The sequence below is a fragment of the Cricetulus griseus genome, chromosome 4, assembly GCF_003668045.3.
Source record: "Cricetulus griseus strain 17A/GY chromosome 4, alternate assembly CriGri-PICRH-1.0, whole genome shotgun sequence".
Lineage (NCBI taxonomy): Eukaryota > Metazoa > Chordata > Mammalia > Rodentia > Cricetidae > Cricetulus > Cricetulus griseus.
The window spans coordinates 220,891,538-220,963,626 of NC_048597.1; positions in this window are offsets into that span (position 1 = coordinate 220,891,538).

Genomic DNA, 72,089 nt, shown 5'->3' on the forward strand with positions numbered 1-72,089 from the left:
GGGAGTCAGAAAGCCTGAGTCATACTGGAACCATTTACTAATTCCTTTGAAACACTTAGAAATGCCTCAAGAAAACCACACAAGGTGTTTTTTGGAGGATAGTGGAAGGCAGGCAGGATGGTGGAAAACCCATTGATATGGAGGTACTAAGGCTCAACTTCAGGCAATCCTGAAGGGCCAGCCAAAGGCAGAGCCCTGTAGAACCCAGCTGGATTGTGAGTTGTAATTGTGTTACAGGTCAGTTTTTTTGTATGCCAATCTGTCATTCTAACTCTGTATCCTAGAGCTGATCTCCTGGGAAGGCATGGGCTCAAGATTATAGAGCAAGCAGGGATTGAGCAAGAAATGTAGACCAAAGAAAGTGTAGTTAATCTCTCTCTCTCTCTCTCTCTCTCTCTCTCTCTCTCTCTCTCACACACACACACACACACACACACACACACACACACACACACACCATAATCCCATTATCAAATTAATATCCAAAGGCAGAGGTCATTATTGACTTCTTCAAACCCTACTGATCCCCTGTACACTAGACATTGTGTCAAGAGCTGGGGGTATGACAGTAGGAAGTTCCCTTGATTCCACACAAGGGTCTCATTGATGCTGGTCATAGATTAAGTTCTCTGCAATCAGATTATGAGATGAGAAAGTGTATGTGGAAGTTTTACATGGTAGAACTCTCAGGAGATCAACTGTGGGGCAGAGTCAGAACAACAGATTGGCAGAAAGCCTACCTGTAACACAATTATAGCTCACCACTCAGCTGGGTTCTACAGGGGCTCCACAACTTGGCTGGCCCTTCAGTATTGCCTGAAGGTAAGCCTTGGCATCTCCAAACCAACCTGTCATCCATGCACTTGTAAGAAAGAATGTGACTTTGAGCAAAACAGTCCCTATCCCTAAGGGCAGGTCCAGGAGAGTCAGAACTGAGAAGCGCAGGAAGGAGTATTTTTATAGCCTGAAGAGGTCATCTCAGTGCAGTGTGGGACCAGTGTTTCAGCTGAAGGGCCCTGCCCAGCCCAACGTGGTCACTGCCAATCACTAGATCCCTCCTCCTCTTTGCCTTCAGTGTGCTCCCACCCATGGTGGCCTTCTAGTCTGGTCACTTAATTGTCCTGAAACCCTAAATTGCTTGTGGAATAACATTGATTTCCCAGGTTTAAAAGTCTTTAAAAACAATCCCTATAATAATTCTCTTCCCTAGCTGGGTATGGTAGAGCAAGCCTATAATACCAGCAGCTGGAAGTGGAGGCCAGAGGATCAGAAATCTAAGATTACCCTTTTCTAGCCAGGCCAGTCTGGGCTGCATGAGATCCTGTCTCAAGAAGTATTTTAAAGGTGTGTGTGTGTGTGTGTGTGTGTGTGTGTGTGTGTGTGTGTGTGTGTGTGTATCATATGTGTGAGTGCCCAGAAGGCCAGTGGTGCATCAGATACCCTGGAACTGGAGTGACAGGCAGTTGTGAGCCAGCAAACATGGGTGCTGGAAACTGAACTCAGGTCCTTTGCAAGAGTAGCAAGTGCTCACTGCTGAGCCATCTCTCTACCACTCCCAAAAAAACACTCTAAATGTAAATAGTAAGGAAAAGTCATCAATTCGAGATGGAGTGGGGAGACACAGAGCGAGTTGGAGGAAAGCTAAGTGGAAACAATATAAATGTAGTACTGTGTATGAAATTCTCAAAATAAAAGTAAATCATTTCCCCTCTTCATTTCTTTCATATTTATCTTTGTAATACCATTATATTCCAAATCCTCTAGATTTTTACTCTAGAACTAAATATCCTGTAAGTTCAATGCCCACATTTCTATTCACTAGTTACCAGCTCAGCTCCAGGTAGTGCTATCTTTAATTTCCAGACACTAACGAGGTAGAGTCCAGAGAAAAATGCTGCTAAAGGATCCCTTGGGGCCCAGGGAGGGTTGAGGTTCTTCAGGTCACTTAAAGTTTCACTGTGTTTGGAAAAAAAATGGACAGCTGAGTCACCTCTGATGCACAGTACAAGTAAGTCAAGTCTGTGGCCACAGCAGTGACATCAGCAGCATCGATCCTGTGCCCACAGCAGTGACAGCAGCACCATGGAATCTGCAGCAGCCTCATCATATTCAAAGTGGCAATTTTGCTTGTACTTGGATGTGATGCATTGAAACAATTTTTAGTTTGTTTCCTACTTTATTTTGTTATTGTTTACTTCTGTTTCCTGGTTCTGTACATACAACAATATTAAAATAGAGTTTTGTACTTACATATACTTAAGAAAATCACAAAGAACTTGTTTCAATCAACATTAAACAGATTGAGACTCTGTCACCAAAAGACAAAGCTGGGGTCCAGCAAGTGTCTCAGAGGGTGAAGGTGCTTGTTGCCGATTCTGCCAACTTGACTTTGACTTCTGGGGCCCACAGAGGGGAAGGAAAGAAGTTCCAAAAGTTGTCCTGTGACCTCCACAATGACGTACCCACACGCACATGTACACACATACACTAATTGAACAATAACAAAAGGCATTTTTAAAGGTCACGTTGGAGGCTGCCATAAACGAAGGAGGTGGAAGACGCATGGAACCGTCTTCTCACAGCCTCTGTGGCTCTGCTGACCTGGCAAACCCGTGCTTCTCACAGGCCTGCTAGCAGACCTATAGTATTATAAAATTAATTTTATAAAATAAGAAGTTAGTATTAAAAATAGAAATTAGGGGATGAGAAAACAGCCCAGCCAGTAAAGCCCTTGCCTCACATGCTTAAGGACCTGAGTCTGAACCCCAGGACCCAAGAAGAAAAGAAAAAAGAGGTGTGGTCACATACAGCTGTAATCCCAGAGCTGTGGTGGTGCACACAGGCAGATCTCTGGGCATTGCCCAGCCAGCCTGGCCTAGTTAGCAAGTCCCAGGCCAGTTAGAAACCATCTCAAACGGTTTTTAAAAATAGTGAACAGTGCCTGGAAAACAATACCTAAGGTTGGCCTCTGACCTCCACAGGCACATGCACACACAAACAGAAAGCAGACAGCTCTGTTGCTTCCCACCTCAAAACCTAATGTTGGAAAGAAAATAGAACATCTACAATGCAGTGTCTTTCTGTGCTTCTGGAACATGGAAGCCAAGAGCACCAGGCCCGTTCAGCTGAGCTCAGGGTAGACATTGACCACAACCTATTTCTCAGAAGAGCCATGACTCCACACTAACTCAGGGTGGAAGGAGAGCCAGTCCCAACGTTAGCCCACACACTCCGTTTATGGTTTCTTGTCTTTTTAAAATTAGTATCAGGCAGGTAACATGAGTTTATCATGTACTACACAATGTTCGGACATGTGTATACACTGTGGAATACCAATCTAGCTAAGTAACAAACTCATTACATCACATACTACAAGGTGACCTCAGTTTCTTGTGATCTATTCTATTCTTGAAAAGTATGAAGAGATTGAGATTCGTAACTGTCCCACAAAAGACAGTTAACAAGGTCTGTGAGGAGTATGGAAGTGGAACACAGGTCTTTCAAGGCCAAGACTGTCTACACTGTGGGTAGAGTGCAGCAAACATACAACCAGCACACGGAACAATAACAAAACTTGTCTCCATTCAGACTTGGGGTGCAAAGCCTCCATCAAGCACCCAAGTTGCAGATCTTGGAGTTTCTATGGTTGACAGGATAGATAAGAATCCTCAGAGAGTTCAAAGTTATGTTTTGAAACTATTGGTGAGGAACTGGAGGACTGACTTCCACTGGCAAGCAAGAAGACTGGAGTTCAGGTCCCCAGAACCCATGTAAATGTCAGGTGGGAATAGCTACCCACCTATAGTTCCAGCACTCAGGAGCTAGAGACAGAAACAAGCTGGACTAGACTAGATGATGTATAATGGTGAGCTCTAGGTTCAATTGAGAGACTAACCCTCACTCAATGAGTATGATGGGGAGCCATCAAGGAAGAAACCCAACATCAACATGAAGCCTCCACACACACCCATTAAAAAGGAGAAAGACAGAGAGAAAGAGGGAGGGAGGGAGGGAGGGAGGGAGGGAGGAGGGAGGGAGGGAGGACTAGGACAGACTATTCTGACATGACTAACTTAGCTGGTTAATATCTAAAAAATTTCTATTGTCTACCAATGACATCAGAATATAGAAATATTCATTATATGTCCAGATTATAAACTGACTGCAATGGGGTATGAGCTATTGCTGTTGCAGGTCGGGAGGCCAGTTCCCAGGACTGCACCCAGGGTAGTGAAAAGAATGCCTTCTCAGAGCAGTGAGGAACTTAGAAAATATTTTTTCTCTGTCTTTGGGCTAGACTATTCTATCTGAGGGCAAATAAAGAAACACATACTCTCTGATGGTAACATAAGAAAAAAGGAACAAGCACACACTTTCCTGATGGTAACCTTCTCTTCTAGTCCAACTCAAATAATCTCTCTTTTGACAATCTCTATACACAGTTACATCTCTTTATACACATACATCTCTCTCCTGCACTGCCACGCATCTCTACACACAGTTACATCTGTATCTCTCTACCCACTCAGACACATCTCTCTTTCAGTGCACACACCTTCCCTCACATTTCTCCCCTGCTTCTCTCTATATATCTTCTCCAGCAAAGCCTCTAGACAAATAGGAATCACATTTTCAGGATCACGCAGCACTTCTTGAGTAAACAATAAGAAGCAGAGTCAAACTGATCACACAGTTTCTCTCGGGCTACGGAGGTTGCGCTGTCCGGGCATGGTGAGACACTGAGTGGTCAGGGTTCCCAGACAGAAAGTGACATTGAAATTCAGGACTTAAACAATAAATAGTTGGCTGTACCTTGAGGTTAGGGAGTAGATGCAGAAAGTCCATTGCTGAGAAAGTTATGACTGCTAAAGTTGCCTCATGCTCTGACCTTGAATCATCAATAAACACCTGGGAATCAACCTCATGTATTTGTCCCTAGGGACAACCAGATATTCATCTCCAGGGACAACCAGATATTCATCTCCAGGGACAACCAGTTTGCTTTGAATTTGTTCTGAAATCTAAAATTAGCTGTCATTGTGACTAAGACTGCTACTACTTTCCTATGTCAGTCTGAGTAACATAAAATATCCTAGTATTATTTCTATTCATCAGAGTTACAGTTTAAGCAGGAATCATCTTCCTGATCATCCACAGCTATATGTGTGCCCAGTAGATGGAGTATTTACATGCGATAAGCACATAAGCAGCGGGGAAATACCCATAGCTAGCACATGAGAAAAACTACAGACAGAAACAACCAGTCATTCACAGTCAGTGGCCCCACAGTCTTTGCCAAGTGGAGCTCCCATCAGGGAGTTACACATCTGGTAGGTCAACCTGTCAAGTGCTAGTTGTCACCGGCTGTATACTCCCATGGCCTCTGGCATGTTGCAGCCTATTGGACAGGCCTTTGCCTCTTCAGAAAGTCAGTGTGGTTCAAGGTCTATACAACCAAATTCTCGGATTCAATTCCATTCTCTGCACCTGATAAAAACTTACAATTGCTTAAATCACTGTGTGTTCATGTTTATGTATGTGCATGAGTGTTTGTGCATGTAAAAGCTGCTTAAATCATTGTGTGTACGTGTTTATGTATGTGCATGAGTGTGTGCATGCATGTAGAGGCCAGAAGTTGATGTCTGCTGTCTTTCACAATAATCCTCCACCTTATTTTATGAGACAGGATCTCTCACTGGCCAGGAGCTTACTGATTTGGCTAGACTGGATAGCCAGGGAACCCAAGGGACCTTCATGTGGTCCCTCTTTAATACAGAGACTACAGGCACATGCCATCACACACAGCTTTTAGTGAGTAGGTATTGAGGATCCAAACTCGGGCAAGTACTTTGTTGACTAAGCTTTCTCCCCAGCCCTTAATTAAATCTTTGAGAAAATACTGAGGGAGCTTGAGAATGACTTAGCAGTTAAGAGCACTGGTTACTCTCCCAGAGACCCCTGTTCATATCCCAGCATCCACATGATAGTTCACAACTTCCGAAATTCCAGTACCAGAAGATCCAACACCATTTTCTGGCCTTTGTGGGCACCAAGAGGTGCACAGATATACATGCAGGCAAATACCAGCACACACCATCATCACCATCAAATGATTTACTTAAATATGTATGGCTCGGTTGTCCCCTTCCGTATCTTCAAAAACAAAGCAAAGATAACCTAAGGAGTTACTTCCACACCAAGCCCTCAAGATTCTCCCAGGAATACCTAGGTTTAGTGGAGACCTGTTTTGATGAAAGAAAATATAATAGATATAAAAAACAAAAAAACACAACATAAGCACAAGTATTATGAATATGTCTATGAAACTCCTTCATTTGCCCAGGTTGGCCCTGGTTCCACCTACTAAAACTCAATGAATGGCTACACTGCCCTAGGCTCCATGTTCACTCCCAAAGTAGATCTCTGTTTGGTTACTAAATTATACTGTCACCTTAATTATAACAGATAAATAGAAATACACTGTATGTAAAAGACAAATGATTCACAAGACAAAAAAAAAAAAAACCTCAAAAGAAAGATTACCTGGCAACATAGCCTCAAAATATATGAAACCAAAACAATTACAAGGAGAGCTAGATAAAGCCAGTCAAGTGGAACATCTTCATATGCCCTGCTTGGCAAATTTTAGATGAACAAAACAAAAAAATAGCAAAGATAAATAAGTTTTAATTGACCCAATTGAAATTCTTGATTATATATATATATATATATATATATAATAATTAAAAGTTAGATGTCTACTCAAAACATGCATGAAATACTTATTAAAATTAACCATGATGATAAGCATTATACTTATCCATTGTTATAAAAATATAATCACTCTTTTATAAAGCAAGGCTTACCAAGTATCAAATAATCATCATCTTACAAAGTATCCCTGGTAACCGGGCTATAAATAAGGAAGTATGAGCTGAAGACAGAAAGAAAAACCTTCTGGAAGTTGGAAAACATACTTGTAAAATAACACTGCTGATAAAAGAACTCTACAAAAAATTTAGACATGAATGCTGGAAAATTGCCTATCCGCATTAGTAGTTTGTGAATGCAGCAGCAGAGACAAAGTGCCATCTGTGGTGTGTTTACGGTCAAGTGGCCTCAGTCACACCTTCATTACACTTATGTGGAATTCCACCACACCTTATAAAGGCCTTGCACACTACATGAGAAGTTTCCAACTGCCCTGTGCCATCCTGGGATGGATAGTTCTAATTGTCCACGTCACAGTGTAGACTCACCGGGCAGTGATTCAAGGAGGGACTGTCTAGATCCCTTTGACCTGTGGGGATGTCATGGTGGGGACTGTTGTCTCGATTGCTTTAACTGATGTGGGAAGACCCAGACTGAAAGCAGGCTGCACCATGTCCCAAATGTAGTCATTCACTGTATAAGGATGCAGAGAGGCGAGCTGGGCAGAAGCAGACACGCGTTCGTTTGTCTCTCTGCTCTTGACTGTGGATATGGTGTGATGGGCTCCTTCAGGGTTCTGCCTTGGCTTCCCCACACTGATGGACTGTAACCTGGAATTCTGAGCCAATTAAAGTCTAGTTCCCCTAAGGTACCTTAGTCAGGGTATTTTATTACAGTAACAGAAGCAAAACCAAGACACTTCCTCACTACAATATAAAAAAATTGAGTCTAAACATTGTCTTTTCATGTTTCCTTCCCAATATACAATAAAATTCCTAACATGTAACTGACATTCAGAATTGGTAAAGTGAACAACATTCTAAGGAAAAAGAAATACCCTGAAAGACAAAATATCTGCCACATGATGCAGGATAATAAATGTATTACCAACATTTAAGCTGGGCTTGGTGGTACACACCTTTCGTCCCAGCACTAAGGAGACAGATGTAGACAGGAAGTTCAAGGCCAGCCTGGTCTACATAGTGAGTTCCAGGAGAGCCGGGACTACACAGAGAAACCTTGTCTTGGAAAACCAAACCAAAAAAAAAAAAAAGAAAAAAAAGAAAAAACACTATTGTTAACATTCAATATACCAGAACACTCAACACTCAATGATCCTAATATAACCAGCCTCGGGGTATAAGCAGAAAGTAACTCGCCACCCTTGTCTCCTTTCAAAGCTACCTAATGGCAAGATGGTCCATGTCATGAGAAAAGTGGAGTGCCAAGTTGACAGTTCATGTTTAGTAGAACAGCTCTTTCTCAGGCCAAAACAAGGTATCACATGCCAGTAATCACCACACTTGGGAGGCTGAGGCAGGATAGTTGAGCTCAAGGCCAGCCTAGCTACATAGTGAAACCTTGTTAAAAAAAAAAAAAAAAAAAAAAGTCTCTTTTAAGATGCTAATATGAATATCAAGGACGCTCCTCCATAGGATGCTGGAGCTCACTGTTGAGGCAAGTACCATCTACAAGTCAGCAGCAGGTTACTTCATAAAGTTAGATCTGTTCTTTAATCTAAGAAGAAAATGCTGCTTCCAGGAGGACATGAGCTTCATGGCACACTGTCAACATAAGGTCTTCTGCAGATCACCTGGAAAATCACACTAAAATGATGGTGGTGTGTGGAAGACAAAGGGCTCATTTAAGCAGGAGGTGAGTTCCTGCTGGGCTGAGGATAAGGAGGCACAGACACAATACATAAACAACAGCTACCATACAACCCCAGCTCCAAAGTGACTTCTAACAGTGAAGAAAACAGGAGAGAAGATTTATGGCTGAATTTGGGATGACAGGAAGCAAATGGGCTTGAAGACGTATGCTCACGGCAGCACTAAAGAAATTAATCTGAACAACAGATGTTCCACTGCAGAATAAAGAAAGAATGGAACTTTATTGGATCCTTAACACACAGCTGCACCCATTGGGAGAAAGAAGACCCCCCCACCTTCCCAGGGATCTTCATGTGGGCTGCAAACACAATAGTTAATGGGTACATTCACAGTTCCTAGGGAACGCTCAGGTTCTGGACTCTGTAAACAAACAAATTTCTGTGTGATCATGGCAAGCATTTCAGAGCTTTATATAAAACAAAGAACATTTAACTCTATTTGATGTTTTTGTGTCCCGTCAATGCTACAAGGAGTTAGCTGTTTATATTCAGTGAGAAAATAGTTCTCTACATGTCTGTGTTCCCAGGACAAGTAAAGTACCTTAATAAACTTGACTGTAGACTGTAGTCATATTAGGTATGTTTTCAAGTTCAAACAGAGATATATTTTAGATTGACAGGTCATCTTCAAACAATTCAGAGATCTACAGAATATGGCACTTAAGATGTTTTAATAACATATGGTTCTTTTATGGCAATGAGACATGTCTTCTCCTGGCAGGACCAATCTACTCCAGAGAAAATGATGGGCATTGAAGAAACTCCACATGGAATTTACTTTCTCTGTGGCAAAAGTAATCGACTGGACAAGAAAGTGCTCTTGCCTCAACTGCTGTCCAAATAGGACAAGCAGGACACAAAAAAGAGTGACTCCAAAACCTTTTTAAAACAAGGAGAGACGGTCCTTCAAAATTTCTGCTCCATAGAAAGTCTGTTGAATATTCTGGGCCTTTAGGCCAAAGATGGATGCCCCAACAGTACAGAGGAACCTTGGGTGACTGTCCAGCCAGCTGTTTCTGTCATTTTTCATATTTTTGGAAGTCGCTTGCTTGTGTTCCTGACTACTCAGTTAAGGTTATTTCCTTCTCGGGTCTCTGAAGGAGCTGAAGACTACATAGGATAGTTAGAGTTTTAATTGTTAACCAGACTCAGAAAAGAAACTCACTAAAGATGAATAAAGTGAAAAAGGTTGAGAGAACATCAGAAGATAGTTTTGGATGGCAACGCAAGTTAGGATAGAAAGTGGATTAGGTACAAGACTTTGGACTCACCAAGATAGGATAGATAACGGGTATTTTCTCTGAATTTGTCAAATGGACTAGACACTGTTGATGTACTTATTGCTACTATATATTGTATATAGTTATTCTTTGTAGTTTTTCTTATATTACTTATAACCTTTTTATTTTAAACAAAAAGGAGGGAAATGTGATATTTTGTTTGTGATCTGACAAATAAAGCTTGCCTGAAGATCAGAGTGTGGAGCTAAGGCACTAGTTAGCCATTGAGGTCAGGCAGTGGTGGCACACACTCCCAGCACTCGGGAGGCAGAAGCAGATGAATCTCTGTGAGTTCAAGGCCATCCTGGGCTACACAAGATTGATCCAGTCTAAAAGAGAAACAGAGCCAGCCAGTGATGGCTCACACCTTTAATCCCAGTACTTGGGAGTCACAAATCTTTAATCCTAGCACTAGGAAAGTAGAGACAGGGAGTGATAAGGCTGGACAGAGAGAGAAATATAAGGCAGGAGGAGACAGGAGCTCAGGGAATTCAGTCTGAGGATTCATAGGGACAAGATTGCCCATTAGGTAGAGGTAAGAACTAGTGGCTGGCTGCTCTGATCTTTCAGCATTTACCCCTATATCTGACTCTGGGTTTTTATTATTATTATTAAGACCAATTAGAATTCATGCTACAATAGACTGTTGTATTTGGGATGAGATGTATCTCCCAAGAGAGGATGAAGTCCCCAGTTGATACTACTTCCCAGAAGATGGAGTCACTAGGACTCTCACCTAATCAATGGGTTAATTCAATAATGGACTTACAATTTATGGAATTGTTTATTGAGGAGACTCAGAAATTGGGAGAGGAGGTTTGATTGGAGGAAGTGGAGCATGTGAATTAAGTCCTCCAAGGGAATATCTTAGCCTCGCTCCCTTGTCTCTCTGCTTCTTGTCCACCAAGGGTGAATGAAGCAGCCCTGTTCCACTATGGCAACAACCAACCACATCTGGTCTGCCAGGATGCTCTGTCTCACCACGGGCCCACAGCAATACTCCATGTGCTGAGATTGTGAGCCCAGTGGGTTGTGGTAGCTAATATTAACAACCTGACAAGATCTAGAATCACCTAGGAGACACGCCTCTGGGCATGCCTGGGAGGGATTATCTGGGTTAGTGTCACTGAAGTGAGAAGACTCACCCTGAATGTAGGTGGCCCCATTCCATAAGCTAGGGTCCTAGACTACGTAAAAAAGAGAAACAAACTGGACAGCAGAAGTCATCATGCTTGATTCCTGATGGCAGATGCAATGTGACCAGCTGCTTCGAGTTCCTGCCACCAGAATGTCCCCACCAGGGTGGACTACACCTTCAGACTATGGAGGGGGCGGGGGTACTTCTTCCCTTAAGGTGCTTTTACCAGGTTATTTCATTACAACAGAAAGAGTAACTAAGACATAAGCCTTTCATCCCTTAGGCAGGTGTTTTGTTTTGTTTTGTTTTGTTTTGTTTTGTTCAGGTATTTTGTCATGATTTTGAAAGAACTAACCCAGGCCCTTTCATCAGGTCATATGAACTGGAAAGAGTCTGAGAGTCCCAGCACTGCTTGTTTGGGTTTGGTTGATCCCTGACCCCAGATCTCATGACAGAGTCCAGGCTGGCACTGAACTGACTCTGAAGCCCAGAATGAGTGTGAGATCTTCCCAAACAACCAAGAATATAGGCCTGTGCCACTGAACCTAGCAGAGCAGATCCTTTAGTCAGGGACTTAATAGACCTGTTTACAAAGTTGTTTCTAGAAAGAGCAGCCTGGTCACACATATTTCCAGCAAGAGAAGGGAAAACAGCACTCAGAGTGTATGATCACTGGCCAAGACAAGCCCAGCCAGGTACAGTGGGAGCAGGAAAGTTCGTGTTTTTACATCTGTTTATTTATCTGGGTGGGGCACATACATGGAGATCAGAAGAAAACTTGCAGGAATTGGTTTTCGCGCTCCACCAAGTGACTCTCAGGCTCAACAGCAGGAGCCCATGCCCACTGAGCCATCCCCGTGGTCCCAGAAGTTCCTTTTTGCCACAAGTCCCTTTTGAGAGTCCTATATAATAAAGGATACATTGAATTATAGTTTATAATTGCCACATGAGGTCATAAAATTCACCAGAACAACTTGATGTCTTTTCCAGCCTTAAACCAAGTTTGTCTCTCAGCCAGTTTCTCCTAGGCTCACTTCAGATCCCTTCATCAAAAGGTCCTTGCTATCACATCCCAGAGTGACTGCTCAAGCTTCTGAGATACCTGATGTATAGACCATGACATCTTCACAGACAATCTCTGTACCCTACCTTATTTCAGCATCTTTATCCCAGTGCCAGTGAGCAGCAAACTCCTGGAGAGCAAGATGATACCTTACACCTGAGAAAGTCATCAGACAAGCCAAGGTTGGGCATGGAGAGTCCAGGCAGGTCCAATTCCTTACAAGCACCATGCTCACATCCCCGGTAGACAATAAGAGATTGTTAGCCTAAGTTTCAGTCAAGTACATTATCCATAGAGCAAAGTCACTAAGACCAAAGAGGGTGCAGTTTCCTTGGGGGGGCGGGATTTAACCTCAACCCTGGAACACAGTACAGCTCCTTTGCTTCTAGACCAAGAACTTCCTGTGAGGTCTTTGGGTCAGCTCGAGTTGGACCTGGTTAAGGGTTTCCTCAAAGACAACCCTGAGAAGGAGGCTCATGTCCAAATGATTTATGGTGGGAGTGCTCCCAGGAGACACCTGTAAGGGGGTGAGACTAGAAGGCTCATGGGGGGGCAGAAATCATGCAATATGAAACCCTCGGGCAATGTCTAGCCTCCACCCAAGACGGGCTGTTCTTGGGGGATAAACGGCACGGTGGATCTCCCTAGCTCTAAGGCAGAAGATCAGGGCTTTGTAAACCTGCTCCCACCTGGCACCAGCCAGTCAGAGGTTGCTATCTGCGCTCCAGCACAAGAGACGGGCACCTGTCATCTATCAACAGTCAGGAGAAGGTGTCTCCAGTGACCCAGCCATGAGCCACAGCACACCACGGCTAGACATACAAATCACACTAATAAATGAAGGCCAGGGACCCTAGAGAAGACATCAACACCATCACCATTTGCCACTTTCTCCCAACCAGACTGCACACAGGGATGGCCTGGACATTAATCTTTCAGGGAAATTCAGTGAAACTCGGGATAAATTTTGCCTTTTCAGCAGCCATAAAGGATTATCCCGCATCGAAGGGCCGTGCTGAGAGATGATGCTTTGAGAGAATGCCTTGAATTGATACCTCAGAGGGCTTCTTATGAAGGCATGATTTATACATCACAAGACAAAGAGGATTTATATAAAAGAAAATGGATTCCTTTTCTGAACTGTTTTGAGAAAGACAGATGGCTTCCTGTAAACTGCAGTTCCATGTCTGTGAGCTGAGTGTTACCAGAAAATTACTAAGGTAACGCTGCCCCTGGGACCCACTACACCATCCTCACCACCACCCACGCTGTGTGTGGGGGCGCAGGGATGAGGGTGTGAAAGCGGCCACAGAAGCTGTATTAGACTGATACCTAGCACTAACAGCCCTCCTGGGGGAAACTCATATTATCCAAACTACAGAGTTAATAGCCAAAAAGGACATTTTTAGCTCATTAAATAGTACAGTAATTCCTGCTCCTCCAGCTACTGCCGTTGGCGCATTTGCCGGCCCAATTCTCCCTATAAGAGAACTGCTTCTACATTTTCTTCAGTGGTATAGCCCCAGTAAGCTGCCTGTGCCCCTGTAAATACGCCCTTGCTCAGGCTCTTGTAAGCTAAGCAAACCGGATTAAACTCTTTGGGGGGCTGGCTGGTCAGATTGCTCAGTAAGTAAAGACATTTCACCACCAAACCTGAGGACCTCAGAAACTACATGGCGGAAGAAAAAAACTGATTCCTGAAAGTCAGCCTCTGGTCTCCACATACACACCATTGCAAAAACACACACAAGAGCATGCACACATGCACACATATGGACACCCTAAAAAATAAATTAATAGAAACATAATAAATAAACTGAACCCATTGGGTGCTTAAAAAAAAAAAAGAAAGAAAGGGAATTAATTGGGAGGAAGAGGGGATAGCAGAATGGGAAGGGGCCAAAACGGGAACGGGAGTGAATATGATCAAATGCATTATTTACCTGTATGAATGTCACAGTGAAACACTTTATCATATGTAATTAATATGTGTCAATAAAAACTAATTTAAGTCTGCCCCTGTCTATAGGAAACCTCACTATGTAGGTTGTTCTTCAGCTCTTAAACGCATTACCGCACTCAGACTTAATCATTACGCTAGCTTTCCTATAAACACGTGATGGAGAAATACAAGAGCCTAAGGTTTGTAGAAACGGGGACAAGGCTAAGACTCATCACTGCTTATCAGGCTTCCAAGTCCTTGACCACAAGGTGACTGGAAATTATCAGAGGAGATAAATGGAGTCATACAGTGAGGGGTGAGGGGACAAATATCCGGAGAAATAAAAACCAACAGCCCCAGGGAAACCTGGGAAACTGAAAGGTCTTTGAAGTGCCAAGCCACAGAGTCAGCATTCAGGATGAAGAATGGCGCAGGACACCCCAGTTCCAGAGCAGGCTCAGTGTCATTTAACCCTTCCGTGACTCTCTCCTAGTGTCTCAGTGGCAAGCTTAGGGAGGGGATTGATGGCTGTTCAGATCCCTAGCACCCACAGAAATGCTGGGTGGTTGTGGTGGCCCCCCCTTTAATCCCAGAGAACAGAAGGCAGAGATGAGGGACTTCCTGGAGCAGGTTGGCTAGCTAGAGTAGCTGAATTGGCAGCTCTGGTTCAAGTGAGGGACCCTGCCTCAGTATATAAGGTAAAGGGGTGGAGGAAACAGCTCCCATGTCATCCCCCCTCCCTTCTTCCATCCCGCCACATGCAGAGAGAAGCAAACAGACAGACAAACAGACAAACATAATTTCTGTAATTTTATAAATCAGTACTGTGTCACTTGTGTGCTTCACAATACTTGGGTCATGGTAATCAATTCATTAATCACTACTGAGTCCATAGTTTAGTGACCTCTTTTTTGAATACCTCATATAGGTTACTCAACAAAATCCAACCATTAAGTGCCAGGTTTTTCTTTCAAAGATATAGGAGAAGCTTAAGACCCTTGAATTAGGAAGAGACAACAAGTTCTAAACTTCCTCAACTGCAGGAAAATACACCTGACAAGAATACCTTAAAAGGAGGATTCGTTACTCATGGTTTCAGAGGGCCCATAATCACTTGGACCCATCACTTGGGGCCTATGACAAGGCAAAACCTCTTCCACTGAAGAATAACAATGTCACCTCATGGTAGTCTAGAGGCAGAAAACAAAAGGCTGGGCATACCACTACCCTGCCAAGGGCAAACCCTAGGACCTAACTTCCTTCCTTCCACCAGGCACAACCTCCTAATGTCTTCATCACCTCCAACAGCACCATCAGGGAACAAAACTTTCAGCACATGAACTATAGGGAGACATTTAAGATCCAATTGCCTTCCTTGGTGGCTTTAGTGTTTACCTCGCTTGAACATACCTAATAACAAGGAGCCCTCTAGCTTCTGCTATTACACATCATTGAACACAGCTCAAGTACAAGACTGAAAATTAAGAAACAATTCTATTCACAAATCATCAAAAACAATGAGACACTTAGGGCTGGAGAGATGGCTCCATGATTAAGCGCATTGACTGTTTTTCCAGAGGATCTGAGTTCAATTCCCAACACCCATATGGTGGCTCACAATTATCTGTAACTCCTGTTCCAGGGGACCCAATCCCCATTTCTGGTCTCCTCAGCACCAGGCACACACATGGTGCACATGTATACATGCTGGAAAAACACATACACTACTATTACTCTGGAGATGATGATGGTGGTGGTGGTGGTGATGATAATGGTGGTGATGATGAGACTCAATAACAAACTAACAACCAAGTAGGCAAAAGACTTTTGCCATAAGAATTAAAATATATTATTAACAATAATAAAAGAAAACATAAATAAGAAAAATATCCCTAAAATCAAAAATACCAATGACAGTTTATGCTGGAGAGGATGTGGAGAAAGAGGAACACTCCTCCACTGCTGGTGAGAGTGCCAACTAGTACAGCCACTGTGGAAATCAGTATGGCGACCCCTCAAGAAAATGGGAACCAGTCTACCACAAGATCCAGCAATTCCACTCCTAAGCATATACTCAAAAGAAGCACAGTCATACAACAAGGACATCTGTTCAACCGTGTTCATAGTGGCATTATTTGTAATAGCCAGAAACTGGAAGCAGCCTAGATGCCCCTCAACCGAAGAATGCATAGAGAAATTGTGTTACATTTACACAATGGAGTACTACTCAGCAGAAAAAACAATGGAATCTTGAAACTTGCAGGAAAATGGATGGAACTTGAAGAAACCATTCTGAGCGAGGTAACCCAATCACAAAAAGACAAACATGATATGTACTCACTCATATGTGGACCTGCTTTATGATACACAGTAGTGACCATGCTTTATCAGAGCTGTTTTTAATGATGTTGCTCAGATTGGTTTCCTCCCAGATGATGACTGAGAAACTAATTTTAAAAAAAAATGGTACCAAGTACCACAACAGTAACAGAACTGTGCTGTCTTCTGGGATTTTGTTTTTTACTTTTTTGTTGTTATTGTTTGTTTGTTTTTTGTTTGTTTTTTGTTTTTTTAAAATGGAGTGTGCTGGATGTCTCTACAATTTTGTTCAAAGGACTACATAACCTGGAAAAGCTGTTGCTGCTATTGATGCATAACATATTGCCATTATTGCTCTTTTTATATAAATATAAATATATACATATATATAAGCAAAAAAATAAAATAAAAAAGAATATAATGAATGGCATTTGACAAATAAAAAAAGAAAAGAAAAATAGCCCATGTATATGGATAAAAAACTTCATATTTTATCACACTGATAATGCCTAAAGAAGTTTATAAATTCAACATAACCCTATCAATAAAATGTTTTTATTTTTGTTTTGCTTTGGGGAGTTTGGGGTTTTTGGGTTTTTGTTGTTGTTGATTTGTTTTGTTTTGTTTTGTTTGAGATAGGTTTTATTCTGCATCCCAGGATGATTTGGAGCTCACTATATAGACAAAGCTGGTCTCATAGCAATTCTCCTGCCTCAACCCTGAGAGTGCTGAGTTACAGACAAGAGTCATCATGCCCAGTTTCCAATCGTATCTTTTGTAAAAAATCAAACAAAACCTCATCCCATAACTCACATAGATTCTCAGGGGAACCTGAACAGGTAAAATAACCTTGCAAAAGATTGGAGTTAGAGGTCTCAAGCTCATTTCAAAACTTACCACAAATCTACAATAATCAAAACAGCCATACTTGGTATATGGAAGAAGCTTGAACCAATGCAGTAGAAGAGGGCTCAGAAATGAAACTCTGAATATTGTCAAGAAATATTTGTTCTTGTAGTGCTGGAAATTGAACCCAAGACCCATGTGTGTGACGTAATCACTGTACTGATGAACCCAGCTCCAGCCCCAAGATCTGAGTGTGTGACGCAATCACTGTACTGATGAACCCAGCTCCAGCCCCAAGACCTGTGTGTGTGACGCAATCACTGTACTGATGAACCCAGCTCCAGCCCCAAGACCTGTGTGTGTGACGCAATCACTGTACTGATGAACCCAGCTCCAGCCCCAAGATCTGTGTGTGTGATGCAATCACTGTACTGATGAACCCCAGCTCCAGCCTGATCAAATGGTTTTTGACAAAAGTACCAAGGTATCCAAAGACTGAAATCAGACTCTCATCTTACAATATACAGAAAATTAACTCAAAATGAACCAAAGATCTAAACACAAGAGTTTAAAGTTTGACATTCTTACAGCAAAGCAAAGGGGGAAATCTCCACAACATTAGACTGGGCAGAGGTTTCTTGGGTGGGAAACAGAAAGACTGTTCCTTGAGAAGGAAAATTAAATAGTTTGCAATTCATCAAAACTAAAACTTTCTGTATCCAAGGACACTGTCAGTAGAATGAGGACAGCCCGTAGAACCGAGAGGGTATTCACATGTAACTCACAGAAAGTTAATGTCCAATTACATGGTAATGGTCACAGTTCAACAGCAAGCACACAACAACCTGTTTTTGTTATTTTGAGACAGAGTTTCACATTGCCCAGGCTGGCTCCAAACTAGTTATATAGCCAAGAATGACTTTATTATCCTTCTTTTCCCCCTGCCTCCACCTCCCAAGTGCTAGGAACCAAGCATGCGGCACCAGATACAGTTTATGCAGTGCTAGGGACCAAACAGGGGCTTCCTGCAGGCTTGGCAAGCTCTCTACAACTGAGTTCCATCATCGGCCCCAGCAACACAGTTTTTAGAAGAGCCAAAGATGTGAAGAGATACTTCCCTTCTCCCCTCCCCACTCCCCTACCACCCTTCACCTCCCCCTACACTCCCAATTTACTCAGGAGACCTTGTCTACTTCCCCTCCCCAAGGGATCCATGTATGTCTCTCTTAGGGTCCTCCTTGTTTGCTGGCTTCTCTGGGTTGTGGATTATAGGCTGGTTTTCCTTTGTTCTATGTCTAATATCCACTTATGAGTGAGTACATACTGTGTTTGGCTTTCTAAATCTGGGTTACCTCACCCAAGATGGGCATTTTTTCTAGTTCTATCCATTTGCCTGCAAATTTCAAGATGTCACTGTTCTTTACAGCTGAGTAGTACTCCATTGTATAAATGTACCACATTTTCTCTATCCATTCTTCGGTTGAGGGGCATCAAAAACCTGGCACTAGGGAAATCCCCAGGAATACACAAGGATGACCCCAGCTAAGAATCTAAGCAGCCATGGAGAGGGTGCCTTAACTGTCCTTCACCTGTAATCAGATTGATGACTACCTTAATTGTCATCATAGAACCTTCACCCAATAACTGACGGAAGCAGATGCAGAGAGCCACAGCTAAGCCCTGGGCCGAACTCCCACAGTCCAGTCGTAGAGAGGAACGTGTGATAAGATGAGCAAAGGGGTCAAGACCATGATGGGGAAACCCACGGAAACAGCTGACCTGAGCAAGTGGGAGCTTGCTGACTCCAGACTGACAGCTGGGGAATCTATAGAAGACCGAACTAGGCCCTCTGGATATGAGTGACAGTTGGGTGGCTTGGGCAGTTTGTGGGGCCACTAGTAGTTTACCAGTATTTATCCCTTATAGGGGACACGGTAACCATGCCTGCTAGGGGCTGGCTACAGGTATGCCTGACCACACCTGTGAGGGCGTGGTCAGGGTGATGTAGGGAAGGTTTAAGAGTGAGGGGTGGGGAGTGGAGGGTGGATGGGGTGGGGTCGGTGGGTGGGGTAGAAGGGGTAAGGGGGAGGGTAGGGAGAGGGAAAAGGGATTGACATGTGAAACAAGCTTGTTCCTAATTTGAATTTAAAAAAAAAATCTCCACACCTAATACACTCCACTTCCTTCTTAAAAATAAATAAATAAATAAATAAATAAATAAATAAATAAATAAGAGTGAGGGGCGTGCACATGGAACTTCCCTTCTTCCTTTTCATCCTCTGCTTGCTGTACTTACTCCTGCCCTGCCAGCTGGCTAGGTCGCTCTGTAAGTAAGGCTTCTCCCTAATAAACACCCTTATATTTTTACCTGACTCCATATTGGTAATTCCCTCATTAACCCCTAGCACATAAACCGGCTTTTTGGAGCTCATTCCCTATGGAGAGATATCTTGCTCAGCCTAGATATGAGGGGGCAGCTAGGACCTGCCTCAAGCGATATGACAGACTTCATTGATTCCCCTTGGGAGGTCTCACCCTCTCTGAGGAGCAGATGAGGGGTAGGGTAGGGAAAAGGTTGGGGGAGCAGGAGGACAGGAAGGAGAGGGAACTGGGATTGGTATGTAAAGTAAGATTGTTTTACTAATAAAAAAATAATTTTTAAAAATTGGTAAATGTTGTGCTGTTACTATTTTAACAAATAAAAAATTGGGCTGGGAAGATGGCTCCGTGAATAAAAGCACTCGCCTTGCAAGTGTGAAGTCTGGAATTCAGATCTCCAAAACCAATGTAAAAAGCCAGGCATAGCCCAGTGGTGGTGGCACACGCCTTTAACTCCAACACTTGGGAAGCAGAGGCAGTTGGATCTCTGAGTTCAAGGCCAGCCTGGACTACAGAGTGGTTCTAGGACAGCCTGGGCCACACAGAGAAACCCTGTCTCAAAAAACAAAAAGTCAAACAGGCAACAACAACAAAAAGCCAGACTTGATGGCATGCACCTATAATCCTAGCCATGGTGACATGAGAGGTGGGGACCCGTGGTCCCTGGGCTCCCTGGCATGCTAGTCTAGCTGGTAGGTTCCAGGCCAATGGAGACGTGTGTGTGCATGTGTGTGCTTGTGTGTTTGTGTGTGATAAAGTGTGAGCTGTAGAACTGCACTGGAGCCCCCTTGAGTGCCCACCCCCAAAAGAAAGCATCTAAGCCTAGCATACCCCCTGAGAGTCTGAAGCAATAATCATATTAAACATTCATCATGGACCATTGCTTGTTCCTAAAGATCATTTCTCAGTGCACTCTCCCCATTCTGCTCTTCTATTTCTTTCTACTAAATGCACGTGTCTGCATGTGTGTGTACATGTGTGAGTGGTATATGCACCCATGCAGGAGAGTATACACACCTGTGTGTGCGCACACCTGAGAAATCCAGAGGAGACCGGGTGTTCCGCTCTATCTGTGCCTTACTCCCATGAGACGGTTATCACCTGGGCTGGTGGTTCAAGCTCCTGAGATCCTCGAATCTCCACCCCCACAGCACTGCTGTTACAGGTGCACAGGCCACATGCAGTTTCTTACCTAGTGCTGAGATTCCAGCTGTCTCCATGCTTACACAGCAAGCACTCTAACCCACTGAGCCATCTCCCAGCCCCTCCTTTCTGCCTTAGGAGAAGAGCAAAGAATGACCATTTCCCATTTTACTCATTTATAGCTTTCATTCCTATTTACATATCAAAATACAACTTTTAATATTACTTTTGAAAACCATCAGTAGCTGTTTGCTTTCAACACTGTGGTCTGATTCTAAATGCGCCATCCAAGGTCTCTCGCAGCGTCTTTCTGTGGGTTTCTTAGCCGGCCTGCAGCACTTTTGAGTGTTTCACCATGAAAAGGAACAACAGATGCATCATCAAACCATCACAGGAACAACATTAAAGGCCAGAGATGGCTCAGAGGTTAAGAGCACGGCTGCTCTCCCATAGGAGCCCGGTTTAGTTCTCAGCACCCACATGCAGGCTCACAACTATCCCCAAATCCAGGTCCAGGATTTTAGACGCCTTCTTCTGATTTCTGCGGGCACTAGGCAAGCACATGATGCAGAGACACAAATGCAAGCAAAACACACACACACACACATTAAATCTAGAAAGACACGGGTGTCAACACTGGGGAGCTGGCTCCTCGGGCAAACTGCTTTGTGCTCAGCCATAAGAACATGAGTTTGAATCCCCAGAACCCATGGAAGAGCTGGGCATGGTGGCATGCACCTGTAACCCCAGCCCTGGGAAGGTGAAGACAGGTGGACAGTGGGGACTCACTGACCAGCCAACTAGCTGAAATTATCAACTCAGTCCAGAGACAGTGAGAGATGCTAAATAAAGAGAAGAGCGATGAGGAAGTCACCTGACACTGAGCTGTGGCTTCTACAGTGTGCACACACACATACAAGTCCACTCTAAATGCCTGCACACACATGGGATCTTCCCACAGGCGTGAAGTAATCCATTGGGGTTTAAAAAAATACTTTCTTTTGAATGTATGAAAATCTGTCATTTCGTATTGAGGTGGTGGATCTGGGGTGCGTGGGAGGATAGTGTTTATTTTCATAGGCTTCAGATCATGGTCACCTCTCTGAAGTGGAATGCCCACCTTCACACATGCTCATGGGAATTCTAGCAAAATCTAGCTTAACTAAGAAGTAACTTTAAAAAAAAAAAAAAAAAAGCCCAGCCCAACCAGATGTTAGATACTTTTCTAAAATGTTGTGTTCAGTTCATCTTGGTTCTCGCACCTTCTCTCCCTCAGCTATTACCAAAAATCCAAATGCATTAAATTTATTTTTTTTCCTTCATACACTAATTCTATAATTCTGCCGGTGAGTTGCTGCAGGGTGTTCTGGCATGGATCTTTGTTTACAAACCTGAACTGCTCATTGCTCTGGATTCTGTTACCTCCCATATGAGTATAGATTTCTTTTCTCCTGATATTTGCTCCATTATCTTACAAAGAAATTAAAATCTCTTCCAAGAGACATTCGTTTTCAGTTTTCACTCTATTTCCCATTTTTCAAAACTGTCACTTGTGTCTGCATGATTCCACCTCCTGTGCTGTCTTTCTCTCTTTCATATCCACACCCTTCGTGACTGCAGGAATCAGTGAACTACACCCAGGAAAAAAAAATGAAACAACTCCTTTGCTATTCAGGGGGGAAAAACTCTGAGGACAGTGTTTTTGCTGTTTCCTGTGTTATCATTTTGGTTTATTGTTTTCTGTCTGATCTTAGGAGAAGAGGTATTTAATAAATTGCTCAAATTGTGTTTTTTTCATCTTTCTTCACATTTGGAAAAACAGGACAAAGCTCAAAGGCTGGACACTAACACATTCATCCTTTCGTTATGCTTATTGCTTCTCAATGATTTTCCCCTGAAGAAAAAGATACAGAGAACTTATTGGGCCTCTGTTTTCATGGGCTTTAGATCTGCCAGACAAGGGGGTTGGAGTGTCATGTCAGGTATATCACCTTCCAGCTCAGTGTGGCTTACGTGTGAAGTGTCCCCACAGGCTCATGTGTTTGAACACTTGGTTCCCGGCCAGTAGCACTGGTTTTGGAGAACTTTAGGAGAGGGAGGTTCCTAGAGGGTGAGTAGGGGTAGGCCCTAAGGCTATACAGCCCAATCCCACTCCCTGTCTGCCCTCATTTCCTGACTGTGGATGCAATGTGACTGGCATCCTCATGATCTTTCCCAACCATGACAGACAGCACCCTAAAACCAAGCTGAAGCAAGTCTGTTACCCCTTAGCTGTTTCCTGTCCCTGTAACTAGAGAGGTACTTGACATACCAGGAGGGTTCTAGAAAGATGTCAGAACCCTCAATGCATCGGCCACACCTCTGAACACAGATAGCACCATCACCCCTTCAGGACTGGTATACAACGATGAGTTGTTTTATATGTGCAAGGCCTTGGGCACAGCACTTCAGAATAGAGGAGATATTTCTATTCCTCTGGCAAAGGATTAATTTTCAAAACTTAAGGAATGGCACAACAATGATGAACTGACAAAATGGTATTTATCAACAGAATATGTATTAATGGCCAACAAGTATATGAATAAGTGTTCGACACCACTGGTCATCACAGACATGTAAATCAACACCACAATGAGATGCTATCTCGTTCCCAAAACCTAACGGATATAAGCATACACATAGGGACCAGGAAAACTTTGTGCACGATTGATGCAAATATAAATTAGAATAGACATCATGGAAAACAATATGGGGAAGCCCTCAGAAAACTACAGATGGGGGCTAAAGAGCTGCTGTGCAGTGCTGCTCTTGCAGAGGGCATAAGTTTGGTTCTCAGAACCCATGTCAGGCAGCGCACAACCACTGATAACTCCAGCTCAAGGGGATCTAACATCCTCTCCTGGTTTCTGTGGGCACCTGAACAAACCCACAAACACAATTTTCAAAGAAAAAATAAAAATGTAATGAACAGATGGCTCAGTGGGTTAAAGTGCTTGCAGTCAAGACTGATGACCTGTGGTGAACCCCAAGAACACATATGGTAGAGAGCCGTGTTCCCCAAGAAATCCTCTGATCTCCACATATATGCCATGGCACACATGTACACAGATACACACGAGTATACTCATGCACACAGAGGGAGAGGGGGAAGGAGAGATAAAATAAATAAATGAAAGGATAAATATAATGAAAATATTTTAAATTGAAATAGAACCACCAAATGATCCAGGAATCCCACCCCGGGATCTGTATGCAAAGAAAAGTATGTGTGGAGAGAGTAGCCTTTCCCACAGTTATTATATATAGTACTATCCACAACAGCCAAGACATGGGATCAGCCCAGGTCTCCCTCCATCCATGTGTGAATAGATATACAATCGTGCAATGCTATATTTATTATTCAGTCACAAAAAGAATTCGCTCCTCTGTGGCAGCATGGCAAGCCTAGAACACATTCTACCCAATGAAATATCAGACACGGAAATACTCTGAGTGTGTTCTCACTTCCACATAGAAACTTTAAAAACCGATCTCAGGGAAGTAGAGAGTAGAAGCATGGTGACTAAAGGCTGGGAAGTCTGAGGGTGGAGGCAGGGCTATGAGAGGATGGTTAATGGGTTCAGGCATAGGAGAAATAACTTCTAATAGCATTCAATGGCCCCTTCGGAAAGCAATGGTGGGCAACATCCAATGTGTATTTCCAGATGGCTTAGAAGCAAGGGTTTCAAATGTTCCCAACCCAGAGAAACGAAAAATATGAGAGGTGACAGACAGACTAGTCACCCTGATCCCATCATTACACACTATGTACATGTGTTAAGTGTCTCACTCCACAACATCAGCATGTATAATTATCATGTATTGACTCAGTCAAAAGGAGGAAGGAAGGTAGGGTGGGACACGAGGAGGAGGTAGATTGGAGGTAGTGATGGAATGATATGATCAAATTACAACCCACCAATGTGTGAGATTTTCAAAGAATAAAATTAAACTATTTCTCAATGTCCAATAATATTTTAAACACTTTGGCTTTCTTTTTCTAATATTTGTTTATTTTTATGTGTAGGAGTGTATGACCGATGTCTATGGGGGGGGTCATAAGAGAACACTGAGTCTCCTAGAACTGGAGTCACAGACAGTTGTGAGCCACCATGTGGGTGTGGAGAACTGAACCCAGGCCCTCTCCAAGAGCGGCAATTAAGTGTTCTTAACTGCTTAGCCACCTTTCTAGCCTAGTGTTGTCTTTCTTCTTGATGCTGGTTAGTCTTCAAAAATGCTTCTTTTTCTATAAAGCCCAACAGTTGCATCATGGAACTGTTTAAGTCTCTGCTTATTCCCACATTTCCAATTGATGCTCCTGTCTTTGGCAGTAAAGTTCAGATGGCTTCCTCCAGGACCAATTTTTTCTCCCTCACTTCTGCAGCATAATTTTTCTGCCTTTAATGCTTGTTATTTATATCTTATACTTTCCTGGGAGACGACATCGTAGTTACTGTGGAAGGTCTCCTGGTCATAAAATATCTTAAAACACATTCAGGGCCCTGAGGACTAAGACTGGGAGAAGACACAGTAGTTAGACCAAGGAACCAACTGAGGGCAATTTAACCCACCACATGAAGCAAGCATCACATAAGGTATAATGGTCTGAAAGAGATTCTCCCATAAGTCTCGGGCATTTGAATACTTTGTTTTCAGTTAGTGGGTGTTTCAGGATGAGGAGATGTGCTATTGATGAAGGAAGTATGCCAGTGGGGGGTGGGCTTTGAGATTTTTAAGACTGGAGACATTTGCAGCATGCTCTCTCTGCTTCCTGTCTGTGGCTTGAGATATGGGCTCTCAGCTGCTGCTCCAGCTACCATGTCTGCCTGCTACCTGCTGTCTCTTCTCTGCCATCATAGACTCTAACCCTCCAGAACTGTAACCCAAAATAAACCTTTCTACAGGTTTCTTTGGTCACAGTGTTTTATCACACAACAGAAAAGCAACTAACACAGAAAGATCCTCATCTCACTAATGCCAGCTTGGAAATAGTTATCCAGCTGGGATACCCAGTGAGCACTTAGCATTGCTAGGTTATCCAACCTCTCATTCCACGTGCTGGTTTGCTCTAGCCTTTCAGACCATTAGGACTTAATTAGTAGTGGTAGAAGAGCTTTGCAGGTAAGGAAATGGAAGCTTTATTAATGGAAGTCACCATGTCACACAGCTAGAAGGTCACAGACTCAGGATCACACTCTGAGCAAACTGACTTCCAAAGCCAAGCAACCCAACTGGTTTCTTGTCTATATTTCCATACACCTGATCTTCACACAATGATGCTCAACAATCACACGCAAAGCTATGGACAGTCAGTGTGCAAGTTCAATAGTCTCATTTGCAAAGAAAAGGGGTAATTTCTTATTAGTCTGTTTAGGTAAATAGTCTAAACACCAGTCTTAGGTGTATGCATCTGCTGCTGTTTTTGTAACTGAATGTCATACATGTGGTGGTTTATAGAGCATGAAGATTCAGCTCAAAGTTCTAGAGGCTGGAAGGTCCCAGGCAGAGGGATGGTACCCACTGATGGTTCCTCCTTACTGACAGGAACTCTGCAGAGTCTGGTGTGGGGAAGGAGGTTCAAGCAGGAGACAGAGACAGATTGTCCTTTACAACAGATCCATTCTCAAAGTAACCTGTTGCCCCACTAACCCATTATTCATCAGTGGATTTGTTTATTTGTGTGACAGAGTCCTAAATACCCAACCACTTCCAAGAGGTCCCAGCTCTTAAACCTCCGAGTGAAAGACTTAAAAATTAGCAAAGAAATATAGCACAGATAAGGAAACTCTCCAAAGTGAATGTAGGGCAGCCTAACCCAGAAACTAAGGCCACTACTATGACTTAGGGCCTGGAATTTACCAGCTTACAAGGCCATAAGATAACTGGGTACCAAGAATTCCCAGATGGCCACCCTCCCCAAGGGGCTCATGGAGGAAACAGATTGCCCCCCTGGCCAATGTGTCAATAATTAAGGGTCCCTATGAAACAAAGAGATTAGCTACCATTTGCTCAAGCAAGATAAGCATATCCTGAGGTCTGCAGGTTTTACAACTGGTGGGTCAGGAGGCCATCTGATTCCCAGCCCTCTCCTCAAGACAAAGGGCCTCCTAGAAACCCATGACTCTGGTCATGACCCTCCCTAAGCTTGTGGTTTTTGCCTTTAAAAACGCCTGTGCCTGGGGGGGGGGGCTGCTCTCTAGCCTGCATGCTGAGAGAGCCCATTTGTATACAAAGTCCACCTTTCATTAAAGCCTCTTGCTGTTTGCATCAATTTTCTGCCTCCTCATGGTGAGTGGGGTGGCCGCAGTCCTGGGAAAAGATTCTGGAGGCCTGAGCTTCTGGGGATCTTACACGAGTTCAGATAAATTCCAATATGTGTTCCATTCCCAGCACCCACTTCAGGTGGCTCGTAACTGCTGGGGATTCTAGCTCCAGAGGATCTAATGCCGCCTTCTGGCTTCTGCTAACAGCTGCACATGTACACACACACACACACACGCACACGCACACGCACACGCACACGCACACGCACACGCACACGCACACACCTAAGTGAATAAACAGAAGTTTAAAGATAACAAACTGAAGAGATAGCTCAGTGGTTAAGAGGAACAACCCCTGTTGTTCCCAACACCCACATGGTGGTGACTCACAGCCATCTGTAACTCCAATTCCAGTGTACCCGACGCCATCTTCTGGCCACCAAAGGCATCAGACACACATGTGGATCCCAGGTAATTATGCAGGAAAAAATGTCCATGAACAGAAATTTTTCATTTTTATTTTAAAACAATAGGGGAAAAAAACATTTAAAGAGGGCTGCGCTCACTTCATTTGACACATTAAAAACAACACAAAATCAGGAGCTGAAGATTTACCTCAGTGGATAAAGTGCCAACAGCCTAGCATCCCAGAGGCCTTAAAGTCAATTCCCTAGAACTGGCCAAAATGGGGACACGATCCAGACGCTCCTGTGGTGGCAGATGGAACATCAGGACTTCAGTCCCATACTGTCCTCAGCCAGATTGAGGACTACCTGCCTCAGATCCTCCCAAGTGTCCCACGAGACCCCATCTCAAAAGGACAGAGATGTTGGGGAGGACACTAATAAGGTGTTTTCATACCAGAATCAAGACAGTTTTTTCACAGCTCATTTAAATGCCTATCCCTACTCACCCTGCCTCCCAAAACACACACAAGGAGAGGGGGAGACAGACAGACAGGCAGAAGGCAGCTCAATTGGTAGTGTGCCTGCCACACAAGCTTAAAGACTGAAGTTCAGATCCTCAGTAAGCCATGTAAACAGCCTGCCAAGACATCCTTCTCCAAGGCCAAGCTGGATACAAGTGGTCCTCACCCCTCATCAAGGAAACATGGAGACCATTGCAGAAAACCACAACCAATCAAAATGCAGAGCTGTGGAGTCCTATCCCAGAGGATACATTTACAGTATAACTCCTGCTCAGGGATCATTGAGGAAGAGGGCTGGAAAAGATAGTAAGAGCCAGAGACCAGGGAGTTTTCTGTGAAATTGTTTCCTAAAGTTATCAGAAGCTACACCCATGAAGTCTCACCAGAATGGCTAACCAAACAAAGGAGCTAAACAAGGACAATACCGATGCATGGATACAGATGCTAACATGGATGGGGCGGGGGCATTTACAAGGCCTCAACTCCAGATAAAAACCTCCGAGGAATCCTTAGAGTGAGAGAAATATAGTCTTCCACAAGAAAGAACACAACAACTGGTTATCCAATATCAAATGGTCAGCCCTGAAAACATATGCATGCAAATATACAAACTGAACAAGTTCTACTTATGGTTTAGGAGTACAAATACACATACACACATACAGTTAAAGAAAAAGAGGCCATGAATTTGGACAAAGCAGGGGTGGAATGTATGAGAGGATTTAAGGGAAGAAATGGGAGAAATGATATAATTATATTATAATCTCAATTTTTAATTGATTTTTTTAAAAAGCCTGCCAAGATAGAATATTTTTATTGCAGGGATAAAACACCATAAAAAGCCAACTTGGGGAAAAGCATTTATTTCAGTTTAAAATTCTCAAGCCCCACTCCATCACTGCAGAAGTTCAGGTTGGGACTCAAGGACACACACCCATATATATGTATATATACACATATATATATGCTGTGCACATACAAATAATAATTGAAGAAAAATAAAAATAAAAGAAACACCAGTTGGCTTGTGATTCAAACACAATCAAATGCTAACAAAAAAAAAGTAAGTTTCTTTTTCTCCAGACAGTGTAAAGTTCAAAGACAAAGACTGAACATACTGTTTTTCATTGACCTGAGACATATATGTGTGTATGTATATATACACGTGTGTGTGTGCATGTATATATAGTATGTATGCCATATGGTCAGGAGACAGGCATACAAACAGCTGTGTGCAGTCCCCACCAGGGATCACTGAGGATGAGAAAAATGGGAAGGAAAAGCCACAAACAGCATCAACATCAAAGGCCGGTCACAGGCAAATGTAGGGACTCCCTGGCATCAAGCCACCATTGGTGACATAGGAACAGCAGCCAGCCTTGTCTTCTCCCCTGTCCCTCCAAGCCAACAGTTATATTAGAAGTGGTAGTGTCGCATTGTCTGCCCTGCAGTGAAGTTCCTGCTTTGTTGAAAGCTCCTAAAGTCTTCCTTACAGAAAATGTCCCCTTTCTGTTGCTGTCATTTCATCTCAGAATTTGCAAGGTGACATGTTATAAGTGGGCTGCTTGAGCGTTTCCCAGAGTCTGGTGACTGTAGTTGTCTCAAGGCTGTCAGGGGTGGGGGTGTTCATGCCGCTCCCTTCCAACATGGCCTTCAAAAACAACAATAATGTCATTTGGGTCTAGAATCATTAAATTTGATTAGCTGAGCATGCATATGAAAACCCGTACTTCACCAGAAAAACAAGCAGACGTTTTTACCAGGAAATTGAGAGAAGGGGGTTCTCTTGACTCCCTGGGGATTGGAGCCAAGGTAAGAGTTGGCTCTTCTCAGCAAAGAACGTGCCTTAATTCCGAAAGCCACATTAATTCAGAAGAAAGGAGAACGCTGGGTTGGTGGGGCAGAGCTCTGCAACTAGAGCGGCCTCCTGCTTCTCCAACCCCCACCCCCATCAAGCCTACTGTGCTCCCTGCCTCTCAGCCCCACAGATGCACAAACATTGCTAATGAGTCTCAGGGTCAAACAGCAGGCCAGGCAGCTCCGAGAAGGGACTCGCGGTTATGATCAATGTGAGCAATATTTAGCCTTCCCCAGGCCTGTGGTCTCTCTGGCCCACTCAGCAGTTCTATGGGGTTATTTTTAGTGTGTTGAGTTAATAGAGATCCCTGAAGTGGAATGGAAAGAGCCAAGTCACTGGAGGGTCCCTGCTGAATTTCTAACTAGAGACAGGCAGGGAGCCTAGGGGGAGATAGGTAGTGTGTCATTGCTGCTGCTGCTGGTGGTGGTGTGCGTGCGTGCGTGCGTGCGTGCGTGCGTGCGTGTGTGTGTTGGGGACAGACAAGTGTTGTCTCAACTTTTCCTGGGGATACATGAATAAAGGCCTGCTCCCCTCAGATAAGGCACCAATGACAAACCAAAGTAACAATCCCATACAAGCCTAGCCTGGTGAATCAAGGAACTTATTGGGCTTGCTTATAAGATTCATGGGTGACCCCAAAACAAGCATGGATGAGGACTTCCCATAGCTGCACAGATGTAGTCCCCTTCCAGTAAGGTCCTACCCTGCATGCCCTGCAGCTCTTCCTCTAAGAACTTGTGGCTAGAACAGGGTTACAGACAGTTGAGGGCAGGGGGTAGGGAAGGAGGAGATACAGGACTAAGTGACCAACCTCAGGCAAGGGTGTAATGACCCTCTCCAACCCCACCTTCTGGAGGGACCTTAAGCAGACCCAATCTTAAGGATTATTTGCACGTTGTCACAGTTGCTCTGGTGGAGACAGCAATGGTTTGCCAACAGTCTGAAACAGCCAAGGTGTCACCACTGACCCCACCCCCACCCCCCACTGAGGATCTGAACCGAGACTTCCTATTTTAGGATCCTCGGAGGTGAGCTACACAGGGACAAAGGAGATGAGCACGACTTTCTTCCTCAGTGGCAAATATAAAGGTACAATGGGATAAAAACAATGATAGTCTTCAAGGAAGAAAATAAGCCAGCAAGTTTATATGACATTAAAATACAGGTTAAGAAATCAAAGTCATTCCTTCCTGGCTGATGTCAACCCTTCTGTCTCATATTTGAATAACCTCTAGCTCACCATTCCTTCTAAATAACTGTCAGGATAATTAGAGTTACAACAAAGGACATATAGACTTACTCAGGAAGGAAAATTATGACAGCCTTGATCAAAATTACCCTCTAAAGATCATGTTACTGTTTTAACAACCACATTTTAGTTGTAGGCTAGGAAGATGAGTCATGCTACCAAAGCTAGACACAGAAATGAAATCTGATTCGTTCTTTTTCGGGCAACCACACACGCCATCATGCCCACAGGAGACCCACCTGAAGTTAATGTGCACTAGGTTCCCAGTGGGCATGGCCCCTGAATGCCAAAGTTGTGTTAAAAGGAAAAGGGGTGTGGGCGGATAAGAGCTGAAAAGAAGAACTCCTCCATCTTTCGGTGCCACTCTCTCAAGCATCCTTGGTGTGGTTCCCCATGCAGAGGAGGAACAAGAACAAAAATCTCAATCAAGAACAACACAGTAGGCACTGAATTGTCCAGCCTTTGTGTCCTTCTGGCCCCTTTCATGGTAACTTTAGAAGGCAACAGGCTGTCACCACACATGGGACCTACCCCAGAGGACACAAAGGCAATTTGGGGAAGGAGAAAAAAGAAAAAGGGAAAAGGCATATAATTAAATCTGTCTTGGTCAAATAAAACACTAATGATTTTTTGGAGGAGAGGGCAGTGTCTCACTATGTAGCTCTGGTTGGCCTGCAACTAGCTATGTTCCATTAGAGCAACTCACATCCCTGGAATATCAAATAGTCTTCAAATTGTGTGGTCACTATTACAATGCAATCAGCTGTTTTCCAAGTGCCATTGAGAGCAGCTGTTGATCTATCTTGCTGAGGAAGTGCTGTTTTATCAACAGCTGGTCTGCACTGTTTCCATCACAAATTGGTATTTGGGTTATGAAGTCTGGTGACAAGCATCAATTTCCTTAGTCTAGCCCTTGCCTCATTAACATCTCATCAGAACCATAATGTAAGACCTCCATCTGAAAAACACTCTTTGGGGGGATTTTTCATTATCCCTGAAAGTCATTGGCACCTCCCGTCCCCATGGAAGTGCCCTGAAGACGCTTGTGTGGACACCACTGTCTGCCGTTTCTGACTTCTTGGCTTCCACTTTCCCAGCTCAGTGTGGACTCACCTGCCCTCAGAACCCAGAGGCATTTCAAACCTACTGGGCTCCCTTAAAATAATGAAAAAGTCCTTCTTAACAGATGAATCGATTCCCCTGACTGCAATTTAAACAGACACCCCCTTCTCTATAACTGATGGACAGACAGACAGAACCATAAAATTTAGGAGTCCCACGCAACGGCCCAAACTATTTTCTGACCTTCTGAGTTTTGTTTCCACGTTCCCACCTGGATCTTGAATCTAGTGGAGAGGCTGTGGGCAGAAGTAACCATTATATTAATACGATTCACAGGGAAATAATGATTCCCTAATTTAGCAGAGCAGAGAGAATGGGAACAACCTTCAAATGCCATCATCGGAGGCAGCACTGAAGTGACTCTGTTTCCTGGCACAGTTCTGTCAATTAGCTGAGGAGGGCAATTACCACTTCTTTCTCTCTTTTATTTGCAAAGAACCAAAACTTTCTAAGGATGATAAATGACTCCCTGGAAAATTCAATGCTGCTCCTGCTAAATTTGCACTTTTCATATTGTAACGATTTGGGTGGACTTTTTTTTTCAGTTATTTCTCATAATCAATAGGGTTAGCAACTACCACACACACACACACACACACACACACACACACACACACACACACACACACACAACTGTGTAGAATTCAGAAATAGGGGCCATACAAGAAATCTGGCTCACTCGGATCTGTCCACTTGACCAGTGAATGAATACATACCTCAGTCTAATTTGGGTGAGGCTATTGTTAAGCAAATGATGAAGTAAATTTCATTTTCATTGTTTTAAATCCATTCCTGTTGCCCTAAAAAGAAGGAAAGGAAATATATTCAGATTATGACCTTTGAGAATTCCTGGGCTCATTAATGCTCTCTACGACACAGCACAGAATTAAAGCGAGGACTAAAACTGCAGCGTCCCCAACTGCAGTTAGAACATCATTAATGGTGCATAATTAAGAAGGTGTCCATGTTGGTCCCCTGTCTTGGCTGACAATGGCTCACAAATAGCATTTTAGTCTATTATATAATATAGCCAGCATTGTTAAATGGCCAAACCTGTTAGTTCAAAGAGACAGCTAATTTTGCTCCAGTTCCAGGACAAGGGACAAAAGGAAGGGTGGGGATAGGCTATGGTGCCAGAAACTTCTGCAGCCTTGAGGGCTCCTTGGGCTATGAAAGAGGGAAAAGCAGGGAGAGAGAAAACCCAGGCTCAGATACAGGCAGGAAGAGCAGGGAAGGGGAAGTCAGAGAGGGACCTTGGAAAGGGAAGGGTCACCATTAACTGTTCTCTGATGGCACCTGAAGACAGTAAAGGAGACAAATACTTCTAGGCATAAGGCCCTCTAGGTGGTGTCCGATGGGGAGACATGCCCACAAAGCACCCCTGCAAGCAATGTGACTCGGGCCGCCTGACTCTGCTTCAGTTAGCTGTACAGTGCCAAAAGCCACCCAGAACTTAACCCAAACAACAGTGTGCTCCTCTTTGTCTCTCTGGTGAGCGAGGCTGGGTTCTGCTCCATGTGGTGTAGCCAGGGTTACTTACGGTGGCATGAAGGTGGGGGCTGGGGATTCATGGTGGCCTCTTGTATTCTTGCTTTTCTTACTGCTGTGACAATGATGACAAGAAGCCAGGCAAGGGAGGAAGGGTTTATTTTGGCTCACGGTTTAAGAGTACAGCCCATGGAGACAGTGAGGGCAGGGTGATAGGGCTGCTCCCTCCCACGGGACAAATCAGGAAACAGGAGACAAAAGGTCTTACTTCCTCCAGCGGGGTCCAAAAACTCCCAAATAGCACCACCAACTAAACCCAAGAGTTCCAAGACATAAGTCTGTATAGAACACTTTATGCCTAAACCAAAACCTCTCATCCTCGGCGAGTATGTTTCCGTGGCTTTGGCCATGTTAGGTATAGACCTGAACTCCCTACAGCAGAGCCGCTGGCTTCTGAGAGTGGATCTCAAGAGGAACATCAACACACACATGCTGTTAACACGCAGACGCTGTTAACATGCACACCCTTTTAACACGCACACGCTGTTAACACGCACACGCTGTTAACACGCACACGCTGTTAACATGCACACCCTTTTAACACGAACACACTAGCTCAACCTTACCTTTTTGTGCTTGCCCATAAGCCATTAGCCAAGGCAAGACTAGGAGGGAACACCCAAGGCTCAAACATAAAACCCATGGTTCAAAGGAAGCACCAAGCTACCAATCATCTGCAGGGGACACAAGGCTCACCAGGACTGACATTTTCAGGAGCTTCACCTCTAATGTCCACTGAAGCTGGTAAATGTCACCTAACAGCAATTTTGCAGAAACTGTAATGGCTAGTACAATGCCCACACAGAAACACACTCTCACACACATGTCCAAACACATGTGGCTCCTCCGGTGTTCCTTTATTCTGGAGATAGTGTCTTGATCTGTTCCACTGTACATGCCAGAAACACAAGGGCCCTTGAGATGAATAGCATCTTTCCTTGCTTGCCATCTTGATTGTCAGCTGGACAGAATTCAGAATAATTGTGGGAACGACTTTGAGAGTATTTCCAGAAAGGCTTAACTGAGGACAGAAAATCCATCTTCCATGTGGGCATGTCACCCCAGGGTCTAGGGTCCCAGAATGAATGAAAAGGAGAAAATGAGCCAGCCCTGTTTGCACGTGCCTTTAATGCCAGCACTCAGAAGGCAGAGGCAGGTGGATCTCTGTGAACTCAAGACCAGTCTGGTGAGACACAGTGAGTTCCAAACTAACCACGGTTATAACATGTATCAACAAAAAATTAAATAAAAATTTAAAAGCATTCATGTCACTCACTTCCTGACTACAGATACATTGTGGCTAGCCCCTTAGACTCCCTACTTCATGGTTTTCCCCAACATGATGAACTGACTATATTACAAACTGTGAGTCAAAAAGAACCCTTTTTTCTGGTTTTTCAAAACAGGGCTTCTCTGTGTAGCCCTGGCTGTCTTGGAACTGATCTGTAGACCAAGTCGGTCTTTAACTCACAGGGATCCGCTTGCCTCTGCCTCCCAAGTGCTGGGATTAAAGGTATAGACTACCAGGTGTGGCTAAAAAGAAACCTTTCTTAAATTGCTCCTGTCAGATTTTTATTTTTATTTATTTTATTTTATTTGTCGTCACAGCAGCACACACTACCTGCTATCCATCGACAAGTCCTCTCCTCTGGAACCTGGGCTCTTCTTACATCTGAGTGACTCTCCTAACAGGCTGGTCACTTCCAAAGAATTCACCATAACCTAGCCAGAGTGGGCTTCGAAAAACACAAGTCAAATCACACCACACCATCCTGCTGTGTTGCCATGTTTAACCCCTTCAGCACCTCGTTTCCCTTGGAATAAATAAGAACAGGATCTCACTGCAGTCATCCACCCTCGCTCTCAGACTCTCAGCCTTCTCCACTTGGTCAGACATCCCACTCTGCCTCCCACCACAAGACCTGTGTACACTCTCCACCTGCTCAAGTCCAGGTCCACAGTCAAATCTCACGCACCACTTGTCCAAGAAATTCATTTTGGTCCCTGAAACTGTGTGACCCCTTCTTCTCTCCTCCCTCGCAGCTCTTCATACCCATGGCATACATGCATGACGAGAATGGAGAGTCTAGGAACTGGCTTGACTTCTGCTTGCCCTGCATGGTGTAATATTAACAATAAACACTTCTGAATACTTACTATTAATACATGCTATGATATTGCAGTAATGAGCGCCTACCTGCCTGGAGTTTCCCGGTTGGAGAAACTGGAAAAAAATATTCACATCTACACACTGGTGACGGTGAGCTCCAAGTAACTGAAGTAATAAAGGGGTAGGGAGTGACCAAAAACAGATACTGTTTTTCTTGTTCTACATTTTATTATCATATAACCATTGCAAGAAATACTGGTATTTGTCGTGACATTTTCGTACACACATATACTGAGTATAGTCACCCCACGTGGAGATGTTATTTCTGGTATCTATCTACAACAGGTCTCTGTGAAGAGGTGACATTTGGGAAGAGACCCGAGGAAAATACAGGGACCAGTCGTGGGACCCTCTGAGGGAGAATATTCTAGGCGAGAAGACAACAAGGGCAAGATCCCTGAGGACTGAGCATGCTCAGCATGCATGCCCAGCCCTCAGGAGGCCAGGCTGAGCTGAGGAAGGACCGGTAGCAAAAGAGAGAAGGGAAGGGACTGGCACTTGAAGTCATGGTGTGTGCTCTGTGGAGATGCTGCACAGGATATCGCAAACTGGATGGCGCTCACAAACAAGAAAAATGTCGTCTTTCACAGCCCATTAGCAAGGTGTTGGCTGAGTAGGTCCTTCTGCAGGACCCACCTCAGGCTCCTCTCCCATCTCCTCAGGACCGCCAGCCTCCCTGCTCCTGGGTGTGTAGATGCCCTGCCTCTGTCTGTGTCCCTGCCACCACACGGTTACATTTTCTTTGTGTGTAGGCCCCTCTGCATCTCCTCTCTTTCTTTCCTTTTCTTTGTGATGAGGTCTTGATGTGTAGCCCAGGCTGGCCTTGAGCTTGAAATCTGCATGGACCTCGAAAATGTCAGGGTTATAGGCTTGCATCACCACACCTACCTTCTCCTCTTCAAAGGATGCTAGTTCAAAGGACGCTCGTCACACTGGATGAAGGGCCCACCCTAGCCCACTATGACCACATGTCCAGTTTTACATCCTTCCAAGTAAGGTCACATTTTGAGGCTCAGGGAAGGACAGAAGTTTGGGGGAGCCGCTGTTCAACCCCCTGCAGTGAGGACTTGGGGCTCTGCTTCACTTGTGTGAGAGCAATGAATGAGCAAAGAGTGATCAGACAAACGCTGGACTGAATGCAAGCCGGTGAAATGAGAGGAGGTGAGCCTTTGTTAGCCTTTGTGAGCCTTGTGGCTCCTTGTTAGATGCTGTTCTTACCTCTGGATGCTCACTCAGAGTGGAGACTCAAAATGCATTGTTCTTAACACCTGTCCAGGAAGCATAGAGACATCTCTCCAAGCAAAAGAGCAGGAATTCTCACAGGCCCCCGGCAGGCGGCCTGCCCCCTGTCCCTCACACTCCCAAACTCCCTTCTCCCAGCTTTGTAATTAGGTCTGAATTTGGGTCCATCCAGCATAATGACAAGTGCCCAGAGAGGGCCCATCTTGTTTTTCCCTGCTCAGCCCTCATTATAAGTCTCAGCTGATGGGCTGCTAAATCCTGACACTGCACATTTATTTTGAATCACAAACACCTGTGACCAGAAAACCAGGCCAGCAGAAAGCCTTGTCTCATCCCCTCCCCTACCCCTCTTCTAGGGGGTAGCTCATCCTCCTGCCACCCCCACAGCGGGAAGCCAGAAGCCAAGAAGGCAAGGGTCCCCTCCTGAGCACCTGAAAGACCTTGCTCAGCTTCCCTGGCCATGTAGCCCATCCCAGGTGAAGGTGCTGAGCCCACCATGGGTTAAGGAAATAATTATTGCGGGGCTGGGAGAGTTGGTAAACAGCCTTTGCCTGAGGAGGAAGCAGGTTCCTGAGCCCAGCTGAGAAATACAATTAAGTTGTAATATTTTGTCAGGGCTTTTCCCTCCTCCTTACTGTTTATCAGTGTTAAGAGACAATTTCCACTTGGCAATTCTCTAGGATGGCAGTGCAGCTCACAGCAGGCAGGTAAGATTAAACTGCCTGTCACAAGACACTGGCCTTGCATGTCGCTACATATACCGAACCAATGAGATGAGAGTTCTGGGTCCCAAAGATCTGCTGACTGGAAACTCTGACAACTGGGCACAGAGCCGCGTTGCCTCCTTTGCCTTCTCTGTTACTCAGATGCTTGATTCAGTCCAACAGGAAGATACAGGATCCCTACTGTAAGCTGGCCCGACTTCTACATAGAGGAGGCTCTTATAGAATGGCCTCTGGTTCCCCAGTGACAGGGAGGTCCACAACCTAGTTAGCTTTCTCTATACTGTGAAAAAACACAGACCAAAACCAACTTGGGGAGGGAAGATTTATTCGGCTTACATGCTCCCAGTCCATCACTGAGAAAAGTCAGGGCAGGAACTCAAGGCAGGAAGCTGGAGGAAGAAGCTGAAGCAGAAACCACAAAGGACTACTTCTTACTGGCTTGCTCCACCCACTTTCTTATATAACACAGGATGGCCTGCCCAGGGGAGGCACCACCAACAGTGGCTGGGCCCTCCCACCTCAATCATCAATCAAGAAAATGCCCCACCCACTTACACACAGGCCAATCTAGTAGAGGCAATTCCTCTGCTGAGGGTTCCCGTTCTCAGGTGACTCCATTTGTGCCTAGCTGACAAAAACAAACCAGCAAAGTCCATTAGGAGCCTTCCCTCCTGGAGGAAACCAACCTATGGACCAGCTGGAGGCAGCCCCTAGCACTTGGCAGAGCTAACCCACTCCTCTGCTCAGCTCAGAGGACATGGCCATCCATATGAGGTAAGGCAGCTCAAAAGGTTCACATTTAGCCCATCTCAAAATCCCATCAATCAGCCTTGGGTTGTTCTTCATTTTTCACCACTCTGAATAACTATAAATATGTTGACTCTTTTTATTGTCCTAAATTTAATTCACACTAGAGACTGTAGTGCTGGCACACACCTTTAATACCAGCACATATGAGGCTGAGGCGGGGTGTTGGTGAGAGGGCTCAAGAACAACCGAGGCTACCTAGTACATTCCAGGCCACCCATGGCTGTGATAGCAAGATGATGTCTCAAGGAAACAAGGGTACATACATCAGAAGACTGCACAAGTGCTCCAGCAGCACTGTATGAAATAGTCCAAAGCTAGAAACACTTTGGGTATCGATTAACAGAAGAAGAGAAACAGGGAAAACTGCAGCCTACATAACAGAACAATGCTCGTCAATAAAGTCAGGCCAATGAAACAGGGCATGCCAGTGTCAGAGCAACATAAAAATGACTCTCACAGACAAGAGTTTGAGTGAAAAAGGCCAGTGCCCTTTGAAGCACACAATCAAGCAAAACTGATTTGTGTAGACAAGTCAGAATGGTAGTTAGCTCCACAAAGGGTGTGTGGAAGGTGGTGTAGGTGGGCTAGGGTATTTTCTTATCTATACCTTTATCAGCCTGGTAATCACACAGTTGTACACACTTGTAAAGAGTCAACAAGTCACACACTTCATATGTGTTCCTTTGACTGCATATAGATTACACTTCTACAAGGAATTTCCAATATTTACTCATTGTCTCTTCGTTTAAATGGTATCCTCCTTCCCAAGCTATCAGACTGTCCAAGCCTCCATAAATCTGCTTAAAATAAGGACTTTTGTCAATATTCTTGGGCTGTTGGACAGGTGGGTATGTAGATAAATGGATGGATGAATGGATAGAGAATGGATAGATGGATTGTGAGTAGATGGATGGATGGTGTATGGATAGATGAAGAATTGATGGATAGGTACATAGATGGGTGACGGATGTGTGGCTGGATGGTAGTTGGTGGATGGATGGATGGTGGATGATTGATGGAGGTGTGGGTGAATGGTGGACAATGGATGGATGGGTGGATGGATGGATGATAGACGGATGATGTTTGCATCATGCACTTCAACTTTCAGAGAGTGACCTACAATGCTGAAATGCTCTCACAGAAGGTGGCTAAATCTGTACCCACTCACCACTCACACTCGTTTAGTACTCCAGGTGCCAGTAGCACAGGGCTTGGCAATGACCAGTGTATGATCAGATGAAAGACTTAAGTTCTACATTCACAAAGAGACAATGCCATAATGTAAGCCCATAATCATTTACCATTATCTAAGGTACTAGGAAACAATAAACCAAGAAGATGGGGAACAAATACAAACTTTTGTAGGTGCATTAATTACTTTTCTATTGCCATGACAGATCACCACAACCAAAGCAACTTAGAAAGTGTATTTGGGGCTCATGGTTTCAGAGGGTTGGAGTCCATGATGGCAGAGCAAAGGTATGGTGGCAGGAACAGCTGGAGCTCACATCTTGATCCACAAGCAATAGGCAAAGAACATACTGAGAAAGACACAAATCTTTTGAAACCTCAAAGCCTGCCCCCAATGGCATACATCAACAAGGCCACACCCCAAGAGAAGTGATGTTTGAGTACCATCTGAGTTAGAATTGATGTCACATCTTTGGTTTCATCCTGAAAGACATATCGTCACCCAAGGTTTATGAAAAACAGATAACATGAAGAAAGGAAAAAGCTGAAGGCAAATTCTAAGAAATCAGAAAGGAGAAGAGAGTCAACCAGCTTCCATGACCTACTTACTTCCATTCAAGTTTAAATATTTTAAATGTCTGTTCTCTATGCCCACTCCAGAGAATGCTGGAAAGTGTTAGAAGATTCTGGAAAGTAGGGGTAGCTCCTGTTGACTCCAAAAATCCGTTTTTGAAGGACCATGAAATTCTTCTCTTGTTCTTTATAGTCTTACTCACTGAACTCCTTGGTCTATACACCATATCCAGATCTTCATCCTGAGAACCTGCCACTGAAGACCCAGAAAGTTCACCAGCACAGGAGACTACTCACATCTCTGAAAAAGGTGGCTGATAGATACAATCCACACACACTGGCAGATCACAGTATCAGGCAGGGTTATCTGGTTGACCTGGAAACCTACAGTTCCTCTCTCAATTATAAATACAGAAACTGTCTGAAGCCATTTGGTCTGAAACTGAATATAATTTCTCAGAACCACTCTTGAGCAAAGAGATGGTGCTGAAGCTGCAAACTGAGCCTCACCATCCAACAAATGATGGATACTGTATATTCAGAATCCCTCATTTATGTCTCAGAATCTTCCTTAAAAATGGGTGTTTTCCCATTTATTTGATCTGTGAATGATGGCTTTATTTTTTTTAAAGATAACGAAACACTACTCCAGTATAATACAATAAAATACCCCCACCTTTGAGAGATGAAAAAATCCTAAATTTTAGTCCTCCAGAAACAGATTATAAGTGGCCCAGAAAAACCCAGTATTAAAATCAATATAGGGCCAGGGAGCATTCAGGAGGCAGAGGCAGGTGAATATCTGTGAGTTTGAGGCCAGCCTGGTATACAGAGTGAGTTCCAGGACAGCCACGACTGTTTCATAGAGAAACCCTATCTCAGAAAAAAAAAATACAAAAAAAAAAAAAAATCAAGGTAGGAAAGTATATTCATCACTGTTCTCACTGATGTCACAGTTCCTTCCTTAAGGAAGGAAAGGTTTCTTTTGGCTCACAGTTTGAGGGTGCAGTCCATCACAGAGGGGGAAATGCAGCAGTGGGAACATGAGGCAGCTGGTCACATGACACCCAAAGCAGGAAGGAGATGAATGTTGGTGCCCAGCTGACTTTTTCTTTATCTTTAAGCACGAGGTTGGGGTGTGCCCAGGTGCACTCACCCTTGTAGGCACTTGTGGTGGCCAGAAGTCGATGCTGGGTGTGTTCTTTATCACTCTCCACCTTACGTTTTAGGATAGGGGCTCTCACTAAACCTGTAGCTTGCCATTTCTGCATGAGTGTCTAGCCAGCAAGTCCCTGAGATCTCTGCATCTCCCTCCACCAGGGCTGTAGTTACAGATGCACACGGCTGTATCTGGTCACCAAGCTACTTGGAATTCTTGCACGGCAAACTCTTTACCCCACAGCCCCTCGCTTCCACCTTTTACTTCAATCCAGGACTCCAGCCCATGGATTGGTGCTACCGGCATTCAGAGTGAGTCTTCCCACCTTCAAGTTCCTTTTCTGAAAAGGCCCTCACAGACACGTCGGAAGGTGTGTTTCCCAGGTGGCTCTGCATCTAATCAGGTTGATGATCATGATAACCAGCACAGAAAGTCTCCAGTTCCATGTGCTTGTGGCTAACATGGACTTGCAACTTTCTAGATAGGTTACAGGCAGAGAGCCTAGGGAAAGTCTTGGGGAATTTAAGGAGGCAGCTGTAGGGAATACACAGGAAAGGGGCGTGTGCTACACTGCACATGATGACATTCACAACGGCCACCTTGGGTCTGGAAAAGAGGGAAATGGGGGTGTAGATGAAATAAGATTGGCTGTGGGTTGTTGTGGGTGTTTGTTAATTCATGGGGTTTATTGCATGATGCTCTGGCTTTTCATCTATGCTTGGGATTTCTCCCAATACAGCCGAGAGTGTCTTTTAAGGATAAATTGATTTTAGAGTATTCTGCTTTAAAAGAGTAGAAATCATATTATACATTTTAAAACTGTGTCTTTCAAAAGCAATTCAACTAAAATATTAAGGCACTTTAAAATGCTCTTTAAAATATATTTATCTAAAAATAACTCCGTTCTTGTCAGTAATCGCCTTATAGAGAGAGAAGGGAGTTTATGAGGATCTGTCTGTCTATCTCTGACTCTGTATCTCTCCCTCCCTTCAGCTCTCTTCCCCTTCTTGCCTCCCTCTCAGCATTTGCCAGGTCTCAAATATATTCTTTTGTCACTAGAACCTGTCTTTCCATGTGGGCCGATCATCTCACAAATGGACAGCTCAAGACATGTCCATGACCATAAGGAGTGAGGATGCTGGGCCTCCTACCATGTCCTACCTAAGCAGAAACTATGCCCCTGCTGCCCTGAAGCACCTAGAAACAGCATTTCTTTCTGCAGCTGGCTATCTAAGTAGGTTGGTGAGGGCTGGGTTGGGGTTTTGAGGCTCAGCACACAGGCCTGCTCCTGAACCCTGGAAGGCTTCACCCAACCCCTGATGGAGGCCATCAGTGATAAGAAAGTGTTGCAAGGCAATGCACTATTAGACCAAAACTAAGCTGACCAAAGGAAATAGCAGCCAGCAGTCAGATCTCTGTGGAATGCAATCATTCCAAAGATGATTAACTTCTTGTTCTTTTATTCACATCAGTGAATGTCTCAATGTCTTGGTTGCAACAGCTCAGGCTGGGGTAACGTTTGGCAGCAGCAAGATCTTAGATGTTCATGAACACTTAGGTCTCCCAGGTTTTCTCTGAAGGTCCTATTGAGGACCACTTCAGGGCCCCTTGGTGATTGTTCTTGAGGAACCAATATATCAGGGTATCGGTTGTCATTGACAGCTGCTTGAAGCTGTAGTGACCATCTCTCATTCATCACAACCAGCTCATTACTCAAACCAAAGCTGGACACCAATCCAGGACCTACCCTCTGCACCCCTCTTCCAGCCAGTCCATTTTAACCCTAAATATCTCTCAGGTCTATCCATACTCTCCTTCCTACTGCCTACATTCTCATCTACTTCAATGTCCTTGAGTCTGGTGACACCTATGAGAAAATTCAAACCAGGCCAAGGAAGGAAAGAAGCCCTGCTGTACCCCAGGTATCAGGGTGACAAACCCTCCCGGCATCATAACACCTGCCTCACTATCACCCAAACGTGGAGTCAGCCTGGGACCCCAGTCAAGAATCTTGCATTGGGGTTAAAGAGATAAAATACTGACAGCTAACCAAGTGTGGTGACTCGTGCCTATAATCCCAGCACTTGGGAGATGGAAACAGGACTGAGGAACAGACTATGCCTCATAATGGGTTGGAGGCCAGCCTTGGTTATGTTAGACTCCATCCTCAACTCCACGTGACACTCATTCTATCTGGAGGCATCACAGGAGGTAGTCTTTCACCCTGACCCAAAGCAGGGCTTGTTTGTGGCGTGTTTCAAAACTGGGCTGAGGAGTCTTTGGCGGGACTATCCCATCTCCATTTCTCCCTCTTCCTGAAACTTCACCACATCTGAGACCATGAAACCTATTTCTGCAACCTTCTGAGTCTCTGAGACACTTCATTCCCTGCCACCACCACTACCATGACCTAAGTACCTGTGGCCACAGAAAGCCTGAGGAAAGCATGCCCTGCGTCGTGTGACACTTGCGGTTCTGATCCAGTGGTCTTGGAGTGGATAGGAAGGTGTGAACTGGTTCAGAACCTCAAGTCAAATACAGAGAGTGAGATAAACCAAGTTTCCACTAGGTGCCATAAACAAATAAGCCAAAAGTAGAAAGCAACAGTCCTTAAGGTCACACAGGGGAGAAGCAGAGTGCATGGCAAAGCTCCAAGACCAGGCAGTGGGAGTAGGCAGCAGCAGCAACTGCTAAGACGAGACTGGCTAATAGACTGTGTCTTCTTAGGGTTTCTATTGCTGTGAAGAGATATTATAACCATAACAACTCTTTCTTATAAAGGAAAACATTTCATTGGAGTTGGCTTACAGTTCATAGGCTTAGTCCATTATCACCACGGTGGGACCTGGCAGCATGCAGGCAGACATGGTGCTGGAGAAGGAGCTGAGAGTTCTACATCTCTGATTCACAGGCAACAGGAAGTGAACAGTCTCACTGGGCACGGCTTGAGCATATATAAGACCTCAAAGCCCACCCCTACAATGACACACTTCCTCTAACAAAGCCACACCTACTCCAATAAGGCCACACCTCCTAATAGTGCCACTTCCTCTGGGGGCCATTTCCTTTCAAACCACCACATACTGGTGAGTGCAAAGCCATTTGAGGTCACATGAAAGTCCCTACAGTGTGGGTGTCTCTATGGATACCAGCACTCACCAACACACACACACACACACACACACACACACACACACACACACACACAAGCAAAGCATAACAAGGTAAATATTATTAAAAGAAAGAAATTTAAAGCCAGAAAAGTTCAAAGAACTTCCCCAAGGTTATTATCTGTCAGACAACAGGCAACAGACTAGACCTAGATGACCTGTCTTCATTAGGAACTGCCTAGAGCTGCCCTGACATCATAATCTCTTTCCAGTTTTGACTTTCCAAGAGGGACCTCAACTTTGCTGCACATGAATTGTCTGCAGAAGAAATATAAACTTGGATCCAACTAACACAATGCCGCTATAAACACAAAAAGAATAGGCTTACAAGTAATTGTCATTTGTCATCATACTATCCAAGAAGGTTCCTGAAAACCTCCTCTTATGATTTCTGTGGTATGTAATACATATAGAAAAAGCCCTAAAGCTTTGTGTCATCCTTAGCCACATGAATTATCAGAACCTTCCTACCTAATGAAATACTTTTTAAAACAAAACTATTCTCTTGGAATAGGAATGTAGCCCAATGGCAAAGTGCTTTTCAAGTGACCATGAGGCCCAGGGTTCAGTTCCCCCATCCAAAAACTAAATAAGTGATTCTCTTGGCAATGTTGTTTAAGTAAAAAGAAACAGATGGAGACAGGCAGGAAATGGAGTCTGTTTCTGTTTCTTGCAGCTGGACTCACCTTGCAATTTGTTTGGATGACAGAGCACTAACAATCAGCATGACAGAAGCAGAGGAGATAACAAAGTTTGTTCATTCTAGGGCTCGCCCTCTCTTACAGTACAAGGAACCATATAGGAATGATCACAGCTAGCCTCCTGGACGACACAAGACTATGGGAAGAAGGGAAGTGTCTGGGCCATCAGTCTGCCGACCACTAGCCCATGTGCGTGAGACCACGATAGATTACTCACAAGCCACACACAAACTGCCCCCGGGTGATGTGAAGTCCTGCTGAGTATACTCAAGTCACCTTCTATCGGGAAAATTACTACAGGGCTGGGCTACAGAGTCATACATAAGCCAGCATGTTTTAGGATGTTGTGCACCAAAGGCTGGTGAATTCTTTCTCTAGCTCAGCAGACACCTCCATATTAGTGAAATCCAAGGAGGTTAGAAATCGCTTTCATATGCTGGGGGAAGGGGAGGAAGGGCTGTTGACTAGACAGGTTGGAATCTGTTATTTATAATTACAGCTTCGTGGTTCCTTCCACACCAGTCTCGGAGGCTCATTAGTTTTCATTTTCTTGCAGATAATCACCATCAGACTGTGGGTGACACCTCCGTGGATGTGTGAGATGTCAATGATCAATACAAGGACTAATCAATCGGTGTACTGGGAATCCCAAATACGAAAAGAAAACAGCAGGAACTGGGCTAGATGGTTTCCAGGGCTTGGTCACATGACCTTTTCCAACTCTGTTCATTGTCATCTAAGCTGGTCACTGAGAACATGGGGTTTGTTCTTCTTAAGATTCAAGTCCCACTGAACCAGACCCCCTGAACGTGGATGTCAGTTAGGAGGCCTCTAGTAGTGAAACAGTATTTATCCTTAGTGTATGAATGGACTTTGGGAGTCCATTCCACATAGAGGGATGCTCCCTCAGCCCAGATACATGGGGGAAGGCCTAGGCCCTGGCCCAGATGATGTGACAGACTTTGATCATCCCCCATGGCAGGCCTCACCCTCCCTGGGGAGTGGATGGGGGATGGGATGGGGGTTTGGTGGTGGGCATGGGAGAATGGGAGGGAGAGGGAACTGGGATTGGTCTGTAAAATAAGATTGTTTATAATTTAAATTTTAAAAATCTAGAAAATAAAAAGATTCAAGTCCTAGACAAGTTTCCTCACCAAGAAGCTACTGCTCTTTCATCTGCTGAGAAGCAAGACACGTTCTCATCCCCTGCTGGGTCATTCATACTGCATCTGTTTGGGAATTTGCATGTGTACTCAAGCATTGCAATTCTGCACGTGATGAGGCTCCCAACCATCTCTCCAGCTCATCCCCTACCACTGTCTCCTCCACTCACTCTGGTGTCCTTCTGCTCCTTATCCACATCCAGCATCCTGATCCTCACAGCCTTCACACATGCTTGGATGATCTGCTCCTCATGGTCTCTCGTCCTCCAACCTAAGGCTGGGCTTGTCTGCAGGGTGGTAGCTCAGCCTGTTTCAGAGGAAAAGAAAGGAAGCACATGACACCTAGGCTCAGAACCGGCACTTGGTCACAGCTGCCACACTCCACTGAGCACAGTCTGCCAGAAGACCAGCCTAGATCAGGGGGTAGGGAAACAAACTCTAACTCTTCATAGCAGAGGCAGCAGAGTCACACACAGCAAGGTGTGGACTCTGGAAAGAGAGAGAGAAAGAAAGAAAGAAAGAAAGAAAGAAAGAAGGAAGGAAGGAAGGAAGGAAGGAAGGAAGGAAGGAAGGAAGGGAGAGAGAGAGAGAGAAAGAAAGAAAGAAAGAAAGAAAGAAAGAAAGAAAGAAAGAAAGAAAGAAAGAAAGAAAGAAAGAAACTGGGGTCACATTTGCAGTCAACCATATCAGCATAGACCCAGACAGATGCCTTTGAGAAGTCTCCCAGGGGTAGTAGATACCCTATTTCCTTTATATACTTTTCTTTACATGTTTCTTTATATATCTCTCTTTGGGATTTTGAATTTATCAAATGACATATAAAAATAATGAATGTTATAACTAAAAAATGCAATCCTGCTTTTACAATTATGCTATAATGTGTAATGAGGAAGAGGATGGAAACCTTTAGCTGAATAAAATATGAGACAACCAGACTTGGTAGCACACACCTGTAATCCCAGTCTTGAGAGGCTGACACAGGAGGGTCCAGGTATGGGAGAGCCACACCTGAGAGCATGAAAGCAGGAGAACTGGCCCCGCCCCGTGCTTATTGCTGCAAAGAATGAACTAGCCAGGGCAACGCTGGAGAAACCCACCCTGGTGGGGAGGATGGGAGAGAGCTGGTTGGCAGGCTGACCAACCCTGCAACTACCCAGGCCCAGAACCAGGGCTATGAGTTGACCCAACGCAACATCCACCCCATCTGTGATCTGCTGGAGCACGTGAAGGGGCCAGACCTGCAGACCCGAAGCTGCAGGATCGCCATGGCACAGGGCAGCCACAGCAGGGCATCCAAGGGGAGTCTCAGCGAGGGCCTAGCATCATTAGTGTAGCAGAAACCAGAGGCCTCCAACCAAACCAGTGACTCTTTGCAGTGAACACTTGCAAGGAAAGATATATGGATAAGGGGGTTTGCTTCGTGACTCACTGCGCCCCACTACAGCTTCCATGATGAGATTTTTCCTTTTTTCCTCTTTATTTTCTTTAAATTTTGTTCTGTTTTATTTGCGGAGGGAGGTTGCAAGGGCAGAGGGTGGATACAAAGGCACGGGAAATGAATGGGGTCAAGATGCATGATGTGAACGACACAAAGAATAAAAAGGAAGTTTATAAACAAAGAACTCTCTCTGTCCTTAGAGTTTGAAGTGGCTCAAGTGTCATTCCAAACGTAGGTGGAGTACCATGGCGTCCACGTGGACTCTGCCGCCATGCCTGTATGAATTTCACGGCTATTCACGCCCTTTCCTGTCTTCACACTCTCTGGCGACCATTTCTCCTATCTAGGTCATGATTTCCTTCTCTGCAAGTGCACACACTGTACAACCGGGAAGGACGAGAGAGAGGAAGTGTGCAGAACAACGTGAGAAGCATCCTAGCACCAAACAGATGCAGCAAATGCTGTCGTATTTCAGAAGAAAAACTCCTGTTTTCTTCCCATCAACCATTTCCCACAGTTCCTTAAAAATAGACTCTTCATGAGCTGGAGATGGTTCCTCAGTTAAGAACTCTGCCTGCTGCTCTTTCAGAGACCCCAGGTTTCAGAGACCTATCTGGCAGCTCATAACTGACTGTACTCCTAGTCCTAGAGATCTGATGTTCTCTTCTGGTCTTCTCCAGTACTGCACGCAAGTGGCGCACAGACATACATGCAGATGAAACACCCATAGACATGAAATTTTTGAAAAACAAAAATGAAGAGATGAACCCTTCAAGCCAGATAACTAAGAATCCCACAGGAGTCCTACTTAGCTGACCCTGGAAAGGCCATGAAAACCTTCTTACTGTTTATCATTCTCAAAGCTCATTTCCACTAAGGGTAAACAGTGCTAATCACTCACTGTCCCCCCCAAAGCAAAGCCCCTGGAATACACCATTAGAGAATACTAGGCATTGTGTGCCTGTGGGGGGGGGGGTGTCCTCCAGAAAACCTGAGACTTCAGCCAGTCCAAGGAGTACAGTTTAGAGGAAATTAGACTCTAATTCAGAATTTAGATGGATAATAGAAGAATGAGGTGGTGTTATGGGCTCAGGGGATGCTCCTGCAAACCCTAAAGAAATGAAGCTCCAGTCTAGGAGGTGCCTTCTGGGATTTGGACCGATAACTGGGAAGGATCAAGTGGATTATCAAGGCTTTAACTAGGCTGATTGCATCCTTTCAGGTTTAATCACAGAGCCACTTCACTGGAAGGAAAGGGCTCCATCCCAAGGAGGAGTTTAGAGACAAGAAGCTTATGGCTTCCATGGGGTGGGGCTCAACACTGCCTGGGAGGCTAAGATGCCAGGCAGCTGCTGCTTGTGGCTGGACCGCTGAAAATGGAAGGTATTTGCTTCCCAAAACAAACTGCAACTCGTGCTCACTCACACATACAGATTTACTACCCAAACACTGTCTGGGAAGCAAAACTCCATGTCCAACAAAGAAGGAACATTTTAGACCCAGGATTTACAATGGCTGAGAAACAGCAGACACCACTTTTTGAATCTGAGGAGCACGGGAACTGAGAAATGATTGTGGCTTCATCCTTTGCTGGCACCGATCAGAGTCATAGGAGAAAGTGGACTTCTGAGGCCGGCACATCCATCAAAACTGAAAAAGTGCTCTGCGGGCTTCCTGCCAGTCTCTTCCTCTGGCCAACCTGTCCCTCATTCTCCCCAAAATCTTACCCCTTCCTCCACCCACAATCCCTGGGCTTAAAGGCTAACCCTGCGCAGTGATCCTCCTGATCTAGAGGCAAATAGTAAATATTATAGACTTCACAGGCTAAGAGTGAGGCTACCCCTCAATTCCACCGCCATCACGGGCAATACTTAGATTAATTGGAATAGCTGTTTCAATAAAACTTTATTTATGGACAGCAAATGTGAGTTTCATATAACTTTTACATGTTGTGAAATATTATTCTTTCGATTTTTCCCCCAACCATTTAAAACTGCAAAGCCCGTTCTTAGCTCCCATGCCACATGAAATCAAGTTGGCAGGCAGGGTTTATCCCAGCAGCTACAGTTTGCCAGCTGAGGCATATATTCTGAGACAGGAATATCCAGTACTGGGCCTGAAATACTAACTTTCCCCAAGGCAAACTGCATGTTAGAGCATCAAGGGTCCATTTCATTCCAAAACTGGCCCCAAACTCAGAGAGCAGCAAGTGACCATGAGATGCCCAACTCCAACTGGCACATCTACAAACAACCTCTACACCAAAGGCGCAGGGGACATGACGAAGAAGGGAAGGAAGAATGTAAGAGCCAAGGACCAGGATGTCTTCTGTGGTGCCTTCTACATTGACAGAGATGCACCCAGGAGCCCTCAACAATATGATCACCGAAACAAGTCCTGCACAATGACAGAACAAGCTGCCATGCCACCGTGTGTGTGATAAAGGCCACGACCAAATGGAACTTGGGAAGAAAGGGGTTTGTTTTATCTCACATCTCACCATCATTCATGAAGGGTGAACAAGAGCCCAAGGCAGGAGCCTAAAGTAGAAGCCATGGAGAAATGTCACTCACTGCCTTGGCTCCCGTAGGTTGCTCAGCCTATGTACCCTAGGACCACCTGCCCAGGGTTAGCACCACCCACAGTGGGCTTGATCCCCCATATCAATAATCAATCAAGAAAATGCCACACAGACTTGCCTACCAGAAAATCAGATGGAGACATTTTCTCAGTTGAGATTCCTTCTTCCCAAGTGACCTTAGCTTGTATCAAGTTGACAGAACACTAGCCAGCACAGCCCCGTCCCTACATAAAGAGCCTCAGGCAATTAATGGCTGCCAAGACAAGGACAATCCATCTTTTCTGGGGAAAAGCCCTTTGTTAGGTTATCCTGTCCCAAGCGGTCGGTCTTAAACACATACACATATGAACAACATTGAATAAACTTGGCAGGGTGTATTTACATATATACAATATAGTTACAGTAATAATAATAATAATAATAATAATAATAATAATAATAATAAAAGGACCAATATTCTGAGAACTGATTCGCCAATACTGAGGTTGAAATACCAACATTTCCCAGATTGGGTGACAATAATAATTTAAAAAGAAGAGGTCACGAATTTGCAAGGGAGTTGGGGTGGGGGACACAAGAGGAGCTGGAGGCAGGGAGAGGAGAAAGGGAGTCTAAACTCACGTATGAAACCCTCAAACAAAATAATGAAATACATATATTAAAATAATTATTTCCCGGTTGCTAGCTTTAAGCAGCTTCCTACAGCTCTGTACCATGCTGTATGCTGGAAGTAGGCCACACATCCAGAGAAGACCTGGTCCCTTGTACAGCTAATGGCTGGCAGAGAGAAGTCTGGTGGGACTGTCGGAGGACCATTCTAAACAGGAAAAGAGTCTGTGACAAACAGACATGGAATCAAAACCACTGCTGTGGATTATGTTCGTTGTTAAAAGCTGATTGCTGATAGCTGGGCAGGAAGAGACCGAGTGCAAGAACCAGACTGGGAGAATTCTGGGAAGAGAAGGGGCGGAGTCAGAATCACCAGCAACCGCAGAGAAGCAGGATGAGAATGCAGGACTGAGAAAGGCTGCCAAGCCATGTGGCTAAACGCTGGTAAGAATTATGGGTTAATTTAAGTGTAAGAGTTAGCTAGTAACAAGCCTGAGCTGTCGGGCAAGCATTTATAAGTAATATTATCATCTCTGTGGTAATTTGGAACTGAGAAGCTCAGGGACCGCAAACATCCATTCACAAACCACTGAACCCACAGTGGGTCTTTGACTCTCTCCAAAGCCAAGCCAGCCCCAACAAGGCCCTACTATGCCAAGTAATTCTCACCTGACTCCAGAGTGCCCTGAGAAAGCCTTCTCCCCCTTCCCTGCCTTGCAAGGCCACAGCTTGAACTATGTGGGTGTTGGGAAGAACTGTTTTCGTTTGATGTTTAGAATGCAGTGCAGGGGTGGGGGTGGAGAGTGATGGGAAGGAATCCAAGCTGGAATCACACTGGAATCACAGAGCTGAGATGGGGGCTCACATCTGTTCGAAGGCAAATTTACCCATCATTACTCAGAACTCTGTGTCTTCTGGGCAACAAGACTCGTTCACAGGCAGCCTCTGAAAACTGTGTTGTTCTGTCTCCCCAGCCTGTGAAGGGCGCAAATGCAATCTGTACTTGCTTATTTTGTATCTAAGCAACTGTCAGATTCTATATCTACTAATAAGAAAGGGTATAATTATACCCTGATACTTTAATTAGCAGCAGATGCCTGTGTTTGTGAAGAAAATCTAAGATTTCAGAGGCCTAGAAGCCCAATTATATGCAAACTTCAGGTGCCTGATGTCAGGCCTGTACTTCTTCCTGTAGGTCAGCAAAGACCAAATGAATGACTACAGCCTTTGCCAGCCTTAGCCCTGGTGAGGAGAAATGGGGGCTAATTTGCATGGGATCTTCGTATCATTGCCTATCAGTGTGTCCCTGTGTTTACTAGCAACATTCCAGGAAACATGGTAGCATCTTCACTTACTTAGTTCACCATTTCTTTCTATCCACAAAACCCTAACAAGAGAGCAAAAACCCAGAACTTAGGAGAACGGGGCGGGGGGTAGCCCACTGTAAATTAGATTGGGTTGTATTTGGACGGCCCCTTCCTGAAAGAGTTTTTGAGCTTTGCTGTGGCAGAAGGTATATTTCCTCGGGCCAGGGGGGAAGAATTTTTTAAAATCTTAACTAGTTCCGTTTATTTTTCTCTCTCAGAATACAAGGCAAGTTACTCTGATAAAATACAAACTTTCTTCTTAAAGTCTAAAAGGACTTGTCTTGTGTTAAAGCCTTTAGGGAAAGACAAAAGTGTCCTTGGAGTTCCCACATTCCTGCTTACTCATCTTCACCTGGTACATGAAAAAAAATCCCTGGGGGGACTTAAAACAGCATCAGAACTTTCAAAGGGTCAGGAGAGGCTGAGGTTGCAGCCCAGTTAGAAGAGGGCTCTCCTAGCACGCATGGGAGTTCCATCCCTGGACCATATCGACTGGATGTAATGGCCACACCTGTAGCCCCAGCACTGAGGAGGCAGAGACAACAGAATCGGCAGGCAATTCAAGATTACCTTCAGCTACACAGCATGTTGAGGCCAGCCTGGGCTACAGGAAACCTTTCTCAATAAGACAAAATGATTTCAAATATTCAAAAAGTAAAAGGGAAAAAAGAGGAAGGAAAAGGGAAGAGAGTTTAAGAGAAGGAAGAGAAAGAAGAAGATGGGGGAGAGAAAGGAAGAGAGAGAGAGAGAGAGAGAGAGAGAGAGAGAGAGAGAGAGAGAGGAAAAGGGAGGGAGGGAAGGAGAGGGGGGAGAGCAACACACTGATTGGACTTGTACTTTTCATCCCTGTACCCTCAGTCTCTGCACAGTGCCTGGTGTGAGCCTGCTCACCTTGGCTTTGCTAAATGAGCACATTGAACCTCTCTGCCTCTCTGGTCCTCGGACAAGAGACAGCTAAGACATTCTCACACCCTATCCTACAACCCACAACCATACTGCCAATAGGCCTGCAGACTTCTGCAGAATCAGCAATCTAGCCAAGCTAAATTAAAGACAGTCACTTGAAAAATCAGACTCTAAACTAGAGCGCTGAAGTCTCTAAAAACAGAGTGTCCCCACCCACCTGTCATGACCCCAGCATTGCCATCAAAATAGACAGGAAATAGTTCATTTTTTTTAATGGGTTCCCAAATACATTCTCAAACTCTTACTTCCACTGACCAAATAGACCAGCCCCAAACAAGCACCATTAAATAAAGAGGCCAAGTTTGGGGGGCTGTAGACATGGCTTAGCAATTAAGAGTTCCCGGGCTTGAGTCCCAGCATCCACACAGCAGCTAACATCCATCTGTAACTCCAGTTCCAGGGGCCCTCTTCTGGCCGCCATGGGCATTGCATATATGTGGTGCACAGACATGCATGCAGGCAAATGTCCTCACTAATAAAATAAAATTAATTTTTTTAAAGTAGAAAGACAGGGTTTTATAAGATGACTCTACCATTCTGGGGGTTGATGAAGTTTTTGCTATGCCTTTTGTCAGAAGGCAAGTCCCTCCAGTCCATGGGTGGACTCCAGCCCCTGTACCATGCCCAAAGAGAGTAAAGAATGGAAAATCTTAGGAACCAAAGAAAACCTGTGTATTCCTTTCCCAGTCTAATGAGCCAAACATGTGGACATGGCTACACACTAAAAACTCTCCCTCTAGTCTCTCAGGGGCAAAAGGCACCCGTTGTCAGCATCTGAGAGGTGGTCAGGCACTTCCCAAAGGCCCAGTGCATGGTGGGAAAGGATGTTTCCGTTTCTGCAGCCTGGCTCTGACTAACTGATGTTGCAAACTATCTGCTGCCTCCCCTGGCCTCTGGGAGCAGAACCACGTGGATTGAGAACTTTTTACCAACACTTAATTCTCTGCAGCTTCACCATTCCCAGATGCTGACACCCCCTCCCCTATGGGGAGGCAAAAAAGGAAGGAAGGAGGGATGGAGGAAGGAAGAGGGGGGGGAGAAGGAAGGAAGGAAGGAAGGAAGGAAGGAAGGAAGGAAGGAAGGAAAGAAAGAAGGAAGGAAGGTAGGTAGAAAGGAAGGAAGGCAAGCTGAAATTATAAACGCCCTAATCTCTCGTGCCACAAAAACTGTCTTTCGGAACTTGCTGGACTTGCTGGTGATGTCTCCGTTGCTTTCATACCATCCCAGCAATCTCTTTGTGACCCATCCGTGCTCAGCTGCCCCCCCCCAACCCCACGCAGCTCCACACCCCTTATCACTTTGTCTTACCCATGGACAGCAACAGCACCCACTGCCTAGCAAACTTTCTTCAGATGCCCATCCACTGCCATCTAGTGGCCACATACTGTCACATCGTTTCTGGGAGCCACTTTAAATAGATGCCAGGGGTAGGTTTGGCTCTGTCCATCCTTGCAGAGAAATTTCTATTTCTGACCCTGTGAACACACTAGCATGGAGCATTTTGTTGTGTCATCTGTTCCAAGCACTCCCTTAAGCCTTTTCTTTCAGAAAGACCCCTTTATAGAAGTTCTTGTATTTTTAGATGCATTTCAATCACAAGAAGATCTTGTAAAATGCATATGCTATAGCTCAGTGGTACCTGAGCTATAGCCCACATGAGGCCCAAGGTTTGATCCTCAACACAAAAGGAAGGAAGGAAGGAAGGGAGGGCGGGGGAGGGAGGAAGGGAGGGAGGAGGGAGGGAGGGAGGGAGGGAGGGGGGAGGGAGGAATCAAATACAGATTCTGAGCTGGTAAAGCTTGAAGCATGAGGAGATGAGTTCAATTCCCAGAACCATCCCCTGTAAAGAGGGAGACAGGCAGATCCTGGGGTTCCCTGAGCAGCCAGACTAGCCTACTTGGCAAGTTCTCAGCCAGTAAGAGACCCTGTCTCAAAACTACAATGTGAACGGAACCTGAGGAAAGACATCTAAGGCTATCCTGTGACCTTCCAATGTGTGCACACACATACACCCTCAGAGATACACAAACATAAAATCATTTACTAATTAAAGTGCAGATTTTGATGCAGAGGTTGGGGTTGCCAGGATCTGCCTCTATAACAAGCTGAGACCCTGCTTAAGCAAACAGCTAGAAACAGCTAAGGCTGCAGTTACCTCAGCTCAGACTCTGGCCAGTACAGGGTTCTGATTATACCACAAGACAAGCCCATCATAGCCTACTGGAACCAGCAAGCTACATCACCAGCAGTCTAAGAGCAGATAGAAAGCTTGAGCTTGGAGGCTGTCGTCTGACTGCTACTTACAGTGTGACCTTGAGGAAGACACCATCCCTCAGAGACTCTTTCTCCTCCATAAAATGTGGACAACCACATGACCCACTGAAACAGAATGCAGAGGACAGCCCTGTGGGTAGCACTGAGTTGTCACCTTTGAATCACAGGACAGCACCAAATCCTCATTGCTCTACTGTTGACTGGGGAGTCATTTTACAGAATGATGGGTATTAGAAGACAGGGGTGTTTCTGAGCCCAAAGAGCAGACCCTCATGCAAAACAAGCCAGGGGGTAGAGAGAAGAGATGTGAGGAGGGAGACAGGCACATTACCCTTCTGCTTTTGGCTGCTACTCTGGAAGCCTGCTGTAAAACTAGTCATCCCTGACCCTGAGAGCTTTGGTAGTACCTCTTCCAGGACAGGTGGGTAACTGGCAGTCCTACCCAGTTCCTAATTTGCTGGCAGTGTGAAGAACTGGGAGAACAGAAATCACTTCATCTATTCTGTTTTGACTACTTGCGATAGCTATTCCTGGTTGTCCACTTGACTGTATCTGGAATGAACTATAATCCAGAAACGGAGGGCACACTTGTGGTCTGGATCTTGATACAGGAAAACACCCGCCTTTGATCCAGACCTGGAAGCTGGAAGGCACACCTTTAGTCCGGGCCACACCTTCTGCTGGAAGCCTGTAGAAGGACAAGGGAAGAAGGAAGGGCTCGTTCTGCTTACCCTCACCTTGTCAGTGCATCCAGCCCTTCACTGGTACTGGCGTCTACTTCTTCAGGGTTCAGACCAGCTAAGACACCCAGCCTCATGGGACTGCACAACTATTAGATTCTTGAACTTTCTATTAATAGCTAGCCATTGCTGGACTGCAGCCTGTAAGTCATCCCAGATAGATAGATAGATAGATAGATAGATAGATAGATAGATAGATAGATAGATAGATAGATAGATAGATGGATGACAATACATATACTACATATATAATATATAAATATATATTAGAGAGAGAAGGAAAGAGATTAATTTCATGAGTTCTGTGACTCTAGAGAACCCTGACTAACACACTACGGTGTTAAATTTACCATATCAGCAGTATAAATAGCTCAGTGTCTGAAATCTTAGAATCATTTATGATCTCCGGGCTCCAAAGGGCTTGGGTAGCCCCACCACTCTGGCTCTGACATCAACATCACATGCAGTTTGTCACCGAGGCTCTGGCTGACTCTCTCTAGTGGTCACCCCCCCCCCCAGGCTTGCATCTCCAATATGCTGGGGCCTCCACTGTCGCCGAGCCTGTGGCTTCGCCTCCTGGCCTCTCTACAGGAGTGCCATCCCAGCCACATGGTTCTTCTGACTGCTATCCAGAATTCCTCCATATCTTCAAAGCCAGTACCGTGTCAGAGATTCCTACAGATTACCAAGCTTGGCTACCAATTTGAGATGTAGCCTTAGCCTCCTCTCTAGACCACAGCTTCCGTATGACCCGGAGTGGACAGTTCAAAGATTCATTTCAGTGATGCTGGTCTCTCTTTAATCACAGCTGACCAAGTTATCAGTCCAAGTTGACCAGAAAACTCACAGGTTCTTTATATGTGCATATGGGTACTCCATTTGCACATATACCCACAAGACAGAAGAGGGCATCAGATCAGATGGTTGTGAGCCAACATGTGGTTGCTGGGAATTGAACTCAGTGCTCTTAACCACTGAGCCATCTCTCCAGCCCAAATCACAGATTCTTTTTTTTATTATTTTTTCTATTTGAATTAGAAACAAGATTGATTTACATGACGATCCCAGTTCCCTTCTCCCTCCCGTCCTCCCCTAACACCCCCCAACTAAAACCCTACCCATCACATACCCTTTCTTCTATTCTTCCCCTGACTCAACCTTTCTGCTCCCTCATGACCTCTGCATCCTTCCTCTTCTTCCCTTCTCACTCTCGTAGCTCCCTCCCCACTCTTCCCATGCTCTCAATTTGCTCAAGGGATGGTGACCCTTTCCCCTTCTCCAGGGGACAATGTTCGTCTCTTTTAGGGTCTTCCTTGTTTACTAGTTTCTCTGGCAGTGTGGATTGTAGGCTGGTAATCCTTTACTCTATGTCTAAAATCCACATATGAGTGAGTACATACCATGTTTGTCTTTTTGTGATTGGGTTACCTCGCTCAGAATGGTTTCTTCTGGTTCCATCCATTTTCCTGCAAATTTCAAGATTCCATTGTTTTTTTTCTGCTGAGTAGTACTCCATTGTGTAAATGTACCACATTTTCTCTATCCATTCTTCAGTTGAGGGGCATCTAGGCTGCTTCCAGGTTCTGGCTATTACAAATAGTGCTGCTATGAGCATCAAATCACAGATTCTTAATTCAAAATATCACATAAACAGCCCCAAGGGAGTCTTTCCGGGACGCTCACACCTCCCTCTGAAACTTCACAAGCCAGGCTGCCATCATTTCCGCTGCTCACATCACCGCACTCACTCTCTGTTAATAACACTGTCCTAGTCTGATTTCTGTTGCTGTGATAAAACACTGACCAAAACCAACTTCTGGGGGTGGTAATTTCAGGTTACAGTCCATCCCTGAGGGAAATCAAGGCAGGAACCTGGAAGAAGGAACACTGCTTACTGGTTTGGCCCACATTGCTTGCTCAACCTATTCTCTTATACAACCTAAGCCTACCTGCCTAGGGATGGCAGTGCCCACAGTGGGCCAGGCCCTCCCATATCAAGCATTAATCAAGAAAATGCCCCACAGGCATGCACTCAGGCCAATCCAATGGAGGCAATGCCTCAACTCAGGTTCCTGTTTCCCAGTTGTTTCTACTTTATGTCAAAGTAACAAAAACTAACCAGCCCAGAGTTGTTGCTTCACTGAGGTAGCAATGACGGGCAGTCAGTCTTCAGGCCCTTCCAAGCTCCTCCTAGCTACAATCATCTTTTATTCCTTCCAGCCCACAGACATCTCAATTTATCCTCTCTCACAAAGGAATATGATTGCAAGGCCTTACCCTCTTTTTCATGAAGAGAAAAGAAAAATAATATTGTTTTCCTGCTCAGAGCTTTGTCAGAAATGCCTAGAAGGTGAAATTAAATCTGAGATCAATCAAAACCTTGAGCAGAGAGATGAGCCAGACCTCTGGGCTCAGGCTACACAGGCCCCTGCCAGTCACTGGAAGTCCGGGTCTGGGAGGTGATCCAACCCTTGGGAGGAGTTCTGGCTGCCTTTCTGTCCCAGGATGATGATGCTGTCCTTACTCTGCTCTGGTCCAAGTTTCAGGGGCACACTCCTGGCCCCTCCCTAACCACCTGACCTCCAGAGTGACATCACCACAGAGTACTAAGGACCCTGAACTGTGAGTGTGGCCTTTTTAAATACTGTAAGGATGGTCTCCATAACCCTCAAAATGTAGCAGTTAGCATTGCGCCTTTCCCCACCATAAGGACTGCGTTGGGTTGATTGAGGATTTTCTTTTTTGTCCTTTTAAATTGCAAGTAGCTGCATCCCAGAATGTCACAAATACGAAAATAACATCTCTTGACACTCTGAAGCTTAAAAACATTTCCTGAGATGAGGTCTCCGTTCTGTTTCTCTGAATCCACTTGGCTAGCACCTCTGCATGTGTGGTGTGGTGTGTGTGTGTGTGTGTGTGTGTGTGTGTGTGTGTGTGTGTGTGTGTTCTTGTCTCTCTCTGCATGTGATTCTCTTTTTCTCTCTGCCTCTGTCCCTCTGCCTACCCCCCCTTCTCTATCTCTCTCTCTCATCCCCCTCTTCCAGGTCTGGTTGATAAGAATCACTGCTGTTTGCATGCCTTTAATCCCAGCACTCAGGAGGAAGATCTCTATGAGTTCAAGGCCAGTCTGGTCTACAGAGCAAGTTCCAGGACAAGCTCCAAAGCTACACAGAAAAACCCTGTCTCAAAAAAAAAAAAAAAAAAAAAAAAAAAAAAATCACTGCTGTTTGTCCTCCTCTGATTTTGCAGGCTTCCTTGTCTCCTGCAGTACTTTTCCCATATCTACCCCCTCAGACCTGCCCATCAGAGCCTCCTCAGCAACCCCAGCCCAGGCACAGCCTTTGGCCAGGGACTGCATGTCTGCCTGTCCATAGGACCCAGTTGCCCTGCAACTTGAAGGCTTCCCCCTCTGCTTTCAGACCTGCTTTATTGTTCTCTGGGCAGAAGTTCTGTGGGACAGTGGGTGGAGTTGAGACTCAGGGGGTGGGGGCCTAGGCTCACTCACTCCCAGTACCCTCAGCTACTGCCATGGTGATGGGGACAGAGAACTTACTGCCTCATCTAGGCAGTAGGAGCATAACAAAAGCAGTATGGCAAGGTGGCTGGGGACCAAGGAGGGGACTGGTGATAGACAACACATCAAAGGACACCACTGAACAGGTGACTCCAGTTTTCTTTCTTAAAACACCTGGCCATGGTATCTCCTCTCTGTCCCTGTCGTCAGAGTTTCTCAGGACAGCCAAACAGGGGAGTTGCCCTTACATAAAGAATGGGGCTTTGGAAAAGCACACAGAGGTTCAGTCCTGGCCTCTGAGCAGACATGCCTCTATCCAGTGTTGAGTCTCCCAGGGCCTCTGCGTCCTCAGTCATCAAGTAAGCTATAACTAGTTCATAGTTTCTCACAAGTTCATGGGAGACAATGACATCATAGACATGGAAGGCACCATTGTCTCTCAGTTTCTGTTCAAAACTTTTTCCCACCAGGCGTTGGTGGTGCATGCCTTTATTCCCAGAACTCGGGAGGCAGAGGCAGGCCAATCTCTGTGAGTTCAGGGCCAGCCTGGTCTACAGAGTGACACCTGACTCAAAAAAAAAAATTCTTCTTCCTGCAGCCTCTCCAGGCTCTCTATAGGAAAAATTGACCTTTGAACAATGTCTCCTAAGAAAGCTCTTTTATTCAATCAGTCAATCCACTCACGGGGATTTCTGAGCATCTACACTGTGCCAAGACCCTTTACCAGGCACAGGGCATTAAAATCAAATGGGATGCAAGCCAGCAGGAGAGACAAGTAAGACAGGCAGCCTCAGAAACATAGAGGAAGGCCAGCCATCAGATTAGGGAGGACGACCATGTCCTCTTTGGAGCCCTGGTCTCATTCAAGTTACCTGCCCTCTCTGGGCCTTCAGGACACCTCTCATGAAGAGTAATGGGCTGGAAGCTGTCGGCATCTAAGCCTTGTAAGTCTCCCATGCTCTGTTCCACAAAATCCTGTTATCAAGAAAACAGGAAAAGTGTGGGACCAGGGAGATGACTCGGCTGGTAAAGTAATAGCTTGCTTGCTTTACAATTATGAGGTCCTGAGTTTGACCCCCAGAATCCACACTCATAAAAAGGGTGGTAGACGGGGCTGGAGAGATGGCTCAGTGGTTGAGAGTATGGGCTCTTCCAGAGGATCAAAGTTCAAGTCCCAGCACCCACATGGCATCTCACAACCATCTAAATGGGGTCCGATGCCCTCTTCTGGCGTGCAGGGATACATGCATGCATTCAGGCAGATCACTCAGACATTAAGGAAAATACATAATTTTTTAATGGTGATAGAAGGTAGAACGGCACACACTGAAAATCTCATTGCTGCAGAGGCTGAGGCAGGCGGATCCCTGGGACTGCCTGGCAATCGAGTCTACCCTATTTGGCAAGTTCCAGGCCTGTGAAGAATTGGCATCAAACAAGATGAGCAGTGCCTCAGGCTCTCCTCTGGCTTCCATATGCAAGTGCACACACATGTGCCCACACATGCCCCCCCACACACATCTGCATACACATGCACACAAACACACAAAAAAATAGTGAATAAATAAAAAGATTCTAACCTCCAGGAGGGATTCAAACTCTAACCAGACTCTCTTCCCTCTCATCTCAAAAACACACACACACACACACACACACACACACACACTCACACACTCACACTCTCACACACACACACACTCACACACACTCACACACACATGCATGCACACATGCATGCACACATGCACGCCCACACACTCTCTCACACACACACACACATGCATGTGCACACACATACTCTCTCACATACACACTCACACATGCACACTCACACATACTCACACACATGCACACACTCACACACATATGCACACACTCACGAGCGCACACGTGCACAACTCACACACACATGCACACACTCTCACACATGCACGAACGCACACTCACACACACACTCACACACACTCACACACATGCATGCACACACGCACACATGCACACACACTCACACACACACTCACACACACATGCACACATACACACTCACACACACACTCACACACACACACACACACATGCACACACACACTCTCTCACACACACATACACACACACTCTCTCTCTCTCTCTCACACACACACACTCTCTCTCTCTCACACACGCACACTCTCACACACACACGCACACACACACACACACGCACGCACACACACACACACGCACGCACGCACGCACACACACACTCACACACACACACACACACACACACACACACACACGCACGCACACACCCCTCACCACTCACTGCAAGAGAACCGTGCACTTCACTCAGGACCAGGCAAGTTGCCATTGACCCCCGCACCCTGTCTCTGGTCAGGCCTGAGGTGTGCTGCGTGGGTCTTCTGGATGCACTGGAATGAATTCAGGTCTCATCCTAGCATGGCACACAGCTGCTGGAGTTAATAAGGAAGCTCCAGCAGCTTTGGGAGGCAGTTCAGGACTTTGAGCTATTTATAGACACTTCAATATGCACAACCAGTGCCTTACACTTTCCATTAACCCCTCCGAGGTTTGAACCGGCAGATTAATTTCCCAGTTCTCTGAGGAATGCTGGCCTTTATTAACCCCATTAGGACATTTTCTTTAGGGGTTCAATTCTCTGTATATGAAAAAAAAAAAACTCAACATCTTCATAGGCCTGTTAAATGTACCTTGTGCTTCTTAAGTTATAAAAATAATAATAATTTTTGAACCCCAAGCCATAAAAATTCCAAACACTTTTCATAGCAAATAAAACTCAAGGGCATGCATTAAAAGAAGCATTTCACAAGCATGATGCCTTACACACTTTCAAAAAATAGTAACATGCATGGCTTTGTAAGTATTTGCTTACACTGAAAAAAAATACTACATCTGAGCTGAGCTCAGGCCTCATCTCTGACACCACTGGCTTTGGGCACAGCTTCCCACCTCTCTGGCTGAGGTTGCCTTTCACATAAAGAAGAGAGAACTCAGTTTGTTAGACCCCCGAAAACTCAAGTATCCGGGGTCCCAGGCCACGTTCGCGGTCACCCCAATCACCAGGCGGATTTGAGAGCTTGCTGCAAACTGCACGAGGCTTTATTGTAATTTAACGAGCTAACCCCATGTTAGCTCGGGTCTTTCACCCACCCGCCATGGCGGATGGCCAGAAAAGACAGTTTGAAGCCGCTGCGCACAGATCTTTATAGGGCAGCGTAAGAGGAGTGCCACTCCCCATGGGACAAGCATTTAAACACATGAGTTTATGGGGCCATTCCTGTTGAAACCACCACAGTTTATTCTAAGGCCTGATGACGAGATGTGACTACAGCCAGATGCAGGAACCATGTGAGACTTGATATGGCCAATGCTGGCTGAGGATACAGTAGTGACAAAGCACTTACCTTGCTATCAGAGGCCTTGGGTTCAGTCCCCAACACTGGGGGGAGCAGGATAGAATTTTGATAGATCCTTAATGTGACAGACATGTGTCAATGTGGGGGTTGTTGTCACTTTTTTTTTTTTTTTTTTTTTTTTTTTTTTTGGAGACATGGCCTCTCTTCATAGGCCTAGCTGACCTGGATCTCACTATGTAGAACATACTAACCTCCAACTCACAGAGATCTGCTTGACTCTGCTTCCTGAGTGCTGGAATTAAAGGTGTGTACTGCCTGATAACAGCCACAGAAGCAGCGTGGGTGTTGGCACAAGGGAACACTCGGAGGCATTGAGATGGAAGACTGGAAGAAAAGGTCCTTGGTGTCGCTGTGGCTTCTGAGTCAGAGACTGTTAAGTGCAATGGAATTACGGATTGTGTAGTGAAGACCCCCTCGGTTCCTTGACTGCCAAAGTCCAGGGCTGTCTGCTCTGCTTCCGGGGAGGACGGCACCCTACCCCACACACAGCTCTTCATTTTGGCCTGGGTGAAAACATCAGGGCAGAAGAAGGTGGGATACACAAGAAGGGGTTTGTCAGTCAGCGGCTCTGAGCTGAGCAGATGCTTAGAAGATGGAAGCCCCTCAGTCAACCTCGCCAGTCCTTCACTAGCCGGCCCTGCCTGTCTCCTCAGACTTGGAACCCATCTCCCCACACAACCTCATTTCTACAGTCCTGACCTATTCTGTGTCCACTGCCACCTGGGATACTCAACACCACCCAACTGATCTAGAAAACTATTCATCTCTCAAGGCCCAGATCCCAGGTATTTTGATGAAGGGCAAGGAGAGTGCATCTCTGAGATGTTTCATTTGGTAGTCAACCTAGCTGCTCCCTGCTAGGCTGTCTCATCTCTGAGACCCCCAGCCATGTCACAACATCAGCATCGACTGAGAAGTCCAGTTACATAAAAAGAAAACCACTCCACAACTTGAACGGGGGAGGCAGACTGCCCGAGTTTCCCCTCCCTTGACTAAAGTGAGTCACTACAGTTCCTTTGCAAGCAATAGCTACAGAGAGCTCCATCCTCCCACGTCCAGACCCATAGGTTAAATCAAGGAGTGTGAATAAGACAAGGTACCTACCCGCCAACTTGCTCCACTTTCTGAAATACTAACCCAGAACAGAGCCCACATCCATTGCAGTCAACACCGCCCCCAATCGCATGCCCAAACGATTTCATAAACTCAAGCCTCTCTTTGCTCAGACACTCGGTTTTCCTTTGATGAGACAGGCTAGAAACCCAGCTCTGACTCCAGGCCCAGGCCTAGTGGCCTTGGGTGGGCCACTGACATCTATCTGTTCCTGTCCCAGCTCCGCAGAGCAAAGCCCAGAGCACAGCATCGTCCATTCCTTCTCGGGACCACCCTCCACCTGCATACTCCAGGGCAGTACCCTGTGCTTCCTTTCCTGGTGCCCGCGCTTCTTCTCCCTGACAGCTGAGTTCCATATCCTGACCCAGGTGGGCACCGAGCAGGCTGCCCCAGGAGTCCTCAACCAAGCGCCGCACCGTGCCCTCCTACCCAGCCTGCATCCCACTCAGAGCCCCAGGACCGGAAGGGAAGTCACTCGTGCTCAGCACTTCATGTGGCTTCCTCGTTTTTGCCTTATGTGCTGTTTTGAAATTTGCCAAGTTGTCATGACACTGCTCCACTTCGGAGACCGCTCCTGAGGCTCCAGCATCTATCTCCCCTGTTGGCGCTGGCCCGTTTATTGCAAGCAGAGCACTGCAACCTCAGGCCCTTAATGGGAACACAAGTTAATGAGTGGGCGCCAGCAAGATCGTTCAGCAGAGGGAAGAAAGGAAGAGTCCCGAGGCTTAAATGTCGGTAAAAACATCTGCAAACAGGACCGGGGAGGCTGCTGGGAGCTCCGGTCTTCTGTTTAACATGCACAATTAGCATTTGAGGACGCTGCTTGTGAGAGACAATGCAATTTTCTCACTGTCTTTGTCACAGCCCACGCTCCAACAATGCACCATCTCCAAGGACAGGACCTTCAGTGGGCCCCTCTCTTCAAAGGCATTCTGGAAGAAATTGCAGCTTTTCTCACCAAGGAAAATGTGATCCTTTTTTCTCAGCTTTACCAACTGTGAAGCAAAAAAAAAAAAAAAAGAGCGATCAAAAATAACAAAGTGTTTAGTGTTTTGTTCTCTCTCTCTCTCTCTCTCTCTCTCTCTCTCTCTCTCTCTCTCTCTCTCTCTCTCTCTCTCTCTCTGTCTGTCTCTTTCATTCTTTCTCTTCCTTTCTTTTCTGTCTCCAAAATGGTTCCTGGGCTGGCAGGGTCAGTACACGCAGCACTCACTCTTCAAAGACTCAGGAAGACTGCATGCCCCTCCCTGTGTCCCCAATGTTCCGTGGCTCAGCCCCCACCCCAGTACCACCCTTGTCAGCAAGGAAACCAGGTCACCTATCAGATACAGGACGAAGCCACCCAACCCAGCTCTCTGAAATGAGGAAGAAATAGCTATCCCTGGCCTCTCCCCTTCCATGGGAGAAGGAGGTGGAAACATTACCCAAAGGCCTTTTTCTCCAACAAAAAGTAATTCCTCCAGCCCCAGGAAGGGTTGTACACCAGAAGCCACTTCCAAATGGTTTAAGAAACATGAGACCTGAAGACGAACCTCAATTTTGTCACCTGTAAAATGAGGCTCTTGTACCTGACCCCACATCAAAGGCATGTTGTAAGAAAAAAATGAGAACAATATCTTTAAAATGCCTGTGGTTTCTCAGAGCAGGAAAAAGAGTGTGAGCTGAGTCTATAAAACAAAGCAAAGGGGCTGAAGAGAGCGATCCTCAGGTAAGAGCACTTGTCTTGCAGAGGACCCAGGTTCAATCCCCGGCACCCACATGGCAGCTCACAGCTGTTCATAGTTCCAGTTCCAGGAGGTCTGACTCCTTCACTGGGCACCAGGAACGTCCATGGTGCCCATAGTTAGGTGCAGGCAAAAAATATCCATACACATAAAACAAATATTTTGAATTTTGGATATCTGTGCTGCCTCAAACTCACAGATATCCACCTGCCTCTGCCTCTGCCTCTGCCTCTGCCTCTGCCTCTGCCTCTGCCTCCCAAGTGCCACCAATGAAGTGTGACAGGGCTGCAGAGGTGGCTCAGTGGCCAAAGTGCTTTCTACATGGTCGTGAGTACTGGAGTTTGGGTCCCGCAAAATCCACAGAAGTGTGGGATGGATGTGGTAGTCTGCCGTAATTCCACCTTGCAAGCTGGCTAGTGAGATTAGCCATATCAGTGAGCTCTGGGTTTGACTGAGAAACATACTGCCTCAATGAGTAGGTGAAACAGGGATGAAGGATGTACACACATACACACACACACACACACACACACTCACACACACACACACACACACACACACACACACACACACACACACACACACACACACACACACACACACACACACACACACACACACACACTCACACACACACACACACACACACACACACACACACACACTCACACACACACACACTCACACACACATGCACGCACACACACACGCACACACACACTCACACACACACACACTCACACACACACACACTCACACATGCACACACACACACATGCACACACACACACTCACGCACACATGCACACACAGACACGCACGCACACACACCATACACACACACACTCACACTCACACACACACACACACTCACACACACACATATGAACACACACACACACACACACTCAATACATGGGGTGGGGTGCACACACCCACCTGCAAACATGAATACACATACACACAAAAACAGAAAAAGAAAATTACTATTTGAGTAATTGATGGATCGATTGCTTTAGTATAGGCAAGTCCATAAATGAACGAGACAAGTGCCTAGGCAATGAGCAGAAACCGGAATAGCTGTCAACACACTAGGGCCTCCAAGAAGATATTCGGAATCCTGAGGAGCTGGGATCATGTCGGTTCCTGAAAGTGACCCATAGCGCTGGCTCTGGTAAGGATGGCCTCCCAGAGCAGAGAGAAGGGCCAGCTTGCCTCACCAACCATGCCCCGTCTCACACTGCCTCCCCACAGCACCAGCAACAACCACCCAGTCCACTCCTCCATCCATACATCCGTCCCCTCTACACCCCACAGTCCTCAAGCCGCCTGACCACTAGTCCACCACCGTCACAGGTGACAGCCACCCACCACCCCCACACCTTATGTTCTGACTTCAACTGTCCCACCAAAAAGACTCGGTGGTGGTCCTTAGTTGATTGGGCTGTTTGGGGGGATTCTGGGAAAGCCAGGAGTTCGGGGAACAGCTTGCTCCACACACTCCCACTACTATGAAATGACGCCTCGCCGGGAGCCCGGCATCACAGAGCCTCTGAGACGGTGAGTGAAGAGTTCTTTGAGCACCGCACCTGCACCACCTCATCCTTGTGTACACTTCATCCCACCACCTCACCCTCACCCTCCCGTCACCACCCTCACCCGCACCACAACCTCACCCCTACCAGGACCACCTCTGCTCCTCCGCCCACCATGGTCTTACTGCATTCCCCTACGGTGCTGGAGAAATGGCCTCCGTGGATAAGAGATCACAGATCTAGGAGCTGTATGCCCTTTAAATTTATCCTCAGAGAACCTTCAACATGTTGGCTGGGACAACAGTAGCAATAACCACAGCATCACAGTGAGTGACTGAAGTCCACCAGGGCCTGTGCTAAGTGTTTTGCACTGACTCATAACCACTGTATTCGGAAAGCTGCTGTTATTTTACAAGTTGGACCTTGAAACCCAAAGACTCTAACCTGGCTTAGAGCGTACAGCCAGTAACTGTCTGACTGGGACTTAACATGGACCAGGCTGCTCGAGGGCCTGTGCCCTTAAACAGTTTGTCATCCTGTCATCTCACAAACTCGGTCCTGGACACCTTAGGGAAGGACATCTATTAGGTTCACTGGGTTTAGGATGCCAGTGCCACCAAGTAAAGCAGGATACGGTAGCAGTTCACACCCTTGGCTACTGCGATTTGCCTTCACCACCTGCTCAAAGGACAAAGCTGGTTCCCGTAGTCAGGTCCCGTGCTGCCTGTGTTTGCTGTATACACAGTCTGTTTGTCATATTGTGCAGTTGATGATATTGCAAGGTACAAAATTATTCCTGTTTTATGTATGAGAAAACTAAAGTTCAGAGAAGAGAGTAAGTTACCACCTAGACAGGGTTCAAAGGATTCACACGTCCCCAGTGTGTATTCACGTGTCCCCAGTGTGTATTCACATGTCCCCAGTGTGTATTCACGTGTCCCCAGTGTGTATTCACATGTCCCCAGTGTGTACTCATGTGTCCCCAGTGTAGACTCACGTGTCCCCAGTGTGGACTCACGTGTTCCAGTATGTATTCACACGTCCCCAGTATGGATTCACGTGTCCCCAGTGTGTATTCATGTGTCCCCAGTGTGTATTCATGTGTCCCCAGTGTGGACTCACGTGTCCCCAGTGTGGACTCACGTGTTCCAGTATGTATTCACACGTCCCCAGTATGGATTCACATGTCCCCAGTATGGATTCACATGTCCCCAGTATGGATTCACATGTCCCCAGTGTATACCAAAGCATCCTGAGAGGTCCTCTCCTGGGCTCCAGCTAGCTTTCAATAGCTGAGTGAGTATGAGTGAGTGTGAGTGAGTGTGAATGAGTGTGAGTGAGTGGGTGTGAGTGAGTGAGTGGGTGAGACATGGCTCATAACTGACACAGGATGAGGGGACACCCAAAAGCCCTCACGCATGGGTCAGAGAAGCCGGCAGCTGAAGCAATGTCCCCTCCGGAGCCCTCTGAACACTCAGCTCCCAGACTGCAGGCTGCTTCCTCCAGCCTGACCTACTGCAGGTCAAGCGGGGTTTGCAGAGCTGTTCCCTTGAACAAATGGTGCTGACTTGAAAAAGTGGCTGCTGCCCTTTGCAATTAGAAGCTTTGAGACCTCTCCTCTGTGCCCTGCAATAAAGACAGTGACCTGAGTGCTGACGTGACCAAAGGACAAGGGAATCATGAAACTGTTCCCATTAAAATCAGCCCTGGGGGCGAACAGTAAAACCAAGCAGAAAGCCTGGCTGGGGCCTCAGGTTTTCAGTGCAGGATCACAGCCTCTGTCCACTTGGAATGTCCTCCTACCCTTCCTTCACTTCAGCTCTGTCCCCCAAACACAGACACACACAGACATACAGACACACACACACACACACACACTCCTCACAAATGCTGTATTAAGAGAAAACCTACAACTATGTGCCTGTCTTGATCAGTCCTGTTTATAGCAGAACAGCAAAATAAATATCTTCTCCGCTCTGCAAAGTTCGGGGTGGAGGGGGAACGTAAAGGGGGGGGGGGGCGCTGTGAACAATAACCCTCGTGTTCTCACCTAGCCCTGGGGAACTCATGCTCTCATCTCTCCTTCCTGGATTCACAAGTCAAGGATTCTTCAGCTCCTGGTGGGAAGCCACCTCAGAGTCTCATCATGGTGCTCCAATCACACCGCTAACTCTAAGGAAAATTTGAACCAATTTTAGAACAAGGGCTAAGAGGCCAGAAGAGTAAAATCACTGCTTCAATGTCTTAAAACATAAATTGTTAAATGTCTCCATCTGGTGGTCATCTGTGGAATTGCCAATCTTATTCTACACCCATCTCCCTTGGAGTGTCGACAATCCATCAGAATCAGTGTTGCAGAAGCCAAACGCACCAAGGACAGGTTTGCACGGCAGAAATACTGCTGTGATGGTAAGCTGGCTCGGGGACTGTAGGTGCTTGCTATGCAAGCCTGATGACCTGAGTTCAATCCCTGGGACCCATGTCAAAGTGGAAGCAGAGAAACAACATGGTTTACTCTGACCTCCAGATGTGAGCCGTGGCACATGTCCTCACACACATCATGAGTGCATGCTCACACACTAACGGTAATAGCAGTAGTAAATACGTCTACCATCAGAGACGTCATTCCCTGATGCAGGGAATGACTGTGAACTGAAGCCCTCAACTGAGAGACACAGGAAATACCTGCTTCATGTCTTGAAATATTTGGCTTCTGGCTCTCAAGGACAGTGGATTGATGAGAAACTGTCTCAATGGTCTCTGGGTCTTCATGCAGTCAGACACAGTGGCATAGGTGGGCCTTTCACCTCACAGGAAGCATGACACCTCTGAGGAATGCTCCAATGCCGTTGTGCCAAAAGCCACTTCCTCCGAGATCTTATCTTTGACTCTTAGCTACAGAGACCAGCTCCCGCTTGCACCTATGCCCACCCCTCACACAGGGAGGTCTCCAAAATATACTGGTTATCACGTTTGCCTCATACATTTTAATGCAATGTTCACCTTCAAGCTTTGTTGTTCAAGCTCTCTCTCACTCAAAATGCAAATTCCTAGAGCCTAGACTATAAGTAGTCTGCCACCATGCAATTTAGTTTGGTTAGTTTTGAGATTCTCTCTGTGTCTCTCTGTGTCTTTGTCTCTCTCTGTGTCTCTGTCTCTGTCTCTCTCTCTCTCTCCCTCCCTCCCTCTCCCTCTCCTCCCATCCACAGAGAATCTCCTTATATAGCCCTGGCTGTCCTGGAACTTACTGTGTATGTAGACCAGGCTGGCTACTAACTCACAGATATCCACCTGCCTCTGTCTCCCAAGTGCTGGAATTAAAAGTATATGCCACTATGCCCAGCAAGAGACAAAAGAAAAAATAAAGTTCAAGGCCAACCTGGTCTACAGAGATAGGCTGTCCATAATAGTCCAGACTGGTCTCAAACTTGCTATCTAGTAAAAGGATGACCTTGAACTTATCCTCCTGCCTCCACCTCCTGAGTTTTGTGATTATATTACAGCTTTATGTGCTGTTGGGCATCTAACCTAAGGCTTTGTGAATACTAGGCCAGCACTCTACCAACCCACTACATCCCAGCCCTAAACATAGAATTGTGAATGATTAAGGAGGGGAAAACATGAATGATGGGTGGATGGATAGATGGATGGATGGATGATGGATGGGTGGATGATGGATGGGTGATGGATGGGTGGATGGATGGATGGATGATGGATGATAGATGGATGGATGGATGATGAATGATGGATGATGGATGGGTGATGGATGGATGCTGGATATACAGATGGGTGATGGATGGATGGGTGATGGATGTGTTGATGGAAGTTTCTGTCCCACCTGGTCCTGCAGTCATTCAGTCTCAAATAAACAGAGGTTTATATTAATTATAAATTGTTTGGCCTACTACTCAGGCTTCTTACTAACTCTTACAACTTAAATTAACCCATAATTCTTATCTGTGTTTACCTACATGGCTTGGTACCTTTTCTCAGTATGGCATTCTCAAAGAACTCATATGTCCTCAATGCGTACCAAACCATCCTGAGAGGTCCTCTCCTGGGACTCCAGCATCTAAGACGGAGTCTGGAAAGGCTGCCTTTCAATAGCTTGAGGGATTGAGAGTAAGTGTGAATGAATGAGTGAATGAGTGAGAGTGAGTGAGTGAGTCAA